This window comes from Mytilus californianus, unplaced genomic scaffold (assembly GCF_021869535.1).
Source record: "Mytilus californianus isolate M0D057914Y unplaced genomic scaffold, xbMytCali1.0.p SCAF_12, whole genome shotgun sequence".
Classification (NCBI taxonomy): Eukaryota; Metazoa; Mollusca; class Bivalvia; order Mytilida; family Mytilidae; genus Mytilus; species Mytilus californianus.
In genome coordinates this window covers 62,614,077-62,686,165 of record NW_026262604.1, presented here as the reverse complement: position 1 = coordinate 62,686,165, position 72,089 = coordinate 62,614,077, and the positions used below count along the sequence as shown (strand labels likewise).

Below are 72,089 nucleotides of genomic sequence, written 5' to 3'. Positions count from 1 at the left end.
TAGATGATTTAAAAATTCCAAATCGTCTCGTATAAAACTAGGAACTTCACGACATAAAGGTTTAATCACAATGTCTATAAAATGGCTTAAATTCTGTGTGACGCTGTTGGGTCCGCCCACAATGGGTCGAAATTTAAAATCATTTGGTCCTAAATATATATATATATATTTATATATAGAGAGAGAGAGAGACGAAGGCAAGTAACTAAGTGAACAAGTTCAAAAGCCTTTATGAAAAACTGAACTTATTTTACCTGTGTCGCTGATGACGAAAGGAAGTCTAGTAACCGCTCCGTTTGTCCGAAAGACCTTGGGTAAAAAAAACTTGCATCAAAGTTTACTTGGCTTCTTTGAAAGGGAATGATTTAATATTTAGTCTGCGGCTTGATAATATTGAGTTGTAGCAAGGAAGCAATGTTTATATCCGACGTGCATCCACTTCCTGTTTGCCGACGGTTTACAACAAACTTGTACAAGAAAAAAAAATCGTCAAACTCAAGGGGAATGAGCAATATCCATTTGACGTGGCTCGGTACTTATACATCCCGTCATTGTGTTGTGCTATTGAAATTTTATTGTATTCTTGTCTTTCGTTTTTGCTAATGTGCTTTGTCAAGAAACCCTTTTGTTTTTCTTTGTTGACATATTTGTTTGTTTTTATAGTGATTAAGATTATAACACAATGTTGATTGCTGTACCCCTTTATTTGAAATTTTAACCTATTATGTCTGGTTTTTTTGGTTCACACATCGTTGTCAATATAATGGAATTTTATGCTGCTGTCATACAAGTGAGAGGTTTAGCTAGCTATAAAACCAGGTTTAATCCACCATTTTCTACATAAGAAAATGTCTGTACCAAGTCAGGAGTATGAAAGTTGTTATCCATTCGTTTGATGTGTTTGAGCTTATGGTTTTGCCATTTGCTTAGGGACTTTTCGTTTTAGAATTTTCCCTGAAGGTCGGGATTTTTGTTATTTTACTTTTTAATATTTAGTCTGCAGCTTGATAATGTTAATGTAGCAAATAAATAAACAATGTTCACATCTACCGTTAAGCCACTTCCTGTTTGTCGATAGTTTTATTGTACAAGTTAAATGCTCGTCAAACTTTTATTGGCTGGTACTGTAAAGAACAATTTTAATTTTGTCTTTATCTTGATTATGTACAGCTGTAATGATTAAATATAAAAAAGAAGATGTGGTATGATTGCCAATGAGACAACTCTCTACAAGAGACCAAATGACATAGAAATTAACAACAAACGACAACCACTGAATTACAGGCTCCTGACTTGGAACAGGCATATACGTACAGAATGTGACGGGGTTAAACATGTTACCGGGATCCCAACCCTTCCCCTAACCTGGGACTGTGGTGTAACAGTACAACATAAGAACGAACTATAAAAATCAGTTGAAAAAGGCTAAACTCATCAGATGGATACAAATAGAAATACACATATAACAAAAATACAAAGTGGACGTGAACGGGTATTTGTACATCCCAACAACAAAAAGACACTAAGTACAAATCTGAGAGTACTCGCAGTTACTGACAGCTAGTTCAAGGCTAATAACAACTAATAAAAAAAAATCATGCATCTAAGACTATATTATCAATTAGTACACATCCAACATCCAATGGATTTAGTGTAAAGACGTCATAAACAGTCAGAGAAAAACATGACCTTGTGCAAGGAAACCATTTGTCACAAGTTGTGTCTCTACGAAAGGGAATGATCAGTAAATATGTTGCCTTATTCAATGGCATACAGCGACGCAGGTCTAGACCTCGAACTGAGAAACGAAATGAATCATAGTCAGTACTCTTGCACAAAGAAAGAAATTCATTAAACCAAAGAAAGTATAGAGGAATTTACATCAGTTTTAATATTAAAATTTAAACTAACTGTTGAACTGTTAATTCAAAATACACTCAGACGCATACATGTATGTCCTGCAAAATAGTAGCGTCAAATTCATATATATATTTACAAATAATATAGAAGCAAAATGAGTAAAATAAATGGTATTAATTAAATATTTTTTACTAAACGAAATGTTTTAAACTACATGTAGTTTCAATTGAAAATCGCCCATATTCACCATAAACCATGAAATTAGCATGACCTTACCATTGCATTGATTTGCAGAATTGTAAATGTATCTTCTCAATATTCATCTTATGTCGGAGGAATAAGTCACACTAGGGACTACCCGAGAACCGAATAGTTTTATCTGTAAATCTGAAGGAATACTAATATTATAAGTTCTCTGGTACAAACTGTATATAGCTTTTTGATCTTGATCCACTAAGTTGTTTTCTGGCTTTACACAAAGTATTGTTATGATTAAACAACAAACCAAGTTATGTTTTTGTATCTTGAATCTCAATTTCATCAGTATATGGTTTAAATTGTTTTAATGCATTTTTTGTCTTTGAGACATTAACCAGAAGTTTCTAAGTACACTTATTACAATATTGCTCAAAAATATTTTAAAAATTTGTAAATCTTAACTGTACCATCTGCGTATAGTAAAATACATATTTTGATAGAAATACCTACATTATGTATAAATTAAAGAACCTTAGTGAGCGCGCTCACATACCCCACGTCCCCACATTGTCACTGGAGAAATAAAATAACTGTAAGAAAAAAAATTGTATAAGAAAAAAAAATTGAATCATAATTTCCTGTCGATATGCACATCTATATAGTATGTCCTTATTATCTACAAAGTTTCATGAAATTCTGTTGTGTGGGTTCAGAGGAGTTGCGATGACAAACTGTTGCAGAGGTATATTGAAGCAAATAAGTTCAAAGGGGCGTAACTCCTAGAAAAAAAATTGAATCGTAATTTCCTGTCGATATGCACATCTACGTAGTATGTCCTTATTATCTGAAAAGGTATCATGAAATTCTATTGTGTGGTTTGAGAGGAGTTGCGATGACAAAAGGTTGCAGTAGTATATTTGGCAAATAAGTTTAAAGGGGCGTAACTCCTTGAAAAAAAATTGAATCGTAATTTCCTGTCGATATGCACATCTACGTAGTATGGCCTTATTATCTACAAACTTTCATGAAATTTTGTTGTGTGGTTTCAGAGGAGTTAAGATGACAAACTGTTGCAGTAGTACATTAAAGTAAATAAGTTCAAAGGGGCGTAACTCCTAGAAAAAAAATTGCATCATAATTTCCTGTCGATATGCACATCTACCTAGTATGTCCTTATTATCTACAAAGTTTCATGAAATTCTGTTGTGTGGTTTCAGAGGAGTTGCGATGACAAACTGTTGCAGAGGTATATTGAAGCAAATAAGTTCAGAGGGGCGTAACTCCTAGAAAAAAAATTGAATCGTAATTTCCTGTCGATATGCACATCTACGTAGTATGTCCTTATTATCTGAAAAGGTTTCATGAAATTCTATTGTGTGGTTTGAGAGGAGTTGCGATGACAAAAGGTTGCAGTAGTATATTAGGCAAATAAGTTCAAAGGGGCGTAACTCCTGGAAAAAAAATTGAATCGTAATTTCCTGTCGATATGCACATCTACGTAGTATGTCCTTATTATCTACAATGTTTTATGAAATTTTGTTGTGTGGTTTCAGAGGAGTTAAGATGACAAACTGTTGCAGTAGTATATTAAAGTAAATAAGTTCAAAGGGGCGTAACTCCTAGAAAAAAAATTGAATCGTAATTTCCTGTCGATATGCACAACTACATAGTATGTCCTTATTATCTAAAAAGGTTTCGTTAAATTCTGATGTGTGGTTTGAGAGGAGTTGCGATGACAAGAAACAGGACTGACGGACGGACAGACAGACGGATGGACAGAAGGACGGACGGACGGGTCAAAAACATTATACCTTCCGCAACTCGTTGCGTGGGGTATAATTATGAATCTAAATATTATAAACCATGGTCTAATAGCTGACCCAAATGGTCATCCTTATCGGTCAAATACAAAGCAAATATAAAAGGAGATAACTTTTCTCCTTGTCCAACATCCGTCTTATGAATTTGCAAGTTTTATTTTTCAAACCTATTTTCTTTTAAGCATATGAAAGTTTAAGGGTGGTACGACCTTTACTTCTTCTCCTTGAAACAATAGGTTTTAAACTCTTAATTAAATTTTGTAGAATACATATGTGTTCCTTGTTCTTAGGAAAGAACAAAAAGCTATATCCTACACTGACAAAACATATCCTATTTGTAGGATTGACATTGAAAACGTATAGTCCTTATTCATGTAGAGAGGGATTATCAATCCCTTACAACAATACTAAATATAAGTCAATTTGATATCTGTAGTTATTCAGAGAATGAATGTTTGTTCCCTTTTTTATGAATAATAAAGCATTTCTTTCAAAATTTGTATGTAAAACCTGCAAAAAGGTCAATTTATGCCTAAATATTATTTAGAAATTTAGAATATGTCAAATTGAGATATTATTTACTTTACATCTTGGGGCCCCTAATGGTGACTTAGGAAAAGAAATATGGTCACTCTTGGCCTTTTCCTGACCTGCAATAAAATATAAGTACGCAGCCACGTTCGGTGAGACTGGGGACGTTACATACGATGCCTCGTGTAGAGAGAGTGCCATGCTTTGGGCACGTTAAGAACCCTTGCAACAACTCTTTGAGGGATCAGTAGATAGCCTGTCGTAAGCAAAATTTCTATTCCGATCCAATATACCCTCATTTTCCAGTGTCAGTTCAAATTTCCCAGTCCTTCATCTAGGACGGCCTCTATTATAGGATATACCTGATGTGTATAACGTTTATTTATTCTCGTCATGAACATGTTTGAAATATTTGCCACTGGACGTTAAACAACCACCAATCAATAATTTTTTACTTCTTGAAAATAACTGGCTATCAGTAGTACCTTCTACCCATTCGTATATTACATTTAAAATTATTTACAATAAATGAATTGTGAACAGGTGTACGTTTTAAAAGCAATAGATTAGTTGATCTATTTTCCCCTCTTCACTGCAATCATGAACAACATTCAGTTTCCTAAAAATAATTTTTGAAACCACTATATCTTTTGGCTGCATAACCATGATTACTTTGACTTTTTGACAATCATATACTTTTTCGTCAATGAAGATTTATAAATCACAACAATTTGATTCTTTTTGCATCTCTTTTTTTATGTGTTTCAATAAGCCCTCTTCCAGGACACTATGCTCTCATGTAAAAATGAAATAAAATAACACAAACGTAAGACTTATAATGCTTTAATTTAAACTAGTGTACATATAAAGTTACAATCTATAAACCATATAAAGAACTTATGTAACTTCAAAATAGCATGCACCTTGACAAAAAGAAAACTTTCAATTGACACAAATGTTTATTACTATATTACGTGAAATCATGGTGGCATCACTTATTTCCTGGTTCTACAGGTATATTGAACATGGACTTGGTCAGAAATTTGAAAGCAAATTACCATTTGGTCGAATGTTTTTCATTTTAAAACAAATGGCTGAAAATAACTAATATATTTTATACTGGTTGGCAAACATGTTAAACCCCGCCACATTCTTTATATGTGTCTGTCCAAAGTCAGGAGCCTTTAGTTCAGTGGTTGTCATTGGTTCATGTCTGTCATATTTGTTCATTTTGTAAATTGTATTGTTCGTTTTCGCGATTGATTTGTTAAATATTTCTCATGTCGGGGCCTTTTAAAGCCGACCATACGGTATAGGTTTTTGTCATTGTTGAAGGCCGTACAGTTGCCTATAATTGCTAACATCCACTTCATTTGAATTTTGCTGGTTAGTTGTCTCATTGGCAATCATACCACTTCTCCTTATTGTTATGCCCCACCTAGGATAGTAGAGGGGCATTATGTTTTTCGGTCTGTGCGTCAGTTCGTTTGTCCATTCGTTCGTCAGTCTGTCCCGCTTCAGGTTAAAGTTTTTGGTCAAGGTAGTTTTTGTTGAAGTTGAAGTCCAATCAACTTGACACTTAGTACACATTTTCCTTATGATATGAACTTTCTTATTTTAATGCCAAATTAGAGTTTTGACCCCCAATTTTACGGTCCACTGAACATAGAAAATGATAGTGCGAGTGGGGCATCCGTGTACTTTGGACACATTCTTGTTTTATATGATTTTTTTAATACTTCTCCACACACTTGAAGTCATATGTACAGAGAAAACTCATTTGCTAATTGGATTTAAATAAGGATGTCGTACATCTGATCCTATGTTTTTAATAAATACTCTTATACAAATAAAAAACATTAGAAATAAATGCCAACCATTATATGCATGTTTTGTAGAATTTAAACGTGCATTTGACTCTGTATGGCACCTCGGATTTTTATATAAGCTTAAACAAACTGGTGTTGGTTCAAAATTTTATAATATAATTAAGTCAATGTATAAAAACACTGAATTATGTGTCAGAATTGATTCATTTAGAACAGAGTTTTCAAGTCCAATATTGATGTTAGTAAAGGCAACAGTAGTATACCGGTGTTCAAAAGTCATAAATCGATTGAGAGATAACAAATCCGGGTTACAAACTTAAACCGAGGGAAACTCGGCAACTATAAGAGGAAAACAACGGAATAACAGAAACACTAAAAAGTGCAACAAAAAACAAACGCCAACATACATAGAAAGTCTGGTGAAAGAGACCATCTATTCAGTTGATGAAAAGGCATGTACGGCAATTGCAACATTTGTAAGGAAATGGAGGTAACATTAAATATAAAGAATCGAAATGAGCAGACAACATGGGCGCAATAAAAAAACCCAATAATTTGTAAAACATTGAAAAACGAAGATAAAAAGGAAATAAATATTGTTGCGAAGGAAGATGAAAATGGTTCAATTGGAAGGTAAGTTGAAATTTTCACGACACGCTTCGTTCTACATACAGGCGACATCTATTAAATTAATAGAACCACTAAACACGCTACAACAGTGAGAGAAACCATAAAAGATACAGAAGGTTTTATACATGTTGACTTTTCGGAGAATTACAACGCAAAAATTCCGAAAGTGATTCAGTCAATGCACTTTGATGCGTCCATACCGCAAATTTCACTGCACACTGGATATTATACAACTGGACATATGAACAACATTCAGTCGTTTTGTGGTGTTTCTGATTCTCTTAGGCATGACCCACAAGCTGTCTGGGGTTATCTCATACCTGTTTTAAGAGATATGAAAAGGAAGTACCCGGGTATTGATTTCCTTCATTTCTATAGTGATGTTCCAACAGCCCAATATCGTCAGAAATTGAACTTCTGTCTGCTCTCAACATTGATACTTGACTTATGATTTTCAGATGGATGTTGGAATTTTCACGAGGCAGGTCATGGGAAAGGAATTCCCGATGGAATTGGTTGATCAATAAGGTGATCAGCTGATGCAAAAGTTGGTTACGCTGTTAAAATCATGGATGCAGCATCGTTTGCCAGAGAATTGAAAAATGCAACGATACAATTGTACGAGATCAGATATTCAATGATCAAAACTGTAGACGAAGGCATTCCTATATTCAAAACAATTCCAAGAACTATGAAACTGCATCAGATTGTTACATTATCTAGATTAGAGCTCAAATATAGAGACATTAGTTGTCTCGATATAGATTGCAAAGATCATGTTTGTATTATTTTCCTTGTCGAGAGTTAAAAAAACAGTTTCCACGAGTAAAGAGAACAATGCTGATCCCAATGATACAGTTGAAGATTTTTTAGAGACACTGACCAACATGACCCAAAAAGGAGCGATCAAGGTGATCAGATACTTCAGGAACTGCAAAACATTTGGAGATGTACAATTGTTATTTTTAAGATCTACTACAGAGGCATTGGTAATAAATGATCAATCAATAGATCTTTTTCATGACGATTTGTCAAAAACTAACAGTTATTTAGCTGGAATACGACTTTCTTCAGACGCAAACAAAAAACAGGATGGTAAGTGCGGAAATGAAAGAATTGAATTGTAACCGACGATGATGATCTAACGGAGAAACACAAACAGTTTAGAAATGACAATGACACAGCTAACCAGATGCAACTATTAGGAAACTGCGGTACATTTGCAGAAGTACTAACAGGATGTTTTGAATTATTACCAGTATCATCGTTGGATGGAAAAGACAGATATGATCTGATTGCTTGTTGATGAGCCCTCAATTGACTTGTATCCTGATGATGTACCAAATGACACAAACTACTTCCCTGTCAGTGTAAGAGCAAACGGGGAATGCCTATCAGCATGCGGGAGTGTCTTTCTTTATGGCATGTGCATCCAGAAGAAGTTAAATTGAGCATCATTAAGTAGCTCGTTCTGCATAACGATTTATTTGTCGATGCGGAATTTTATCAAGAGGTGTTGAAAATCCCTGCCGAAATATTCTAAATAGATATGCAATGTATTCCGACGAACATGAACATGGAACCATTCTCACAGACAGAGTTTTTGAAGGCATTTATGAACAGGAAATCATGAAAGTAAAGAAATCAAAATGGTTCATGGGCATCTGTCAGATGTGTGCATTGTCAAGTGTGCTAAAAAGACCTATCTTTCTGTGTATCCGAAAAGAGGAAGCCATGTTGTTCGCAAGGACCTTCACAGGAGAATTGAATCAAGAAATGAAGTAGCAAGCATTCCATTTTATATCATGTGGACAACCTCTAGAAAAGATATGCTCTATGCACATTAGGTCCAAAACCACTGTGTATCTGTTCTCCAAATTCAACACAACTTTACTATACAAAAAGTGAACATAATGAAAGATACAACAGAAATTACAAACAACACGAATAAAGAGAAACAAGAGGATGAAGAGCATGTAGAACATTTACACGAGAAACGTGTGTGATACAGAGAAATATGATCGGATTGAGAACACTCTAAACGATCAGAATGATATCTCCAATAGCCCATATCAGCAAGAACACTGAAAAATGAAAAAGATTCGTTGATGGAGATCACAGTAAATAAAAAAAACTGAGACTAAAAGAGAAAATTTATCGATTGATCGTTCAGATAACTGTGCATTGGAAATACTCGAGGCATCAGAATGCATCAACAAATACGTGATATAATACGCCTTACCCAGGCTAGTTGAAGATGGTGATTCGTCGGATATCTTTGTTGTTTACTTGAACAGAGATGGCAGAAAGTTAAAAAAAAAGTGTATTTTCTGGCACAAAGCGATAAAAGATAAATGCTGGTACCAACACGACAAGATTTTAGCTATTATTCAAGAACAAAAGAGAATAAAAGGTTCAAGCGATAGCTTTGAAGTTGACCCTATGACTTGGTCGAAATTTTTGAACATGTTGAACAAACTTTTAACTTTTCATTGATTGACTTAGAGCGTTTTGTGTACCGATTTTGTTTTAAGCATTCCTTAACATATGCTGATACATATATTTTGATATATCTATGTACAGGTGATGTTTTTCGTCATTTTGCTTCGGTCGTCCTTTAGTTGGTTTTTTCCTGACTAAGTTTTCTGCTTTTCTGTAATTTTTCAGCGTGTTGCTGCAATTCAAGGTAATTAAAGTTATTGTTAAGTAGTTATTACACTAATAAGTGTTCTTTTTAAACCTAGGGGCATTATGTTTTTCGGTCTGTGCGTCCGTTCGTCCGTCTGTCCCGTTTCAGGTTACAGTTGGTCAGGTTAGTTTTTGATGAAGTTGGAAGTCCAATCAACTTGAAACTTAGTACACATATTCCCCATGACATGACCCCAATACCATGGTCCACTGAACACGGAAAATGATAGTGCGAGTGTAGCATCCGTGTACTATGGACACATTCTGGTTAATTATAATAAAGTTAGATGTCGTTATTTTCTTTCCGTAGCCAAAATCTGAAGCATAAATCTTATCTTTAACAACGTAGTTCACCGGACAACAACCTAGTTTCCAATCTCATACATCATCCCATCATTGTGTTATTGTGATATGGTAATTTTAATTCTTGTCTTTCATTTTTGCTAATGTGCTTTGTCTTTATGCCATTTTTGTGCTTCTTTGTTGACATATTTGTTTGTTTATATTGTGTTGAGATTATAACACAATGTTGACTGCTCTACCCTTATTTTTGACATTTATACCTATTATCTCTGTTTGTTTAGTTCACACATCGTTGTCAATAATATGGAATTTTATGCGCTGCCATACAAATGAGAGGTTTAGCTAGCTATAAATCCAGGTTTAATCCACCATTTTCTACATAAGAAAATGCCTGTACCAAGTCAAGAATATGACAGTTGTCCATTCGTTTGGTGTGTTTTAGCTATTGATTTTGCCTTTTGATGAGGGAATTTCTGCTTTGAATTTTTCTCGGAGTTCAGTATTTTTGTGATTTTACTTTATACATGTTAATCATGTTAATTGTACATTGGTTTCCAAGTAATCCGACATTAACAGTATTAGGTTAAATTTATCAAACGGTATTATCTGAGTGCCTTCTTAAACATTTAAAATATAAAAATATACTCCCTCGTGTAAAAACATCATTCTTTGAGGAGGAGTTGCTGTATCTCTGGTCCTTTTCGGTTTATTCTGCTCTTCGACGCTTGTTTACGGTTTTGAACTTTTTTTTTAATTTTTCACCGTCAGCACCACTGAAAAGTGCCTATTTGTTGAAATGCGAATTAATTCCGTGCATTAATATAGTATAGGTTTATTTTATGAAAAATTTTAATTGATAAAAGCATTGATATTGTCTTTCCTGTTACCATATTGTATCTCCTGTTACCGTTCATGTACGTTCATGTTACAATTAACATGAATTCCATTGCTAGGGGTCTTTTTTACATTATTTCAAAAACATTAAATTAAAGATTATTTTCAGTTCCAAATGAAACATTAACAAATTTTTTAATTTTTTTTTTTTTATTTTATGTACAGAAATAGATTATATAGAATTTAATGGATAGTTCTGCTGTATACTTGTTTTATTTGCACTAATACCACATCTCCATATTTTATATTTAAAAAGCACTATCTACGAGATATGAAAAATAATAGAATATGATTTCATTTGGTTCAATGATAAGTAAAAGTGAAATAATGAAATAATAATTCTTTTTTAACAGCCAATTTGGTAAAATTTTGTCAAAATAAGCAAATAAATATCGCTGATGAATTATTCACTTGCACGTGAATAATTCGACCTCATTAAATCCGTATTCATGTTACCTTCAATTTAACCCATTGGCTAGAGATTGGTCGTGTTCAGCCATTTTAAAAAAGGAATAGAGTGTCAACATTGAAAGCGAAACAAAGGGGTGAACCATTTCGTTGACTGAGTCGATCCACAAAAAATCAGTTTTATACATGTAAAAACGTTAAATAACTTATATTTTTAACCTGTAACATGAAATCAAACAGACTTGTAAAAATCAAATTGCACGAGGTCGCAATCAATTTATATTTATGTTGATATCGGGTTGTGTGACCGTCGGAAGTATTCGGAGGACATCTCGATAGTTAATTAGATGGCGTCTGGACTAAAATACACACGGAATGCTGATGTATATTATCGAGTGCAAGCTGTCTTAACTGAATATTTCAGACTATTTGTAATTTGGATATACGTTTTAGTATGTTATAAATGAAATATGAGAATTTGAGTCAAATCGGTGAACATGAATTTGACAGCTAGTGCCCCTTTAACCATTTCAATAACTGTTAGAGGACGCTGTTTACGAAAAGCTACGAAATTGCTACAATGTTTATATAAGCAGCATATAATAGGAACAATAAAACGCTTTAAACCTGATAACTTTTTACCCGCAATTAATAATTTTAGAAGTTAAAAAGTTTAAGTTATGAAGAAGAAAGACACTACACGAAAGAAAAGAGAAAACTTCAATTTGATTAGAATAATGCGACAGGTCCTTACAAAGAAATTAACACTCAAATTCTTCATCATCCTCCCGGGCGTACTTCTTTACATACAACTCCCAATGTTAAATCTCATCCTCTGAATTCTTCTTTTTTTCTACCTAAAGAACATAATCTTTACACACCACGTCTTGTCCTTTTTAAAACAAAAGATACAAAGACCTTGTTGATAAATATTCCGTATCAATCTCACAAATAAATCACGATTGTCTTGAAGTATAGATTCTAGGTACTGACGTTGTTTATCATCTTAATTACGTGTTATATTGTTTTTTATTTGTCTTTGTAAATGATTAATTTTACTGTTTAGTCTATTTTTGGTAATATCCATTTGACGTGGCTAGGTACTTATACATCCCGTTAATGTGGTATTGTGCTATGGCAACTTTTTGTATACTTGTCTCTCTGATTGCTTATATACTTTGTCTTTATGTCTTTTAGTTTGCTTTGTTGACATGTTTGTTTGTTTTTATAGTGATCAAGATTATAACACAATGTTGATTGATGTACCCCTGTTTTTGACATGTTTACTTATTATGTCTGTTTGTTTTGTTCTCACATTGTTGTCAATATAATGGAACTGTATTTTACTGTTATACAAGTGAGAGGTTTAGCTAGCTTTAAACCCAGGTTTAATCCACCATTTTCTACATCAAGAAATGCCTGTACTAAGTCAGAAATATGACAGTTGTTATCCATTCGTTTGATGTGGTCGAGCGTTTTCCTTGGAGATCGGTTTCTTTGTTATTTCATTTTTTTCTCATTATTTACCTGTACACTCTAAATTCCTAGTTTTCCCTCAGTAAACCCCAAGGGTGAATGGAATACAAATGTGTTCACTCTTGGTCTTGTTCCGACCGACAGTAAAACTCTTGCTAATGATGGGCGTTCGTTTGGCTACGCAGGATGTACAAGTACGCAGTCAAGTCCGGTCATAATTAGGGCGTGAAATCCGATGCATTGCGTAGTAAGAATGCTACGCTCTCTACATGTTAAGAAGCCTTGCAACAACTCTTTGAGGGGTCCGTAGGTAACCTGTTGTAAGGCAAAATAAATGTACCTATCATGAATATGCATGAAATATTCAGTAATCCAACAACCAGTAAATCTCTCTCCCTCTATTCTTTCTCATACACCAATCTTAGCCAGCTTAATCGGCCTGTTCAATGTTAGTTACCCCTAATCCTGAAGTACCAGGCATGGAAGGAAAAAAGTCTACATTGAAAAAAAAGATAAAGACTTTTTGACACGAAAAAATTATCACATTGCGCCAACTTTGGAGTAGTAATTTTTAGTTTTAATATTAGATAGTTTTATTCCGTGAAAACTACCGTAACAGCCAAAGTTACAATAATGGTTAATGTATAAACAATGATAAAGTTAAAAAGATAAACATGTTAAACTTGTTGCAATTTTTAAAATGCCACAAAAGTACATGTCTTCATGTACTTGCCAGTCGACCTGTTGGTGACTTCAAATTACTTATGGTAGTGACAAAAGCCAACAGCTAGACACCTTTCTCTTCCTTTTGGAGTACCGCGGTTTTTTCAAGTCTGATTTGATTTTGAGACGACTTAGGATTCCACAAGAAACAGACAAAGGAGTTTAATTTTGATAAAAACAACAAAGTAAAGTTTAAAAATTGTTCCATTTGAAATTTTTAAGAAAAAAAACCCAATAAAAATATCCAAATAAGGTTTTGTTAAAATCAGTTAATATCTTAAAATTTGGATAAAAGAATAACCCATTTTAAATTCGGATAAAAATAGTTAAAGTCACCAACTAAATTTTGATAAAACACTTAGGGTAGAATCATTTGATTCTGATTGAGGGGGGCTGGCAGATTTTGGAAATAAATATTCTGGTTCCTGTTTCCTTATTTTTACGGTGATGTTGTTAACCGTGCCCGGAAATTTAGATGGGATTCGGGTAAACTCATCAATCCTTTAAATAAGGGTATTCTAAAAGGTAACCAACTCAAGACTGTAATTATATGTTTAATTGGTATAAATATTGATCTGTTATCAGTAAATTAAAACCAAATGAATAAATATCATTATAATATACCAATGAACATTTTTAATTCTACAATTCCTGGTACCTGTAATTTGGCATTGCACAAGGTCGTGTTTTCTACGACTGTCAATGAAGTCTTTTAACTAAATCCATTAGATGTGTACTGATTGATATTTTAGTCTTAGATGCATGATATGTTTATAAGTTGTTTTATTTTACTTTGAACTAGCTGTCAGTACATGCGAGTAATCTCAGATATGAACTTAGTGTTTTGTTGTTGTTGTGGGGATGCATAAATAACCTGTCACGTACGGTATGTGTGTTTTGTTACTTGTTTTTCTGCTTTGTATGAGTCTAATGAGTCAAGTCCTTTTCAACTGATTTTTATAGTTTGTTCATATGTTGTGCTGTTACGCCACTGTTCCGGGTCAGGGTACGGTTGTTCCCGCCTGCATGTTTAACCCTGCCACATTCTATATATGTCTGTCCGAGGTCAGGTGTCTGTATTTCATTGCTTGCCGTTGGTTATGTCTGTCATATTTTTTCTTAAATTGTTTTCTAATGAATTAGCCTGTTAGTTTTCTAAATTGAATTGTTTCATATTTTTCATGTCTAGGCCTATAATTGCCTACCTTTGACTGCATTTGAACTTGGGTGGATGGTTGTCTTATAGGCAATCATACCACATTTCTTTATTTTTATTTTTCATATTGTCAGACGCATTACATTTTTTAAAATTATTCTTTTTACTGGAGTATTGTCAGTGGTTATTTTGGGAGCATTATGTACGTCCATTCTCCTTGTGAAATCACAATAAAATTGTGTATGAAACCTTCCCAATTTTTTGTGTACCAATTTGTACAATAAAACCCCTCTTTCGTTGGACCCTGGATTCACCCTTGATGTTAAGGCTTTTTTATTTTCCTATTGATAGAATATATATTCTATAATATATTACTCAGTTTTGACTGCTCTGTGTGTTTGAAGTAGTATGTGTATCCTACAAAATAGGTGATCTATTTCACAAAAGTTAAATTTACTTATGGTGATGTTGAGGGGATAGATTTCGATAAAAGTAGTACAATATGTCACCAATTCAAATTTCAATAAAAACAGTACAGTTTACCCAATAAAATGTTTATAAAAACAGTAGAAGATCCCAAATTAATACGTTAACGAAAAAAACATAAAACAGTCAATTTAAAATATATATAAAACAACAAAATGTCCAATGAAAATTCTGATAAAAGAGTAAACCCTTCCCAAATTAAATTTGTATAAATACAGTAGAACATCCCAATTGAATTCTTGATATAAACAGTAAAAAAATGATAATTACAGTAAAACATCCCCAATTTTATTTTTGATAAAACAGTAAAACATCCCCGATTTAATTTTTGATAAAACAGTAAAACATCCCCGATTTAATTTATGAAAAAAATAAGTAAAACATACCTAATTAAAAGAGATTAAACAATAAAATATCCTACTTAAAATTTAAAATTAAAATTTAAAAAAAAAACAGTAAATCATTCCAATTACTTGATGAAATAGTAGAATATCCCTCAATTAAAATTTTGATAAAAAAACCAGATATAATAGCCTATTAAAAATATTTTAAAAAAACATCAAAATGTCCCGTTTAAAATTCGGACAAAACAGTAAAGCATCCCAAATTTGAATTTTGATAAAAACAATAAAATATCATCATTTAAAGTTTTGATAAAAACAGAAAATAAACTCATCATGGATACCAGGATTGAAAAATGGGTACATCCGGCACGTTTTTCGTCTTCAAAAGACTCATCAGTGACGCTCGATTAAAAAAAAAGGCTAAATAAAGTACGAAGTTGAAGAGCATTGAGGACAATGTACAATGTCGGGATTTTTTTAATTGTTTATATATATACTTCGTTTAATGTTTTATATTCTCGAGTGTAACCATATACTAAAGGATACATTTTAGCATTACAGATTTCCAACCATCAACATGACTGCCGGTCACACTTCTATCGTGTCTTCTTACTATGCGCTGACTGCATAAACAAGTAATTCAGTTTTTATTTTTCCTTATGTAGTTAAACCCAGAATTGGTTTAAGCCCTTTAAAACTTTCCTTTCTCCGTTTATTCTTCGACGCACGATCTCTGTTGTATCAACACATATGAATACTCTTAATTCTCTTGTGACAATTTCCATACGCGTTGCCCTTTGGTAAATGCGAACTGACAACATCAAACAAAAATGCAATTATCTTGCATTTATGATTTTTGCCTCGCCATTTTTTACCAGTTGAGTGGCCTTTGATTAGACATCTCCCTCATCGATTCTTGCCATGCCGAGAACCATATTTATTTCCTATTATGCTAGACCATAATCTTTCACAAAGCAACTCACATCCATTAATAGAACCTTGAGTTTATATTGTACAGCACAATCATCACTGATGATAACAGCTGTTCTATATCTAATTTTCTCTCCTCCTGTAAATGATGCATTACTTTTGATGTGAAAGTGTGAACTACATGGTTGTCATACATTAGCTCATTATTTATTGTGTCTACTATTTCTTCTACTTTTACTTTTTCATGCTGTGGACGATTATACATGTATGTTCAAACACATTGGTATATTATAATTACTAAATCTGTAGCCCAGTGTGCACCTGGTATTTCATTTTCTATTGAATTAAGTTTTGTGTGCCGCTAATGACAGATATAAAATACCACCTAGTATGTGATTGTAAGATTTTTTTATGATTTCAAGATTTTATTTCAAAAATCCAGGCAAACAAGTGTGCAACATAAGCAAACACAAAACATAATATTATATAATATACAAAAAGCAATATAATCTATAATGAACAGTGTAAATACAAAAACATTAGGGATAGAGTGGATACAGGAGTCCAGATTTAAAACAGTGGACTGATTTTTTTTAATTAACAGAGACAAGGTTGTAAGTAACTATGTATGACATAGTATAAGCATATCACACATTTTAGCTTCACATGGATTATTCAAATAATATTGTGGAATACATCTTTTTTGGAGATCCATTTTCGTGTCATTTTGACAAATAAAAAGATAGTGGAACTCGTCTCCAACTAAACCATCTGCGCATTTTTCACATATACGATTATTTTTGAGAATATTTCTCCAACGACCAGTTTCAATAGGAAATTTGAGATTTGATCATCTCAATTTAGTTATATGTGTTCTTTGATGCGAATTAAGTCGTAATAAATGTGTTTCTATAATAAAATATGTTTTGAATGACATATAGAAACGACCCCTAGAAGTGTTTGCCAAATCTGCATTCCACTTCTGAATAAACTGATCATGTAATATCTGTTTTACATATACCTTTAACCAATCAGTACTTGCATGTAACTGGTCTGAGAAAATAAAACTGCATGAGCCCAATTTCGTCAAAAGTAGACTTGATAAAATATATCCACTTATTTCCATGCGTATCGTCCGAGAACAATCTGAATAGTAAAGTGGCAAATTTTGACGATAGTTTGTTGGAGGGTAAAAGACTATTCTAGTATGTTAATATTCTACATTTTATATTAATTGGTTCGTACTTTAAGTATTCTTTTTAAAAATTGTAAGTGCACCTTTTCAATATTATCATTTTTCTCAAAACCAATAACTTCACAAGAATAAAGCAATTTGTACGCTACATCTGCATCTCCGGGACATAAGGATTCTCGGACAGCAGCATATTCATCTCGAACCTGAAGTTCTTGATGCAAATGAACTACATCTATAACAGATGATCTGTTATTTTATTCAAGACCCAGTGTTCAATTTTATACTCTGACAATATTCACCGACGACAAAAAAGCTTTCTATGTTTAGAGATGTTTTCAGAAATATATCCAAGATATTCCTTCTTGCGTTTTTTTGTTGGTTTTTTTTTTTTTTGTATATATTATGTTGACGACCTCGCAAAATTAGCCTTTTCCACTTTCCCAGTACTTTCATTGTGCTATTAAAATGAGTGTTAGCAATATGAGGACCAATGCCTTCTTTATTCAGTGCGACTTTTTTCTTGATGTGACTTTAGTCATTAGTCCTTATACTATTTTAGAATACATTTCAGGTGGCTTAAAATTAGTGTCCTGTCAACAGCTTTAGTGTTGTATGTTTCTTTATTTATGTAATGTGAACTTGTATTTGCAATTCTTGTGCTAGTACTCAGAAACAAAACAAAACTAACTCAGTTTTACTGTGCGTATTGCTGTGTTTGTTTATTCTACATTGGCTAGAGGTATCGGGGAGGGTTGAAATCTCCTAAAACATGTTTAACCCCGCCGCATTTTTGCGCATGTCCCAATAGTTATCAAATGTACCAGGCTTATAATTTGATACGCCAGACGCACGTTTCGTCTACATAAGACTCATCAGTGACGCTCAGATCAAAATAGTTAGAAAGCCGAACAAATATAAAGTTGAAGAGTATTGAGGACCCAAAATTCCAAAAAGTTGTGCCAAACACGGCTATGGTAATCTATGCCTGGGATAAGAAAATCCTTAATATTTCGAATAATTCATACTTTTGCAAACAGTTAATTTATAAAAATGACCATGTAATTGATATTCATGTCAACACCGAAGTGCTGACTACTGGGCTTGTGATACCCTCGGGGACGAAACGTCCACCAGCAGTGGCATCGAGTCAGGTACCTCGGGCTTTTGTTAGTCTTGTATGTTTTTTAATTTTAGTTCATTTTTATTTGTTGGAGTTTGGTGTGACGTCCATTTTCGTTGAACTAGTACACTTTTTGATTAATGGCCAGCTGAAGCTCGCCTCCGGTTGCGGGATTTTCTCGCTATGTTAAAAGTCCTGTAAATGGAAAAGGGGGGTTCAATTTTTTTTTTATTAATTCAAAGTGAGGGAATCAATTTTATCTCTAATGAAACATTTGGGAACTTTTCAATCTTCAAGTATATCCTACATATGGGTCATTTTCAGAGTCCGTCAATATTCTTGTACGACTGACCTGTGATGAAAATACGGCTTAATTTATTAGTATTTGAACGTTGGTGTCCTGCATAGTGCAACTGAGAGACTAGACTATAACACATGTTATAGTAGTCTCAGTGCAACGTAAGTTCTACTACTTGCAACAGAAAAATAATGAATAGTACATGGATTTTCTTGGAAATCGTGCTCAACCTTGTAAATTAACCCCAAACTAGATGTCCCCACTAAAAAATACCAAATTATACAAAAATCTTACAACTTTCTATTTAAAGATAGACAATACGATGAAGATTAATATTATAGAGGCTTTAAATTGTAGCTAGCTATAGTTTTAGATTTATTAAAAAAAAATTATAGTGTCCTTCATATCTTGTCAACTATACATAACGAAAACGTTTTTGTCTCCTATACTATAACTTCTGACACTCCTTTTTAACTTGAAAGTGCCTCAGCACTAACTCTACGTACCATTATAATAATGGAAGCATAAAAAGATAATTTTAATAAACTCTGTAAATGGTATCAGCAATTACTGGCATTTAAGTAGGTAGAGGTAGCCCTGTATTTTTTAACTTGTCCACTTGGTAACAGGAATTTTTTATCAAGATAACAATGGAATATCACGTCCACATCTATATCATTACAATCAATGTTCTGTGCTTTATAGAAAAACATAGTGTATGTGATGTCGAAGTATATCAGTGGTATTAAAAAAACGCCCCAAAAAGTGAATATGTCCACTACATAACGTCAACGGGCAGCTGAAGCCCGCCCCCGGGTGCTTGGTTTTCTCGCTGTGTTGAAGACCCATTGGTGGCCTATAGCCTTCGGCTGTTTTCTGCTCTTTGGTCGGGTTGTTGTCTCTTTGACACATTCCCCATTTCCGTTCTCAATTTTACAAAGCAATTGACTTAATTCTGTTATGTCGTGGACATTAATGTTGTGTAGTTGACAATATTGTTATGCAAGTGACAAAAATCAAAAGTCAAAATCGGTCGTTGACACTGTAATAACAGAAGCAATTAGAAATTTTTTTTATCTTATAATATTTAAGCAAAAGGTCATCATTCATTAGTACCAAACATTAAGATATAAACATAATTGCTATCGGTATGTAGTTGACAAATTCCGTAATTTCTGTAATCTCATTTTGCATTCAAAATGATCTTCCCAGTTTCATTAAGACTGCACATTTCGGATTTTGTTCATATAAATATTTCAGTATTCATTAGCTATAGATTAATCAAAATTAAAGAAAAAAAAAAGATTTCTCAACCCATATCATCATGTGTGTCAAAGGAAAGTGTTTTGCATGTTTAAATGTTGGCATATTATAACCCTGATAAATTGACACATCTTTTTAATTTTTTTTTTAATTCTAATTAACAAATGTTTTCCAAAATAATAATAATTATTTATAGTCATATTTATTATGAAAATTAACAAATAATAGTCATATTTGTATTTGTATATTATTTTTATTTATATTAACATTATTTTTACCTGAGTTTACCTGTAAAATAAATGCGCGCAAATGTAATTTTAATCCCCAAATTCTCGCAAACGTAACGGTACATTACCATTACATTTGCGCGCAAAATTCATTATGTTTGCGCGCAGCTTTTGATTACGTTTGCGCGTATTTATTTGACAGATAAACTCGGGTAAACACAGCTCAATAATAATACTTATTTATTTATTTATTTATTTATATCAATTATTTAGAAGTACAAGTACCCCTTCCGTTAGTCTAAGTCCCCTGTTCACGGGATTTATTACGAGCACTTTATATTTTGTTTTAGAATTCAATATGAACAATATGCAATTTGAAGATTCAGATTTTCAGATTCTTTATTTCACAAATACCATATATATACATAGATTCTACCACTGCATCGAGTGTGATACGATATTTATCCACTCGAGAAAGTTAAATTTTCAATTTTAAAACGCGAGGCTTGCCGAGCGTTTTAAATATTTAAAATTTAACTGTCGAGAGTGGATAAATATCGTATTACACGAGATTTGGTGGTTGAATCTGTTTCTCTAATGATTTTCAAACAATACGCAGGCAAATTTATTCCTTCTTTTCGAATGATCTGCAAAAAGATGTGTTCTTTCTATGTGACGTCATCAGGCATGGTCGCCTTTTTTCATGCCGTCACAAAAAAAAATTTACATGGTTGTTTTCAAAATGACCACCCCTCCCCCCCCCCCCCCCTTTCCACCCTAGGTAGAAAACGAAAAGTCCCTTATTTAGTTCGAGATACCTTGTTATATATATACATAATGAACCACGGTCAAACTTGACTTTGCCGGGTCGAATTAAGGGCAGGCTTATTTGTCCCTTGTTTGTCATCAAGATTAGTGAAGTACACCAATAGCAATGCTTAAATAGGTTTGGGGTGGTCTTTTTAATAGACAATACGGATTTCCTCTGTCTTTTATAATTCTGTTTATTTTTTTTTTTATATTTTTGGTTTCTTTTTGGATTTTTGTTCGTTCACATTTTTTGTAGATGGTCCAACTTTCCTTGGGGCGAGCTGTCCTGATGAAGAAGCATCAATATGGCGTCGTTGAATTCGAAAGTAGACTTGGCAAAACAATGTATTCCTGATTCATCACATGGTGTGAAAAGGAGCCTTTCTGATTTTGAAACACAACTATTATCCGATGATAGCGATGAAATCTTGGAAAGACATAGATCGAAAAAGAAGGGTAGTGATTCTGAATATAGGGAAAATGTCTCTCGTCCTGAAGAAAACAGTGGTTCTTACTTTTTGGAAAACATTAAGAAAAACACGTCGGAATGGACAGCAATGATATTACCGAATTTCCAAATCAAGTTTGACAGTGACACTTATGCTTCAGAAGATTATGACGTATTTACGAAGGGTATTTTGCATTTTATTGAAAAAGCAACATGTTCTGAAATATTCAATCTTTTTTTGAAAGGTCGAAAAGAAGATAAAGAAAAATATGAGTGTTTTCAGTACGCACTTCTTGAAGTTTTTGACATTGACTGTTGCCATATTGATGATATTGATAATGAGGACATACAGATATTAAACCAGAAGATTGAAGACTGTCATTGGATTGACACCTATATAGCCAAGACTGATTGTAATCAACGACTTGTCAGAAGGTAGTTACAGACCATTGGCATTGATCAGGCCAAGATACACTGTATTCTAAGAATCCCAGCTGACCAACCCCTAAAAACTTGAAGCCATTGACAATACATATTAATGAAACTAATCATTACTTTTTCCAAATAACCTATATACACTGATATATGTATATAAAAAGCAAAATTACTTGAGGTTTGTTCTGATTGCCAATGAATGAGGGTTGTAATGGGGGAACCTTTATGACGAATACTGGTAAAATTCTTGCCAAACGACGTTTATGGTAAAATTTGCTGTATGACAATAAACAATGATAAATGTACACTTCCTCATGTTCCTTTTAGACGATAAAAAATTGACTGATTTTGACGAATCAAGTTATTTTTTTTTCAAAAATAATGGTAACGATAAGTATTTGAGAACTCTGATGAATCACTATAAGGATATTATGAAAATGGTAAACTTTAAAGCTGAAAATTACTGTTTGACGCCTGACCATACTGACGGTAAAGCATTCCTACCATGCCTACCCTCATGACTCGAATGAGTCAATACAACGATTTCGGGAGAAGTCAGATGAACAGGAGAGCTGATATATATTACCCTAATTCTCTTTTTATATGGAGTAATACTGCTTTTATCGATAACAAAGTCTTATAATTTTCAGATATATGTCATTTTATTTACAGTTCTACATTGTAGGTGTCAATTCATACCAATTTTGCTCTTATTTATAACATTTTTTAGACATCTGGATTTTTTTCTTAATTGATATATATCATGTATACATGGTATATGCTCTTGAACATGCTGAAAGAAACGCTAGACTCGCTTTATAACTATTGTCATGATTGTCATCCTTAATTATACACTAATTTAGTAATAACAGTTATTTCATATTGGTTAAGAAGTAGCTTTTCTTGTTGGATAACAAGGATCCACATGACATTATTTATTCTTCAGTCACGTCAAATTCCATCGGTCTTTAACAGAAAAAAACGGACATGAAAACCGGTTGTTATAAACAGATGTTTACATGTTAGTGACCTGTGGAGGGTGGTTTCGCTATGGAGATAAATTTTATACATGTATAACTACGTGGATTTTTTCCAGTTTAAATGTCGGTTAAACATTTTCCTGTTTTAAATTATATATAGAAATTGTTGAATTGTTTACCATGTTTACCATATGTTTTGTTAAATTATAAAATTATAGAAAACTTTATTTTTTTATTTAATATACTGATAAATTGCATTTAAACATGTTAAATGAATGGCAGTGACTTATAGGTATCACTATGACTGGTCTTCATACTCTTACCTATAGAAATCGTACATTAAATCAACATGCTCAAGTTTGCTTTGAACAATTTGAATTAATCATGTTAATGGGGGAATTTTAAGAAAAATAGTTCTTCAATGAAATAAACATAATATCTATTTAAGAACTGGTCATTATCATGATACATGGACTGCCCATGTGGCTTGGTCATTATCGCTGTCCAAGTCAATACCACTGTTCTGTGGGCAGTCCATATATCATGATATTGACCAGTTTTTCGATAACTATGATATGAGGGTGGTAAAGGGTTATTTTAGTGCAACGTTTTCTGCCTTTTTATTAAACATGTTTTTTCGTGTTTTGCCGTTTTATTTCTCGTTTTCTCGTGTTTGGTTCGAAGTGCATGCTTCGTGTTTCCCTTTATTTACTTTCCAAGTTTCGTGTCGGTACTCTATATTTCTCGTGCTTGGCCATGCATTTCATTAAATAGTAAACCGGGTCTAAATTCAAAGTCAGTCTGGAGATTGTTTTAAATTATGTGTTCCCAGGATATTAATTGCTATCAAATGACTATGAATAATATTTTATTTTAATCAGATGCAACTTGCGAACGCTTAAAGGTGACTGCGGGGTCGTCATGTCCATTAATAACTACTGCCAGATCTCCAAGAATGGCTGAGTAATAACTTCTAGTACTTTTTCCTTAATACATTGTTTGTACTTGCAATTTTATTTCTCGTGCTTTCTTTTGTCACGATTTTTATTTTCTGTACAACGTTTTTGGGGATTTTTATTTCATGTGTTTCCGTGTTTAGGACCCCCCATTACCACCCTCTTATATAATTAATACCAAAAGATCTTATGGGACTATTAACATGATTAATAAAAAAAAATGTGTTAAAAATCTTGAACATGTTGAAGGTCCAACTTAAAAAAAAAATGTTCATGTAGACAGATATAAATGAATGTAAACAATTGTATTTAATCGAGACTTAATTTATTTATAATTTGTAGAATTATTAGAATGAGAAAAACAACTTTTATGTACATGTACAAAACAGTAATATAAAAACAGCTGGAAAAAAGACTAAATTTGGAATTACTTGTAATATATGTTTCATTGCTAAACTAAAACTTCTATAGCTATATATTTCATTTTTGCTACATGTAAATTTATTGTAGAATCTGTGATAGAGAATTGTGTACAACTTTGAATATGTTTATGTGGCAGCTACTACACATGCATAGAAAACAAAAAGAAAATAGACTAAAGAAACTTTCAAAAGGAATGTATCAAGAACTTTTTGTCTCTTTTGCAAGAATATTTGGCTTAAATATTGTGTAAGTATAACCATATTAGAAAACATATTGAGAGTATTCTATCTTGCTATATTTATTCAAATTGCATGGTTATAAATAGATATTAGAATTGGCAAAGTATTTGATAACATAAATTAGAAACCTAAAATCTTCTCAGCATTTTAAAATTCTGTCTCATCAAGATCAAAATAAAACTAATGATAGTAATGCTGTTCCATACCATGGAAGTATTCAAATGAATGAAAACTATGAATATCTTGCACCTGAACTCTACATACATGCATTTATCTACTTCAAAAAAGAATGAAGACTTTAATCTCTTTAACAGGTTTTAGGAACTTTGTCCAGTTTGAATGCCAATTCACACTTCAAGAGTCTGATAAATAAAAGAAGATGTGATATGTCAATGAGACAGCAACCCAATGATACAAATAGCCAATGAAACATTCTTTTATTCATAACTTTCCTTGCATATTGCTTCTGTGTTAAACATGTTTAATTGTGACTTGGATGGAGAGTTGTCTCATAGGCACTCATACCACATCTTCTTATATCTAATTAAGAATGATTTTCTATTTTATCCTGAACTTTTTAATGTTGATTTGTACCTTGTATGAGAATATGTTAGATCTGATGGGCAGTCACTCAAGCTGTTTACCTGCACTTTGAATTTATATTATACATGTATAATTCCTGTTATTTTTCAACTAGCAGAAGTTGTTAAAATAAAGTGCAAGGGAAACTTAGTGGATTTTTGCTGTGCTTTGAAATTTTATTATACCCATTGATTAATTTATTTCATTGCTGGTACATTGAAAGGGACATAATTCTCAGAATCTTTTTCTTTTCAGGAGCGGTTCCAATGTTGAAGAGTACTCCATAACAATTAAAGAAAATGACTTTGTTGCAACACCAGATGCAATTATATGCCATCCATCTGCCTTTGATAGTGACAAAATTTTTGCTGTTATAACGGTATGGTAAAAAAAAATATAGTTGGGTGTCCTGTCTGGTAGGAAAATAAATAAATAGGGAAGGTACAGTGTGTGTGTGTAGAATTTGTTGTTCTTTAGCTCACAAATGTTGATGAAAAGTCAGAAAAGTCTTTGAGGCCTATTGTCAGCACGTCATTTTCAACTTTTGTCATTGTAAATTTTCTAGTTTACATTGATGAAAGGTCCATGTTAGCTATAAGAATTAAGAGTTCTGTGGTATGATCATGATGATTACAATTTGACAACTTTCCACCAAATAATGTAGAAGTTAACAACTATAGGTCACCCTACATCTTTGCTAGCCATTGGTTATGATACGGCCCACTCATCAGTCAGGGGACTTATTGAAATAAGTGATTTTTAAATCACTTATTTAAGTAGCAAATTCGAAGTTTTGTCACAAATTGTGATTTTGTAGTTTTACCAAAATTTTAAACACATAGGTTTAGATAATATCTTTTCATTAGTAAAATTGAAAAAAATGAACTCTTTGCTTCTTTTAAGCAGCAAGGTTTATGCCTATGATGCAATCATTTAGCTGCAAATTCTATTTTAGTTGAAAAAATGCTATAAAAATGACTTTACATGATGAACTGATATTTTCTTAACAGATTTTTCCCAGCAGTGGGAGTATTTTTCCTGTAAAATTCAAGGTTTCATCTTATAGATTATGTAATAAAATTCTACTGTTCGCGATCAAAATTTCACTGTTCGGGGGTGTTGAAATTAGTGGGGTTATTAAAATCATGATACTTAAAGAAGTGATTTTTTGGAAGGAAATTGAGGTATGATACTTAAACAAGTGATTTTTATGTCATTATCCTAGATTTAGTACAAGGTCATCACCTGACATGACCCGGTCATCCTATCAACACAGATGTTGGTTCTGATAATTTAAGCAACATAATAAGTCCCTGGATCATTAGTATTCTATATTTAAAGCTACAATAAAGTTAAATCACTTAGTCTAGTGGTTAATTTGTACTACTTAAATAGGTGATTATTAAAGAAAGACAACTCTCACTTCCAACCTTTATGGACATAATGTTACTTGAATTAGTGATTTAGAAAATCACTCATTTAAGTAAGTCCCCTGACTGCTCATCTTCACCCTTCGCAGATTAAGACAAAATTTGTGTATACAACAATGTGCCATCTAAGGACATATAGAAGTTACGCCCACTTTGATAACATCACTCTTGACCAATGACAGCACTTTTCTGTCTTAAGTTCGGAGGTGTAAACATAGATGTGTCCAGTGTTTATAAATTTTGTGAAGCAGATATCACCTGTATACGTTGACATTCACACATTTGTATGAGAAATATACTCAAGAACTTCAATTATTTGATTTAGAACATGAAAAATGTCTTTAAACATGGTTATATGTTTAAGGGGTAAAGACTTGTTGCATAATCTGCACGTTGGCAACTGTTTATCAACATTTTTTACATTTACACGTGATCATCGTAAAGGCACTTTTTGATTGGATGCAGCTAGTCACAAACCTGATCAATGAAAATGGTTACCTTGTGGATCCGAAATTCTGACTTAATCTGCCAAGGGACGGATCATAACATTTGGCTAGCAAAAAAGGATACCCTACAGCCTTCAACAATAAGCAAAACCCATACAGCATATAGCAAGCTATAAAAGACCCTGACATGAGAAATCTAATTCTCCACCAGAGACCAAAAGACGTAGAAGTTAGCAACTATAGGTCACTATACATGCTATAAGGCATTTAGCAATGAGAAAAACCTAAACCGCACATAAAGCTATATAAGACCATGAAATGAGAAGACCCATTGGTGGCCTTCAGCTGTTGTCTGCTCTATGGTCGGGTTGTTGTCTTTTTAACACATTCCCCATTTCCATTCTCAATTTTAAATGCAAAACAATTCAAACAAGACAACTAACGGCCCGACTTATGACATTATGTACAAAACAATAAGCAAAAACAAATATGATGTACAGCAACAAATGACAACCACTGAATTGCAGGCTCCCGACTTGGGACAGACTCATACAGAATGTGGCGGGGTTAAACATGATTGTGGGCGTCCAACTGGCCCCCTAACCATGCTAACCTGGGACATAGTGTAACAGCACAACATGAGAAAAAACTATAAAAATCAGTAAGAAAGGCCTTAACTCATCTGAACGATGCAAAGCACAAAAACAAAAGGTTTAGTAATAATATAACATTTGTGGCAAGGTGGTCTGTAATGATTAGAATTGTAAGTTATCGTGCCATAGATTGGTGGTTCTCTCGGTGTACTCTGGTTTCCTCCAACTAGTCACCATGATATACCCAAGTGTGCAAAAAGTTAAACACCAATAATAAGTCAATCATTCTTATGTACGAATATGTTCATCCCTAGACCTCCTGTCTAGCATTAAAATAGAGAGATAAGTTATCAAGTTGGCAATAAAAATCAAAAGTCCAATTAAAACAGACAAGACCATGACCATATTATTTGTATACATGTATATACAGGAAAAGTGATATTATGATAGCAATACATTTTTTATTCATTGTTTCAAAAAGAATTATGTATTCTGACCCTTGATATGCTACCTGGACATTTATCAATATAGGTTTCAATGGTTCTGTATTTATTTTTATTCTCAGGTAAAACAAGATCAAGATGAAGACAATGATCAAGTCGAAAATTTAAGCAAAAAACAGAAAAAGTCTCATGAAGACCATATTTGTTCCTCCCTAAAAGGTCAACATTGTGGACAGTTCCTGTGTACCTTACCATTCTCAGTTTTCGGAAATCGTGGAATGTATGGATTTGTTGTACAAGAAACAAATGTAAATACTCGTTGGCAATTTTTAAGTGTTTAGTAAAAAGTGTGCTTAAAGTGTGATGCATCAACTGATTTTGTGAACATAATTTCATTTATCGATAATTTTATTAGCTGAACTAGCTATGGTAGTGATAAACCTTGGAAGATATAGATATCAAGTTAGTACCATAAGGGTTATGATTGTAAAAATTGCTCAAATTAAGTCAATAGAAAAGTTTCTATAGTAGGTTAATAAATACAAGTGAGCAGTTCAGGATCCTGGGAGCTTCAAACTTATCTTTTTAGATCTCTCAATTACCCATGTAGGAAATGTTTCAGCTTTTTGTCTTCATTATTCATTGTAAATATTTTTACACTACTGGACCACATTCAGTCAAATTTGGTCTGAATGGTCCTTAGGATCAGCAGTTAAAAAAATGATATATCTGAAGTTTTAATCTATCAATTACATTAGACATTGTCACAATTACTGAAAACTTTGAAAAAGCAATATAAAAATTGTTACAGCACATGGACATATGATCTGTTGATTACCATTATGGATATCAAATCCAAATAAAGGGGAGGTAACTCATGTTTACAATACAATATAAACAATGCCAAACTATAAATAAATATACTCTTACCACTTATGGAGTGAGTTGAACTAGTAAGGTTAACGGCACATCAAATAAACATCACACAATCATGTGTCCTATATAATTACACATTACATGGAGTCCTAAAACCAAAATACGAACATAAATACTCGGACTCTAATTATAGAAATATACAATGTGACAAATATTCTTTACTCATTCATATTTGTACTTTATAAAAACTATTTGATACAAAACTATTACTTTATATAAATGGAAACACTTTTCAGTCTTTTGTTTAACAAGCAGCCATTTATAAAATATAGACTATTCGTGACAATAATCAAATAGTAATGTACGCAAATTAACAATACAATAGTCTACCGTGGCAAATAAACCGTAGATTATAAAATCATATACTTATAGCTTAATAAAATAGTCTCATGTACATCTTGTGTACTTATGTTACATGCATGCGATATGAGGAGAACGTTACAAGACAAATAGAAACTTTGCTATAATATCATTTACGTGAAAAATATAAATAATGTTAATAAAGAAGTAAACTTACAGTATTCAATAATATGTTGTGTCCAAAATAATTAGGTATACAGGTAACTATGTGGTCAATATAATCAGACATAAATACAATCGACTGTCATGGGTATCGTCCGTGGAAATATACAGGTACAAAACAAAGGAAATTAAACTTGACCGCGAAATATTAACAACCAATCAGATACAATGATTCAAGTAAATCCCTAATGAATATTCATTGAAAATAACGTGAATATTACTATACATATAAGTAAGGTTTTCAAGTAATAATTTAAACTAAAAATTCAATATTCAAAATATGTAATTAAGCTTTTATCATAAATATAGTAATTTAATAAATAGATGATTTTTACAATATATAAAATGATCATAAAAATCACTCTGCTACATTTGGCCGACTCAATGACTAAAAGTAGGAATGTTTAAAAATGGTTTCTTTTAATATTTCAGGTGACATTAACATGTTTTAAACCAGATGATGGATATTATGAAGATTCATGTAATGGATGTTTACGAGAGAAAGAAGCAGTTGTGACATTCAGTAAACAATATAATATTCTAAGGAAAAAAGACAGAAGACAGTTAGTGGATATGTTTTTGGATTTTGAAAAGTTACTGAAATTTCTTTCTGTGAAATGATAGTCATCAGGTTTCATTGTTATTAAATTCATTTTGTATAAAAATCATTTTAACTTTCTGAACTGCTATTTTTGAGCCTCTTCCAAAGTATCAAGAACTCTAAGGGCTATTCCATTAAAAAGAATGTACCAGGGTCGGACGGCAATTATAAAAAATCCCGTTGGTTGTTGATGTGTTGAAGCGTTTATGGCCAGTGGCCCTTGGTGTTTAGAGAAACTAAGTATTGATGGTTGTTGGTCTTCTTTGACAGTCAGTTTTCGTGACTGTCGGTTTCATTGTTTTATTTTTCGGTATTTATTATTATTTGTTTTTGCAAGGACTTAAATAACCTATTGTTTTTGTCTCCTGCTCATATCGTGATATTTTAGAAAATATAACTGTTCCCACGACCGACGCAGCGGCAATCGCAACGTTGTATTCTACCTATGGTACCAGTTCCGGAAGTGCAAGAGTTACTTCCCTTTCCTTGAAATTTAAATGTTGTATTTCGATTTTGTACAGCAAAAATTGCTTGTTGCTCTTTAATATATACATATAAAACAGAAAAGACTTGTTGCATAATCTGCACGTTGGCAACTGTTTATCAACATTTTTTACATTTACACGTGATCATCGTAAAGGCACTTTTTGATTGGATGCAGCTAGTCACAAACCTGATCAATGAAAATGGTTACCTTGTGGATCCGAAATTCTGACTTAATCTGCCAAGGGACGGATCATAACATTTGGCTAGCAAAAAAGGATACCCTACAGCCTTCAACAATAAGCAAAACCCATACAGCATATAGCAAGCTATAAAAGACCCTGACATGAGAAATCTAATTCTCCACCAGAGACCAAAAGACGTAGAAGTTAGCAACTATAGGTCACTATACATGCTATAAGGCATTTAGCAATGAGAAAAACCCAGGGGCGGATCCAGAACCTCGAAGTCTGGGGGGGCACCATGAAACCAAAATTAAAGATTTGTTTAGATATGTATATATGCGAGTGTGGGTGGTGGTGGTGTCATGTATTGGGGATGATGGTGGTCGTGGAAGGGGGGGTCAGGTCTTCATTTCTATATCTTTTCATTATTTTTGGATCCATTTCTTTCTACTCTTTTATTTGCTGCCAATTGTCCTCTATTCTTTATAGTTCATCACACCTTTAATCTGTTTTCTATATTTTTGGGGCACATTTTTTTCTAGTCTTTACTTTTTGACCATTATTCTCTAATCTGTAAACCCCATTCATACCCTCATTCACGGTAAACCATTCATACCCTCATTCATGGTAACCTATTCATACCCTCATACATGGTAATTAAACAAGAAAAAAATGTGTATACACATATTACTGTACTATAATAGAAAAAGAATGGATATTGGGTATCCATCCACGACACAAAATCAGTACATGCACAGCAGAAAAACACACAATAAGCAAAGGAACAGCGCTTTTGTTGCTGTTCTTTATCTCAAATATGAGTATAGGTTTTCTAAAAGTACAATATCATTTTATTAATGATATATATATAAGGCACAGACCATTCATGTTTTGTGGAGGGGGACTTAAGGTTTTTTTTAAAGACAAATCATTGGTTTCTATAAAAAAAATAAAGGGAAAAAACACGACATTCAGTTTAAAAAAATGCTGTATGCATTGAAAAAAAATCGTTTGTTGTTTAATAAAGTCCGAAAAAGACTTCTGAGAAAGACACATTCCCCAGAAACCGTATACAATGTGAGTGTTTGGTAATAAAGACGTATCTCATATCGATGCTAACATTCCTGACACTAAACATCTATTTTTACATATTCTTTTCAGACCGATTTTAGTTGGTAATGTCTTTCCTGATCAGAAGATTTCTCTTGTTAATCGATCTTGATCATGTAATATTGTATTAGAAATCAATAAATATATTCGTATTAATTCCAATCAGCATGTAGATGTACATGTAGTTTACATAAATGCTTTTGGATATAGACATTACACAAAGGTGTCAATATTTACACAACCATCGATAAGTTGTCATAAATCACGCATGTTGAAGCTGGGGTTAATTAACGACCAGTTTAGGAAGTCAGATCAAGCTGTGTCTTGATTTTAGATCTAGATATCTAGCTATATCGATAGATAAACAGATACAGTAGCAATAAAACTATGTTAGAAAAATTTTTGGTGACCCCGACTGGGGGGGCACGTGCCCCCTGTGCCCCCCCGGTAAATCCGCCACTGAAACCTAAACCGCACATAAAGCTATATAAGACCATGAAATGAGAAGACCCATTGGTGGCCTTCAGCTGTTGTCTGCTCTATGGTCGGGTTGTTGTCTTTTTAACACATTCCCCATTTCCATTCTCAATTTTAAATGCAAAACAATTCAAACAAGACAACTAACGGCCCGACTTATGACATTATGTACAAAACAATAAGCAAAAACAAATATGATGTACAGCAACAAATGACAACCACTGAATTGCAGGCTCCCGACTTGGGACAGACTCATACAGAATGTGGCGGGGTTAAACATGATTGTGGGCGTCCAACTGGCCCCCTAACCATGCTAACCTGGGACATAGTGTAACAGCACAACATGAGAAAAAACTATAAAAATCAGTAAGAAAGGCCTTAACTCATCTGAACGATGCAAAGCACAAAAACAAAAGGTTTAGTAATAATATAACATTTGTGGCAAGGTGGTCTGTAATGATTAGAATTGTAAGTTATCGTGCCATAGATTGGTGGTTCTCTCGGTGTACTCTGGTTTCCTCCAACTAGTCACCATGATATACCCAAGTGTGCAAAAAGTTAAACACCAATAATAAGTCAATCATTCTTATGTACGAATATGTTCATCCCTAGACCTCCTGTCTAGCATTAAAATAGAGAGATAAGTTATCAAGTTGGCAATAAAAATCAAAAGTCCAATTAAAACAGACAAGACCATGACCATATTATTTGTATACATGTATATACAGGAAAAGTGATATTATGATAGCAATACATTTTTTATTCATTGTTTCAAAAAGAATTATGTATTCTGACCCTTGATATGCTGTTTTTGTCTCCTGCTCATATCGTGATATTTTAGAAAACATAACTGTTCCCACGACCGACGCAGCGGCAATCGCAACGTTGTATTCTACCTATGGTACCAGTTCCGGAAGTGCAAGAGTTACTTCCCTTTCCTTGAAATTTAAATGTTGTATTTCGATTTTGTACAGCAAAAATTGCTTGTTGCTCTTTAATATATACATATAAAACAGAAAAATTACTCGGAGAGTTTCTACAATAATATTGTGGTTTAATAGAATAAATAGTTCAAGAAACTGAAATGGTCAAAATGGCGTATCGGTATCATTGTTATAACTTGAATATAGTACTAATGAATAGAATTTGACGGGTTATGGATAACATTTGATTAAGGCTTGTGTTAAATATTGGGCGGGGTTTTTATTCAATTTTCAACAGAAACGCGTAACATAACCGAATTTATTCACTGTTGTTATATGTCCAGTGGCAAATATAACATTTATATCGGCAGTGCAAATGACGGCGTTAATCTTGAAATGATAAAATGAAATTAAAAAGAAGTTTTGCACTTAAGTTAAAGAAATACAATACGGAATCCAGAAATGATTTTAATCATGCCGGTTTATTTTTCTAAAACTTGTTTGCTTCCTTTCTGATAATAGGGAAGAATGAAAAATACTTTCAGTTTGCTTGTATTGCTATTTGAGCATGTTAAGACTCATCCATTATTTCCCAGGAATGGACAGTTACTTGGACTTTCTCTATAACTTAATGTTGTCATCAGTTAATCAGTTAACCGGACATTTTTTTCAATTTCAATAGTAAAGTTATGTAAAAAACCTACATTGAACAGTTGTAAGCCGATCAAATTATATGATTTAGTTATTCATTTCACTTAAAGGGGCATTAGCTGTCAAATTCATCTTCACCGATTTGACTCAAATTCTTATATTTGATTTATAACATACTAAAACGTATATCCAAATTACAAAATGTCTAAAATAAACAATTAACAATGCATGGACTCGATAATATGTATCAACATTTTGTGTGTATTTTTGTCTAAACATCATCTAATTAACCATCGAGATGACATCCGAAGACTGCCGACGGTCATATAACCAGATATAAGCATAAATTAGATATAAAAAGATAGCGTCCACGTGCAATTGGATTTTTCTAGGTCTGTTTGATTTCATATTGTAGGGTAAAAGGTATGTTTATCGTCGTTTAAACCTGTGTAAGAAATAGTTTTTTTGTGGATCGAATCAGTCAACCAAATTATTCATCCTTGTTTCACTTTCAATGTTGACATCCTTTTCCTTTTAATAGCTGAATACATGCGTAACCCATCTCCAGCTAAGGAGTTAAATTAAAGGTCACATGAATACGGATTCAATGAGGTCGAATTATTCACTTGCAAGTGAATAATTCATCACTGATATTTATTTATTTTGACAAAATTGAACCAAATTGGCTGCTAAAGCGAATTAGTATTTCACTATATCACTTTCATTAAGCATATATGTAGCAAATATCAGTGCCTGCAACTGGTCTGTCATACAAACTGTTTCTGAAATAGCAGCAAGAAACAATTAATCAATCAATAAACTGATTGAACTAAATCAAATAACATTCCAGTGTTGATGGAGATGACAGTAAAACTAATTCCCAGGAGCCTGTTATTCAGTGGTTGTGTTGGTTCATTTTCGTTTTTCATTAATTGTTGTTATAAATCAGACTGTTAGTTTACTCTTTTGAATTGTTTCACATTTTGTCATGTCTGGGCTTTTAAAGCTGACTATACATTATGGATATTGCTTATTGTTGAAAGCCCTACAGTACCTATATTTTGAACTCTGGTTGATAATTGTCTCATATCTGCTTCATTCTGATTAAAATATAGATCCTGTATCCAATCTTCACTTACATGGATCTGAAAACGCTCTGTCCTACTTTCTGTTCTAGTAATTATTACATCATCCAATGAAATTTCTGCCTACATAGTTTTGAAGGTGTTTATTATTATGACAAAACCAGAGGATCCCAAAAGGTTTTTAAAACAGAAAGTAGAAACAGATGATCATTTTCAGATCCTTGTAAACAAAGGGTGGACACAGGATCAGTACTTTAATCAGATTGTGTCTCCTTATTTTTATATTTTTCAATATGAGGCTTCAGCTGTATTATCAACAAATATTACAGGAAATCTTGTTTTGTTGTTTGCTTTTTTGTAACCAGAGTATAGGTTATCCATTAGGTGTAATACCACCAAATCATAGTACGTCACAAACGGTTGCATACGAAAAAGGGTCTAAAAAAAGAATTCCCTTGAATTTGACAGTTGTAGAAAACTAATCCTACATTTCATTGCAGTAAAAATTTTCTGAGTCATAAACTTATATCTTGGGTGTTTCAAAGCACCATTCTTTTCTATTTGGTGTTTTTAAAATATTTTGGAAACTTGTGGTTACATGGTTACTAAAGCTTGTAAACAGGAAAGAAAGGGGTGGAAATTTGATTGGTTAACTTCCAGTGATTGTTATTATCTTATGGACAGGATAAAACTTTACTCTTGCCAAGTATTTCTTTATTTGAAACAAAGATAAATCCTGCACAATTTTTTGAAAAGTGCAAATTTAACAAAGACTAATAGGGGAAAAACAATGGTGGTATTACACCATTAGTTTATCCATATCTCAAATTCCTCTTTTGAATAAATAATGTGAAAAATATCAAAATCTAATGAAATGTGACAGTAATTTTCTTTATCATTAATAAATGTTGATATTTCATGTAGATGTTTTTATAGAGTATACATATATCTACAATTCCAAGAGGTAATTTCTTTTCAATTTTGAAGGGCCAGTAAAAATAAGTTAGATATATTCCAGTTGGTTCTTGTATTATCATGAAACGACTTCCTGTTGGTTGGTGTTAAGATACATGGTACATTCCTCTTTGTCATGGGGGTACTTAAAAATTGCCTTCCGACCCTAGTACCTCCTTTTTAATGGAATAGCCCTAAGGATCACTATCAATCGTTTTGCACTGGTATCACAAGTTTCTTCTATTCAAAGCTTCTCAAACACCCTCAGGAAGCACTAGCTGTAGTGCAAAAATCTAACTTTTTATGGAAATACACATGTTTTTATAATAAATTTCATGAGGAAATCTGTGAATAAGGCCAAAATTAGAAAACACCATATATAACAGAACAGACAACATTTCTTAAGTCTGTTTCTCAGATATTATAAGTATTAGGTGAATTATATTTGATTTGTGGAATGATTGTAAGATGTACATGTCTGACTGGCAGGTTTCATCTGACCTGGACCTCATTTTCATGGTTCATTTGATTGGTCAATGTAAAATTTTGTGGTTTGGTCTGTTTCTTTGATACTTTTCTATTATAGCAACCAAAAAAAAAAAAAAAAGGGGTAAACATATTTTCTTGAACAAATGAAGATAAGTGTCTGAACTATATTTTAAGCACTGGTTGGTCTTAAGTAGTCCGTCCATCTACTGTATCACTAGCCTGTCAACACTGAGGTTGCGAGTTTGAACCCCAAACATGTCAGGCGAGTTTGACTCCAATCTTAATTGACTAGGAGTGTCAAGTTTCCCTGCTTGAGGTCGTTGGCTCTCTCCAAGCATTCCAGCTTCCTCCACCAATAAAAACTGACCACCATGATATACATGTATCTAATAGTGCTGAGTGTGATGTAAAACACCAACGGCAGTCAATGAATCAATCTGGTTGGTTGCCTTTATGCTTCTAACTCTAGGTACAAATGTACCATTTTTTAATAAAATTATATTAGGTAATTTTAAAAGTATCCTATATTGCCCCAATAGTACTTGTTCAGGTACAAAAGGCAAGAAACCTATTACTACTGAAATACAGAAAACCTATTTGCTTTTTCTAAAGAAATCTTCCTGAACCATGTGTGCAACCTTTCACGAAACTCAGGTTGTTGTGTTGGTTAACTCACTTGAATTTTTAATTTCAAAGCTTATAAAATGAAATTGTAAATTTGGTGTGTCAGAACCTTTTCTGGATTTACCTTCATCAGAATTGTTCAAATTTGAAAGTCAAGGATCTATCATTACTTTAATATATAGTTAGCTATATATGACTAAAAGGAACCTAAAACTAGCAAAATCCAACAGAGACTTTAAGATAGGTATGTTATCAATGATGTCAGTAACTAAGCACGGACTACTTAGCTAATGAATACCTCTAGGACTAGAAGCCCAGCTGCATTATCAGCCCAATGCTAAAAAAATTAACAGTTACTAAATTGTTGTGTCTGAAGTATTTTTTTTGAATTAATCTCATCAGGAAAGCTCCAACCCAAAAATTTGAAAGCCAAGGATGTAGATCTATTTGAAAAGTTTATGAGCTATTTTACCAAATGGGACCTAAAAAGAAGAGCCAAATCTACCTTAGATCACCTTTTCCTGTCAGACGAAGTTGGAACAATACAATAATGAGTGTGCTTATTGTTAAAGGTCATATGGTAACCTGTAGGTGTTCACATCATTGTCCTGTGGTCTCTAATGGAAAGTTACATGCATCTCATTCAAAGTCACACAACATCTCTTTATTTTTATATTACCCTTGAAAGTGCTTTAAATTCTGTTGGAAAGAACAAGATCCCTATTTATTTGGGGGTCAGTAGGTCAAGGTCACACCTATAAATAAATTAAAACCTTAAAAAAACTTTTGTGTTCTACAAAACATATAGTTAGGAAAAGTTTGGTCAATAAAGCAGCCTTGTGTGAAAAAGAGCCATATTAATGATACTGAAGTCACACAGTTAAAAGTCACAGCAGAGAATTGATAAGCTAAAAATAAGGGCAATTGTTTTTTTTTTTAGATAAAATATTTTGACCAATTAGTACCATATTACATGGATAAATGCTTCTAAAAGAGAGGAAGGGCCATTTACAAATGCTTCCATTAGATGATGGCTGTTAAGGTAAACAACCACGAGTATGAAATGGCATCATAAATGTTTCAATTACCCCTTGTTTGGTGGCAATAGGTCTTTGAAAAATTTACATGAGTATATCTGTGTCTAAGAGAGTTAAAATATATATCCTTACTCCATAGGTGTTAGTGGTCATACATAACAAAATCAATAATCCTTTTTATGATATGTTTATTTATATTAAATATCCCAAAGAGGAAACATAAATCTAGAAATGTTACTTGTAAATAAATAAACTTTGTAAAATCAAATTTCACAATTTTCATTTTTGTATAAACTTAACTACAATGTAATATTATTTTTCGTTTTAAATTCAAAACAATAAATATCCTGAGTTTCAAAATATTTAAATTTGCCAAAGACTTTTTACCCAAAAGGATAAATTTCTTCACAAGCTAATTTCTAGTCATTTGATTATCATATCCTTTTTTATTGAAATTTTACACATTCAGTATACTTTGGCAGCTTTTGATCTCAGAATAAAATATAACACTCTTTTTTTAGGTGCCACTTTTAATATTTCTTTTGAATTCTTTTTAGTCACAATTGTGATATTTGCAATGTAAAAATTCTGTCAAGAAATCTTATTCACAATAAAAATAGCCTATAGCACTAGTATGTTGCCTTATGTCAGGCAAGACCATTTTCCAACTAATTACATGGAGCACCAATAAGACAGAATCAAAGGTTTTATGCATATTTTCAGGAGAGACCATTCAGCAACCAAATGAAACCTATTCAGAAAAAAAAAGTTGTCTTACTTTCATTGAGAAATATCTGGAAAATAAATTTCTTTGACAATTGAAATAAACCTTTTTTTTAACTTAAATTAAAACTTCAGTATGGTTTGTTATCTATAACTCTTAGAGTACATTACAAAAGTGTGATATGTTTTAATCATGCTAAAACTGGTAATACAATTTTTTTTTGTTAAGAAGTTTTGATGGTCATGTAACACAGGAGTTGCAAGTAATGTATATGTCATGTACTTATCACAAAGTTTTCAATATTCAATATAAAATATCTTAATATATTTTACTGATATACAATAAATTGATACATGTATAAATAAAATGCTAATATGAGACATTGATAATCACAGACTTTCAACCAATAGTAACAATCTGTTTATGTGACAAATTAACTAATGCTCTACGAAATTATGTACAAAATTGCATATTCAATATCATCTTATTTTTAAATGCAAAGACAATCACTGCACCATCATATTAGAATTTTCAAACCACAATAACAAACATATTTCATTGACATTGAAAATAAATAGATGATATGAGAGAATATTTTCAGATAATAAATACTTTTAATTCATGACTCATGATTCAGTCTTCAAAATTAAATACTTTGGAATCATTTCTTTCTGTAGATAGAGGAAAACGGTTATTTCGAGATATTAGAGGTTTTGACAAAGTCTGCATACAAGCCTATAGTAAATGTGAATTTTGTTGAACATTTAAATTATTAGTTTACCTATAACTGCAAAATATACAAAAAACTGCTTCGCCCAGCGCAGCTGGATACGACCACAGAGGTCCAACCCTGAACACTTTGGGCAAAAATGGACACAATATTCAAGCTTAATACACGTCTGAATTTGGATTGTAATTAAATATTTGACACATTATAGGTTTCTGACACAGAATTAATGTAGTCAAAGAACTTAAAATTGGTTATATCATTTGAATCTATATTCAATTGAAGATTTCTTGCTTTTGTGCAATACACTGCACTGTGATGTTGACCATTACTTAGTAAATCTTGTGGATAAAATTTTTTTTTACCCCCCCCCCCCCCCCCCCCCCCAATTTTGTTTTAACCTCCCCCCCCCTTTTCCAACAAAAAATAACATTTGAAGTAAACTTTTCTTTTTGTGAAATGTGCAGTTTAAGAGACGTCAATACACTTAAACACGAGTTATTGTCTGAAAACTAGAAAAATGCTTGTTTTAGACCCTTTTTGGTCCCTAATTCCTGAACGGTTCGGGCAATTACCCCCGATTACCTTCGATTGTGATATTGAACCTTGTGGTACAATTTCAGAGCAATCAAAATACTTATACACAAGTTATTGTCCTGAAACTAGAAAAATGCTTGTTTTGGGCCCCTTTTTGGCCCTTAATTCATAAACGGTCGGAACCATCACCCCCAAAAACTATCATAACCTTCCTTTTGTGGTATTGAACCTTTTGCTTATATTTCAAAGAGATCCATACACTGAAACTTAAGTGATTGTCCTGAAACCAAATGTCTTCGGACGACAATGACGACGACATGATAGCATTATACGATCCCCAAAATATTTTTGCAGTCGTATAAAAATCAATTCATTTTGAATTTATGTTAATATCATGATTGAAAGATTTTATTCTTAATATTTAAATTTGTTTCTTTTCAAAAGGGGAAGCAAAATAATATCCTTATTACATGTCCTCATCAGCACAATATTAAACACTGAAATAAGTTGAATATATTAGCCCTTTTTAAAAGTGTGTTTACAAAAGCCATTGAAAATTAATTATTTCTATGATACTAATTCCTATAATATTTGTTAAAGTTTCAAATTAAATATGTAACAATAAGAATGAGGCCAGGATAACAATTTTGACATTTGTTCACCTACAGTGGATTCATTATTATTCGTTGTATACCAGTTTTCATTGTATTCATGGGTACAGGTGAACCACGAATTTAAATGTTCAACAAATTACAAATTTTCTATCAGGTTATATGCAAACTTTGGCAAAACCACAAAATCATATATACGAAAATAAATGAATCCTGAGTATCAGGAAATAAAAATTCAATAACATATTTAACCACAGTATAAGTAATTTATAGTATAACAAATCTTCAACAAAGTTGGTATCTAAATTAAGCTGATGAAACAGCTCTTGATTTTTCCTGAGATTTCATTTCATCCAATAGCTCCTGTTGACTTGCAAAGAAAGCTTTTGTCTTTCCACATGTCCCGTTAACACACAATGGACATCGTAGCAATAACTGTTTAGAACAAGCGATATTTGATGCCAAATGATCTTTCACTAAATTAGCTTGGGCCTGAAATGGAATAAAAAAAATAACACATCGGCAAAATGTAAATGCCAATCCACTATCTCAATTTTTCTTCATCAAATTCATTTAATAATACAGAAATCTAATGATCCAACTCTTAGTTACAAACTCCCTCATGGTCAGTTTTTACTTTATTTATTTGAAAGAATCAAATTAGGAAATCATAAAAATTACAGATCTTTACACAAAATAGTTTTTAGTGTGTTTCCAGGGTTTGTGCATTATCTGTTAATAACAGTTTGTAAATTGTATACATATAAAATGTGTGATAGTTTTGATTGCTTGATTAATGCCTCTTTCAGCAGTATTGGTTATTTTGTGGCAGTCATGTTTCTATGTTGGAGGAAGCCGAAGGCAGAAAAAGTGACAATCCTAGTCAATTAAGATGGGAGTAAAACACACCTACCATGTGCGGGATACAAACTCAAAAAAAAAAACCAGTGTTGACAGGCTAGTGTTACAATAGTTGAACTACTTAGACGACTTGGCCACCAAGGCCCAAGTGATAACTTTGACAAATAAAATAAGACACATGGATTGATTGTTTACTGTCTACTGCATTAATATGCATGCATATTCTAGTCAATACCATGTGAACATAACTCTGTACTTGTTCTGAGTCTGATTTATAACATTCAAGTTAACCAAGTAGTTATCTAAAATAGAAATGTCAACCCAGAATCATTATGCTGGTGCTTATAATAGAAGCAGTGAATACTAATTTTAGAGTCTTTGGTTTGATTGAACTGCTTCAAATAAGTGCAAGTTACTTAACCAATCCTAAATATTAGTGTATATCGAATCTTACCTCTATAAATATAGGATTATCATTCATAGCTGAAGCTCTTCTTATATTCATTTTATGCTGAAATAAAAAAAAAATCATGTCTATATAGGGTGCATTTTACAGAGCATCTGACCGAGTGCGTTCTTTTCACATTAACAGTATAACATTTATTTCTACTTTTCATGTATGAATAAACTCGCTTGCAATTTAAGGTCAAGTTACAGTAAACGGGCTATGTCAAAGATATTGCTAAACTTTTGCATACAACCTTGGCTCCTTGAACTATAACTGAAAATCAAAAAAATAATGCACTTATCTCTTATATCATTTGAAATATTACTGATTGAATTCCTTCAAAATAGGTAAACATTTGTATAGAAAGCACAAAATATCAGCCAAAAAAAATGCGTACATTTGTCTTAAAATCATAAAATCTTTAAATCTACTCCATAGATTTTTCTTGAAAAACTATATGTTGTTGATGTAGAAATTTCCTTTATAATGATGTAAAATAATGATAGGGTCACCGACTTCGTTTTTATAGTATACATCATTCAAAGTGGTGTTGTATGTGGAAAAACACCACAAAACGTCGAAAATATCGTAACGTCATCGTGTTGCAGGCCATAAAATGTTAATTTTTGAGGTTTTTCACTACCAACTAGGTAACAGATTGATTATTTGAAAAAAAAACGAAGTCAGTGACCATATGGTTATTGTATATCATTAAAACGGAAATTTATGTATCAACAACATATAGTTTTTAAAGAAAATTCTATGGAGTAGAAATTAGAGATTAGATGATTTTAAGACAAATTTAAGAAGGTTTTTTCACCGATTTTATGTGCTTACTATACAAATGTTCATCTATTTTGAAGGAATTCAATCAGTAAAATTTCAGACAATAAAAGAGATAAATGCATTATTTTTTAGATTTTCTATTATAGTTCAACGAGGAAAGGTTGTATCCAAAATTTTATGGATCAGAAAAAAATGTCACATAGCTCATTTACTGTTCCTTGACCTCAAGACTCAACAGTAGCCTAATCAAATACAAACTTGAAGAGCATTAAAAACTGATAATTCAGAAAATGCATGCAGTAAACTGTGAGCATATGCTAACCAAAACTAGAGGCTCTCAAGAGCCTGTGTCGCTCACCTGATTCTACTTTGGTTTTGGAAATCATGTAAAAATAGATTAAAATCATAACAGATACCCTAATAATGAGTGAGGCCAAATTTGGTTTAATATTGGTCCTGTAATTTAATAAAAAATCCTGGTGGCCATCTTGAACAGTAAATCGGCAACAAAGTAGCAACACTTAATCAGCACCTCATAAGAAACATTTATGCCATGTTTTGGTTTCATTCCATTCAGTGCACCTCTAGAAGAAGCATTTGTATGTATTTCCCATAGGGTCTTATGTTCAAGGAAGTCCCCCCATTGGCGGCCATCATGGATGAAGGATCAATTTCAAAGTAACAAAACTTAGTCAGCACCTCATAAGGAACATTCATGCCATGTTTGGTTTCAATCCATTCAGTATGTGGTTCTCTAAAAAAAGACATTTGTATGTATTGTCCATAGGGTCCTTTGTTAAACATTGTCCCCATCTGGTAGCCATCATGGATGAAGGATCAGCTTTAAAGTAACAACACTTGGTCAGCACCTCAAAAGGAACATGCATGCCATGTTTGGTTTCATTCCATTCAATGGTTCTCTAAAAGAAAACATTTGTACGTATTTCTCATAGGGTCCTATGTTAAACTAAGTCCTCCACTGGCAGCCATCTTAGATTATGGATCGGCTTCATAGTAACAACATTTAGTCAGCACCTCATAAGGAACATTCATGCCATGTTTGGTTTCATTGCATTCAGTGGTTCTCTAAAAGAAGACATTTGTATGTATTTCCCATAGGCTCCTATGTTAAACTAAGTCCCCCGCTGGCGGCCATCTTGGATGATGGATCAGCTTCAAAGTAACAACACTTGGTCAGCACCTCATAAGGAACATTCTTGCCATGTTTGGTTTCATTCCATTCAGTGGTTCTCTAAAAGAAGACGTTTGTATGTATTTCCCATAGGGTCCCATGTTAAACTAAGTCCCCCGCTGGAGGCCATCTTGGATTATGGATCAGCTTCAAAGTAACAACACTCAGTCAGCACCTCATAAGAAACATTCATGCCATGTTTGGTTTCGTTCCATTCAGTGGTTCTCTAAAAAAAGACATTTGTTTGTATTTCCAATAGGGTCCAATGTTAAACTAAGTCCCCTGCTGGCGGCCATCTTGGATTATGGATCGGCTTCATAGTAACAACACTTGGTCAGCACCTCATAAGGAACATTTATGCCATGTTTTGTTTCATTCCATTCAGTGGTTCTCTAAAAGAAGACATTTGTATGTATTTCCCATAGGGTCCCATGTTAAACTAAGTCCCCTGCTGGCGGCTATCTTGGATTATGGATCGGCTTCAAAGTAACAACACTCGGTCAGCACCTCATAAGGAACATTCATACCATGTTTGGTTTCATTCCATTCAGTGGTTCTCTAAAAGAAGACATTTGTATGTAGTTCATATAGGGTCCTATGTTAAACTAAGTCCCCCGCTGGCGGCCATCTTGGATGATGGATCCGCTACAAAGTAACAACACTTGGTCAGCACCTCAAAAAGAACATTCATGCCATGTTTGGTTTCATTCCATTCAGTGGTTCTCTAGAAGAAGTTCAAAATGTAAAAAGTTAACGCCGACGACGCCGGACGACGGACGCCAGGTGAGCTAAAAAGAAAACATGTGCATAAAATTAATTCATAGCATATTTTTGCATGACAAGTATTAGGCTGGTCATATATTTCTTTTTGCTTGCATTAGTGATATTGATTGTTGAACAAGGGACAAAAATGTAAGGTTAATCATAGGGTTTTCAAGAAATAAAGCATACAAATAATGCTCTCAAAATTTAAATTTTATCTTAATTTTTGAGAAACTGATCCTGTCAATTTTTATAATAAATAGAAAAACTGCAAGAAATTCTGAATTACCCATTAATAGTATAAGAAAAATTATGTGATGTTTTAAATTTCTTTTTTTTTCAAGTTTTATGAATTTACATTTAAGTGTAATGTTGGCCCATCATTTAAAAAATCATAAATAATCAGAAGTGTATTATAGATTTGTAACAAACTTACTTTAGCACCAAGTTCCTCTGCATATTCCAGATCTAACTCATGTAATGTTTCTATATGATCGCTAGTAAAAGCAATAGGCACCAACAAGACGTTCTTTCTCTTATTTTTAGCTAGACCTTCTATAGCTGCGTCTGTTTGTGGCCCAAGCCATGGCATTGGTCCAACCTACAAATTACCAGAAATTAGAGCAAATTTGTATATATAAGTCCTCTGGTTGACAAAGACAAGTTAGGACATAACTTGGCCTGTTTGTTTAAATTAATGCAAATTGAACGTACATTTTGTGTTATTGTTAGATGTATTTCTATTTTTATCCATCTGATGAGTTCAGCCTTTTTCAACTGATTTTTATAGTTTGTTCTTATATGTTGCACAGTTACACCACTGTCCGAGGTTAGGGGGTGGGTTGGCACCTTCAAACATGTTTAAACCTGCCACATTCTGTATGTGCCTGTCCAAAATCAGGATCAGTTTACTGTGTATCATATTATTTTTCATTCATTATTTTGTGCATAAATTTAGACATTATTTGTCTCGTTTGAATTTTTTTTACATTTGTCATTTTAGGGGCCTTTTATAGCTGACTATGTGGTATGACTTTTGCTCAATGTTGGAGGCGGTATGGTGACATATTGTTGTTAATTTCTGTGTAATTTGGTAATACCACATCTTCTTATTTTCATAATTATTGAGATTGCCTCCTGTTTGGTAACTGGCTCATGGTAACTAGCTCAGATGAGTATACCCAACAGTGTTTTAAATTTCTTTTGCATAAATGTCTCATACCTTAGACTGCCAGACAAGCCTATATTGGTTACAGTGACCTAGTTTTTCCATAACACGGTTAACAGTAGAACCAACTTCTGCTGGGTAGGGATCACCTCTGTTCACAACCTACAAATTCAAAACACAGTGCATAAATTCTTGTAATTCCCTTTTCTGTATAACTTTTGCAAGATTTATTTCTTTTTTACATGTGATGGTATTTTTGTATAGGTTCTGTTTCAATTTTTTTTTACATTTCATGCTATATATTTTTTAGTTTATAATTTACCACTAAAAAGGCCTCTTCTTGACTTTAAAATTATTTTATGGACTAAAACCTACAAATAAATGTAATATTTGGCCCTGCTTTCCAAATTTTATGCCATCTTAAATATTCTTGTTCAAGTTACTTTTTTATTCTTCTGGTAGCTCAGTGTGTTTTACTTTAAAAATTTTGTAGGTTTAACTTTTAAGTCATATTGCCTATAAAGGGAAAAGAGGAGGTTTATGCACACATAAAGCTGGTTTAACATCATCACATTTTGTTTATGTCAGGCTATCTGGATCATGTTTTGTTCATGTTAAGCTATCTGGATCATGTTTTGTTCATGTCAGGTTATCTGGATCATGTTTTGTTCATGTTAAGCTATCTGGATCATGTTTTGTTCATGTCAGGCTATCTGGATCATGTTTTGTTCATGTTAAGCTATCTGGATCATGTTTTGTTCATGTCAGGCTATCTGGATCATGTTTTGTTCATGTTAAGCTATCTGGATCATGTTTTGTTCGTGTCAGGCTATCTGGATCATGTTTTGTTCATGTCAGGCTATCTGGATCATGTTTTGTTTATGTCAGGCTATCTGGATCATGTTTTGTTCATGTCAGGCTATCTGGATCATGTTTTGTTCATGTCAGGCTATCTGGATCATGTTTTGTTTGCTGTTGGTGGTTACCGTTGTCTATTGTATGGTCCAATATTTTTGGTAATTGCTATTCTTGGTGGCTTATTTATCAGTTACATTTGCCATTATTAGTTATTGCAATGCCTTTAAAAAAACATGGATGAAAACGAAAGCAATCTATAAACTCTTATTGGATAGTTTAATATACGACAACTTAACCAAAATTGTATAATCTAAGTCTCAATTAATTCAAATTTTATGCTATACCATGGGCAAAAAAGAATATCTCTCAATTATTGCAAAAGGCAATGATTTGGTTCAAGAAATAGGCAATGAATAGGCAGGAAATAGTAGCTATGACACAGGCAAAGCATGAACATAATTTAATAGTAAATATACTATAATTACTGAAATAGTTTTGGCAGAAGATAGTATTTACTTTGTCACCAGTGTGAGAAAGGATTGGCAAAAAAATAAATATGCAAATTATTACCGACATAGGCAAGGAATGAGCAGAGAACAATATGACAACATCATCTCTTTGTTCTGGTGTAAATCTGTCTAATTCTTTCTGTATAACATCTGCAAACGCCTAAAAAGATAGATGTTTTATTTCAGTCAATCATAACTTAAATGTGAATTAAATTAAAGGTATTTCACTATTGATCATGTGGTACATGAGGATAAACACGTAAACACCAAGCCTTACAAAAAAACTTTTAGAATTCAGACACAACCGGTCTCTGCACTTATTCCTAAATAACAGCAAAGAAGAACAAACACAAATTTCAAAGTCTTTTGCTTGATCAAGTCAGAAATTTGACCATTGATAACCTCCAGCACAAGGCATGCTACCACAAAGCCAATGAGGTGGTCGAAATTATATGGCTTATGTGATAATAAAAGTGCCTCCTGACACACCATATGTTATCTTTCTGGAATATTACCCAGCCTCATTGTGACTGTCCATAGTCAGGAGCCTGTAATTCAGAGGTTGTTGTTATTGGTTGCTGTCTGTCATATTGTTTTTACAAAAAAATAAGGCCCTTGGTTTTCTCTTTTGAATTATATTTTGTCATGTTATGTCCAGGTCTTTTATAGAGTACTATACAATATAGGTTTTTCTCATTGTTGAATGCCCTGCATCCACCTTTAGTTGATTACATCCGCATCATTTGGTAGATGGTGGATAGTTGTCTCATTGACAATCATACCACATCTCCTTATTTTAATACTCATGAGAACTGTTAGTATAAAATCACTTTTGAAAAGTAAACATACATCAACTAGTCCTGAATGCGTTGGCCATCTGTCTATCACACTCCAAACCATTGTACTAGGTAGACCCTTCTTTGTTGTAGTATAACGATATAAGGCATTCAAACTACTTCCTGTTGTTGAACAGCTGTATTGTGGGTACTGGGTAAAAGCAACAGCTCTTTCTATCCCATCACTGATAATAAAGAAAAAAAACATGGCATGATGCTGATCAAAGATTAGATTGGTTGATTGACTGTTGGTGTTTAATGGCATTTCAGCACTTTTGGCTAACATAGCTTGAACAAAATTAAAATAAGAAACATTGTCTAAGGATTGCCTTTAGTTATCATGGTATATTTATATCTAAATGGTTATGTCATTGAGGTAATTTGATATTGATTGAACATTTTATATAATATCAATTAAATTAAGTCTTAAGAGCTGAACAAACTACATATCTAGGAACTTTCTTAATGTTGATCTCTAGATGTTTCATGCTTTTGTGCTGTTGGTTATTGTCTCACTGGCATATACCACAACCTCCTTTATTCATACTTAGGGAAGTGCAGATATTTGGTATAACAGATACTGTACATTAATTTTTTTGTTTGTGCGTAACAATTTTCATGGATTGATAAAAATTGTGTGTTCATGGAAATTTGATTTCGTGGTATTGCCAAAGTCCTCATACAAGCATATATAAAATGTATACTTCATTGAATATTTAAATGTGTTGCTCATCCGAACCCACAAAATCCACTAATATTGGATTCCTATGAATAATAATAAATCCACAGCTATCATAAATATGACACACAAGATAAAACATTGTATTGTCATTTCCTTTCCTTCTGTTTTCTCTTATGAAGTAAGTCTTTTTCTGGAGAGATTTTTAAGTGAATACTTTATTTGCTCTCCAACTAATTGATATCCATGATATCATAGGATCAGGTCTAACAAAACTAGCTTCAACACTGTGCTATAATGTATCATATTCAGTAATATTTGTCTGATTTAAAAAAAATTGTTGTTTTTTATGGCCTTCAAAATCAACAATAAAAATAACAATTTTTTTTTTAAATAAATGGAAAAATTTTCAATCAGTTGTTCAATGTAATGTTTAATAAAATGCTTCGCTGATTGCAGCCTGATACGACCGCAGAGGTCGAACCCTGAACAGTTGAGGAAAATTTGGACACAATATTCAAGCTTGATACTATCTGAACTTGATTGTCATCAAATTTTTGACATAATATAGGTTTCTGACATAAAATAAATGTGGTCAAAGATCTTACAAATCTATTGCAAAATACTGTGCAATTGAAGATTTCCTTGAAACTTTTCAAAAATTCAAAATTTGAAAAATTTTGAAAAAAAAATATGAATCCCCTAAAAAAATTGGAAAAAAAAATCCCCCCCCTCCCAACTTTTTGAAACCCCCCTTGGAGCAATAACCCCAAAACTCAATCCCAGCCTTTCCATTGTAGTATGGAACCTTGTAGTACAATTTCAGAGAGATCCATACACTTAAACACAAGTTATTGTCTGGAAACTAGAAAAATGCTTGTTTTTGGTCCTTTTTTGGCCCCTAATTCCTACATGTTTTGGGCAATTAACCCCAAACTCAATCCCAGCCTTCCCTTTGTGATATGGAACCTTGTGGTACAATGTCAGAAAGATCCATACACCTACACACAAGTTATTGTCTGGAAACTAGAAAAAATGCTTGTTTTTGGCCCCTAATTCCTAAACTGTTGGCCCCATAACCCCTAAATTTTTTGTGGTATTAAACATTGTGGTACAATTTCAGAGCAATAGAAATACTTTTACACAAGTTATTATCCTGAAACTAGAAAAATGCTTGTTTTGGGCCCCTTTTGGGCCCCTTATTCCTAAACGGTTGGGACCATCATCCCCAAAATCAATCCCAACCTTCCTTTTGTGGTATTGAACCTTCCTGAAAAATTTCATAGAGATCCATTCACTTACACTAAAGTTCTTGTCCGGAAACCAATGTGTCTTCAGACGACGACGGCATCATACCATTATACGATCCCAAAAAAATTTTATCGTATAAAAATGATAAATTCATGAACCTGAGATAATATGGGTTTTTAGTATGTAATGCAAGATTACAAACATGATATAAAGTCCTCCAGTAAAAGTACTTCCTGTCATTTCTAGTCACATGATAATTTAGATCAGAAAGAAGATCTTTCTGTTGAAATGTAATCTCTTTCACAATTTTCATACTTACGCATCCATGGCATCAATTGCATCCTCTGTTAATGGTCGTACATAGCGAAATCCTACATAAAATTTGTGTGGTGCTGAAAAATAACAATCTAATTTCTGATATTTGGAATAAAATAACTGCTATACAGTACATGAGATGAGTTGGTTAAAAATTCGCCTAATTTTGAGTGAATCACAGTGAACTTTGGTGATTACCAGTTATTTTGAGTAAAAACAGTATAATGTAAGGTCCTGTCTATTGTATATAAAAACTGAGGGACATTGCGGACTGAATCATCTCCTGATTACATGACCAAAAGTGACTGAATCATCTCCACTTTACATTTTTGAAATACTAAGGCTTTTCTACCTCAGGAATTTTTGGTCCTCAGTGCTCTTCAACTTCATACTTTATTTGGCCTTTTTAACTTTTTTTAATTCGAGCATCTCTGATGAGTCTTTTGCAGACGAAATGTGCATCTGGCGCAAATACAGAGTTTCAATACTGGTATCTATGATGAGTTTATTTATCTCCAATCACCAGCATTACATGACCACAAGTGACTGAATCATCTCCAGCCACCAGCATTACATGACCACAAGTGACTGAATCATCTCCAATCACCAGCATTACGTGACCACAAGTGACTGAATCATCTCCAGTCACCAGCATTACATGACCACAAGTGACTGAATCATCTCCAGTCATCAGCATTACGTGACCACAAGTGACTGAATCATCTCCATTCACCAGCATTATGTGACCACAAGTGACTGAATCATCTCCAATCACCAGCATTACATGACCACAAGTGACTGAATCATCTCCAGTCACCAGCATTACATGACCACAAGTGACTGAATCATCTCCAGTCACCAGCATTACGTGACCACAGGTGACTGAATCAAACTTAGTATACTGTATAATATGATAGATTACCTTTCCATGAAGCAGAGATAGTTGTTAAAGTAAATTCCATGAAACAGCAAAAAATTTACAGATATCATATTTTATCTATAAAACAAAAGTACCATATTTTGTCAAAACATGAATTCACCATATATTGTCATATCAAGGAAATTAAACCTAAATTGTGTATATGTTTATTTTCCACACCTGTTTCGGGACTAATCCTATCCAGAATTTCCACCATGCCTTTTCCCTGGGTTTCTGTCCATTGCCTGATTGGTGAACCACCTCCAATCTTTCTGTACTGCTCCTGTATTTTTGGTGTCCGTCTTTTTGCTATCAAAGGAGCCAGTCGACTAAATAAACAGATATATCAAAGTATAAAGTTCTGATATATTCCAAGCTTCATTTACATCAAAGCATACAGAACATTGTTGAAGGGCGTACGGTTACCTTTAATTGCTTACACCCGCTGCATTTGAACTTTGGAGGATAGTTTCATTGGCAATCATACCATATCTCCTTTTTTTTTATATTGAATCGGATTTTACCATTCAAATCATATGGTAACTTATAACTATGTTAAAAGATAAAACCACTGTTTTAGGTAAATCTTTAATAATGTATGAAAGCTCACAATAAAAGAATTGTTATAAAACCAAAGAAACGTAAAATTGTTGCGAGTTGAAATATCATATACATTTTGTAAAATGTATGATGATGATGATGATGAGAAGAAGCAGCCATCTCTGCTGTATTGCAAACAAATTACATCTTTTTTACAATTATTTAAATTATAGACAGTACATTTTAAATGTCTGATTTTTTTTAATCACGAAAGAACCTTAGTGAGCGCGCTCACATACCCCACATCCCCACATTGTCATTGGAGAAATAAAATAAGTGTAAGAAAAAAAAATTGAATCATAATTTCCTGTCAATATGCACATCTACATAGTATGTCCTTATTATCTACACAATTTCATGAAATTCTGTTGTGTGGTTTGAGAGGAGTTGGGATGACAAAAGGTTGCAGTAGTATATAGGGCAAATAAGTTCAAAGGGGCGTAACTCCTGGAAAAAAAAAGAATCGTAATTTCCTGTCGATATGCACATCTACGTAGTATGTCCTTATTATCTGAAAAGGTTTCATGAAATTCTGTTGTGAGGTTTGAGAGGAGTTGCGATGACAAAAGGTTGCAGTTGTATATTGGGCAAATAAGTTCAAAGGGGCATAACTCCAGGAAAAAAAATTGAATCGTAATTTCCTGTCGATATGCACATATACGTAGTATGTCCTTATTATCTGAAAAGGTTTCATGAAATTCTGTTGTGTGGTTTGAGAGGAGTTGCGATGACAAACTGTTGCAGTAGTACATTAAAGTAAATAAGTTCAAAGGAGTATAACTCCTAGAAAAAGCATTGAATCGTAATTTCCTGTCGATATGCACAACTACATAGTATGTCCTTATTATCTAAAAAGGTTTTGTGAAATTCTGTTGTGTGGTTTGAGAGGAGTTGCGATGACAAGAAACAGGACTGACGGACAGACGGACGGAGGGGTCAAAAACATTATACCCTCCGCAACTCGTTGCGTGGGGTATAATAACACAAACAGAAATTCCACTGGAAACAGACATTCCATGTCTGACAAGATTATAAATACCTGTACCAACATGTACCTGTACAGTCATTAAACTGTATACAGATTACTAGTTAACAGCTACATTATGTGTACATTTTAAACAATGTAAGAATGTTGAATAAACCACTTATTTAAACTAAAATCATGAAAATAGACTAACTCAAATTCTGAAATTCTTGATTTTTATTTATTTGAATATTAGTACATGAAGATAATTGAAACTGTCAATAACATAATATCCTAATGCAGCCTTTCCTGAAATGGCATTTATTTATTAGATAGTTTTATTCAGTAATTAACAATTGCATTAATCAGGTTAATAAATGCTAGCAATAACTGAAACTTATTGTTGGTTTTGAAATGCAAATATGTGTGTTCCTGTGTTAAATTGCCTTCCTGTGTTAAAAATAATGATATTGTTAGAATAAGAGAAAAATTCACAAATCAGATGTAAATTGATGAGTAATTGCCCTCTTTTTCATTTTAGTTTTCATAAGTACACTTGTCCTTAGACCTATATTGTCTATTGTACATTTTCCTTGGTATATTGTTTGTTTCTTTGTTGTTTGGTTACTGTCATCTTGACATTTACCTGATATTTTATTAATGCTTACCTTTGAGCAGGTAAGACCATTAGATCTTTATCCATGAAGAGATTTCTGTAAATTCAGAAATTATTGCAAGGTTTTTATTAATGTGAATAATGCGACTGGTTGAGTATCACAATAATAAGAACTCGCATTCTGATATCTGATACATATATCTGTATGAAGATTTTCCTGAAACTCAAATAATAACTGCACGCAATAATTACTGAATTTACAGTATTGAGGAATAACCCAACATCTCCTTTAATTCTTACCTTTGACATGTTTGAGCAAGTAGGGGTATCAGATCTTTATCCTTGAACAGATTATTGAGGGAGAATCCATCATCTCATTTAATTCTTACCTTTGAGCAGGTAGGGGTATCAGACCGTTATCCATGAATAGATTTCTGAGAGAGAATCCATCATCTCCTTTAATTCTTACCTCTGAGCAGGTAGGGGTATCAGATCTTTATCTATGAATAGATTTTTGAGGGAGAATCCATCATCTCCTTTAATTCTTACCTTTGAGCAGGTAGGGGTATCAGATCTTTATCCATGAACAGATTATTGAGGGAGAATCCATCATCTCCTTGAATTCTTACCTTTGAGCAGGTAGGGGTATCAGATCTTTATCCATGTATAGATTATTGAGGGAGAATCCATCATCTCCTTTAATTCTTACCTTTGAGCAGGTAGGGGTATCAGATCTTTATCCATGAACAGATTATTGAGGGAGAATCCATCATCTCTTTTAATTCTTACCTTTGAGCAGGTAGGGGTATCAGATCTTTATCCATGAACATATTATTGAGGGAGAATCCATCATCTCCTTTAATTCTTACCTTTGAGCAGGTAGGGGTATCAGATCTTTATCCATGAATATTTATTTAGGGAGAATCCATCATCTCCTTTAATTCATACCTTTGAGCAGGTAGGGGTATCAGATCTTTATCCATGAACAGATTATTGAGGGAGAATCCATCATCTCCTTTAATTCGTACCTTTGAGCAGGTAGGGGTATCAGATCTTCATCCATGTATAGATTATTGAGGGAGAATCCATCATCTCCTTTAATTCGTACCTTTGAGCAGGTAGGGGTATCAGATCTTTATCCATGTATAGATTATTGAGGGAGAATCCATCATCTCCTTTAATTCTTACCTTTGAGCAGGTAGGGGTATCAGATATTTATCCATGAACAGATTATTGAGGGAGAATCCATCATCTCCTTTAATTCTTACCTTTGAGCAGGTAGGGGTATCAGATCTTTATCCATGTATAGATTATTGAGGGAGAATCCATCATCTCCTTTAATTCTTACCTTTGAGCAGGTAGGGGTATCAGATCTTTATCCATGAACAGATTATTGAGGGAGAATCCATCATCTCCTTTAATTCTTACCTTTGAGCAGGTAGGGGTATCAGATCTTTATCCATGAACAGATTGTTGAGGGAGAATCCATCATCTCCTTTCTTACCTTTGAGCAGGTAGGGGTATCAGATCTTTATCCATGAACAGATTGTTGAGGGAGAATCCATCATCTCCTTTAATTCTTACCTTTGAGCAGGTAGGGGTATCAGATCTTTATCCATGAACAGATTATTGAGGGAGAATCCATCATCTCCTTTAATTCTTACCTTTGAGCAGGTAGGGGTATCAGATCTTTATCCATGAACAGATTGTTGAGGGAGAATCCATCATCTCCTTTCTTACCTTTGAGCAGGTAGGGGAATCAGATCTTTATCCATGAACAGATTGTTGAGGGAGAATCCATCATCTCCTTTAATTCTTACCTCTGAGCAGGTAGGGGTATCAGATCTTTATCCATGTATAGATTATTGAGGGAGAATCCATCATCTCCTTTAATTCTTACCTTTGAGCAGGTAGGGGTATCAGATCTTTATCCATGAACAGATTGTTGAGGGAGAATCCATCATCTCCTTTAATTCTTACCTCTGAGCAGGTAGGGGTATCAGATCTTTATCCATGAACAGATTATTGAGGGAGAATCCATCATCTCCTTTAATTCTTACCTTTGAGCAGGTAGGGGTATCAGATCTTTATCCATGTATAGATGATTGAGGGAGAATCCATCATCTCCTTTAATTCTTACCTTTGAGCAGGTAGGGGTATCAGATCTTTATCCATGAACAGATTATTGAGGGAGAATCCATCATCTCCTTTAATTCTTACCTTTGAGCAGGTAGGGGTATCAGATCTTTATCCATGAACAGATTATTGAGGAAGAATCCAACATCATCAGTGTTCTCTGGTCCTCCCATGTTTAACATCAAAATACCTGTCTTTGGCTTCCTGTAAAATAATAGTGCAATTCATTTGGCATTAATTAAAAGAAAACAGATTCCACTATAGCCATGCAGCTACCAAGATGCACCCGCCTACCCAAATAATCAAATGTTGTGTTGGCTACCCATGTTAAAATGAGCATAGAGCATGACATGAAAGAAATGTTTCTTAGTTTTGTCATCCATTGGCTGTTACAGGTCAGTATAATGTTTTGGTTTTGCTCATTGTTGAAGGCCGTACATTGACCTGTAGTTGTTCACATCCTTGTCCCCCTTTCTTTTAGTGGAAAGTTGGTTCTTATGCAATCATACCACATATCCTTATTTTTTATTATTTATTGTTCTTCATGTTCTTAAGCATAAAGTTACAGGGTATGAGGAAAATCTAATTAATTGATTTTGTAGTAAAACTTTTGAAAAATCATATCAATATGTCATGTATGTGATATACAGTGATATAGTGAAACAATTATTTGCCCAAGAAGTGCATTTCTGTTACTTTCACAAGTTTATCAAAACAAAATGTGTAAATGTTCAGTTTATCAACTTATTGTTTTTATTTAACAGATGTTTTTTTTCTGATCAAAAATATTGCTAATCACACTAATTTACTTCTCAATTATTTCAACATTCATTACTACATGTACTAATCTAAGTGATTTTTAAATCACTTAATTCAGTACGTCTCCTGTCAGATAGCTATTATAAGTAGCAGCCTTTTTTTTTCATCTTATACCTACCTTTCTGCATAATTTCTACATAGCAATGATGTGGTTGGTAATATTTTCTTGAGAAGTGTATGGCCATGTTTCTGAAGAGCTGTAAACAGAAAGAAAAATAGGTACAAACCAATGTAACCTACAAATGTTCTTTTAGATGACCCTTTAGAAATCTTATTGAATTGATTGATTGATTGGTGTTTAACCCCACTTATAGCACTATTGGCTTTTTCCTGGAGGTCAGTTTTTATTGGCGGAGGAGTACAAATGGAGTAAGTCAGTCCCCAGATAAAACCACTGACCTTCAGCAGGAAAATTGACAATCCTAGTCCAATTAAGATTGGAGTTGAATCCAACTGCCTCACCGGGTTGGAACTCACAACCTCAATCATGTCAGTGTTGACAAGCTATAGATACAGAAGTCATGGTAGTTGAACAATACTTATACCACTCAGTCACCAACACCCCTAAATCTTATTACAAAGAGTAAGTTAGTAATTAGATTCTATCTAAAATCGGCACATATACAAAACAAAATGAAACATGAGCTCTAAAGAGCTCTTATACAACCGACTATATAAAATATCTGCATATATATACATGATATACACGTACAAGCAGTATACAAACAAAAAACATAAAGGCATGCAGCATCATAAAAGCAACGATTAAAGTGATACAAGAGCACAAATAATATCAAACATGTCAAAAAGGGTATAAATATTACATTTTATATGAAAATAAAATACGACATTTTCAGCCAATCAAAATTCAGTCAGGGGTACTACTTGTACAAGTAATCTTTATTTACTTGAAGAAGTAAATAAAATATACTTATATAAGTTAATTATAATGTTTGAATAATCTCCCCTTAATTTTCTCGAAAATTTACTTGTTTAAGTAATTTTTTTTTACAATCCCACAAATATTCTCAAGTTTTTAGATGTAAAAACATGCCTTTAACAATTTTTCTCAGGTTAGCTCATAATTTTTTATTAGAGTTCAATGTTTCATCTCATTAATTCAACAAAGAAACTGATTGCGCAAAGATCTTAAGTATTTGCGCAAGGCCTTCAAAAATTGCCCCTTGGGGGCTTGTAAATGAGCAGTGTTCTGAAGATAACAGACAAATGGGATTTTTATTGTCCATGAAATTACACTTAAATGATTAGTAAAGACATCTGCAAAGGACAGACAACTAAAAATTCTATTAGAGCAAAGAAGTCCTAAGAATTCAAGAAAAGAAGATAGGATGACTTTTTTACTTGTATAAGTAAAAAAATCTGAATGTCTAAGGGACATAACTAAGCCAAAAAATTATTTACCTATACAAGTAAATAAAATACACTTGTATAAGTATCCTACAAATTTACTTATAGAAGTATATTAATATTTACTTCTTCAAGTAAATAAAAATTACTTGTACAAGTAGTACCACTGACTGAAATTAGGGAATGTGTAATGTTATGTGTTTATTATGTAGTTATAAGTAAATGTTTTCAGTAGGGCCTCTAACTGACAAACAAAATGAATGTAAGTATCAAAGAAGACAATATTTTAAGATCTTACTACAATGCTAAATTATTGAAAAGTGGAAAGACCTATTGTTTTATTTCTGATTATTATTATTATTATTTTTTTTCCCCCAAACTTTTATCTTGCGATAAATATTTGTTTCGCAGTATGTCCCTTAGATATTTCTTATATTGTATCATACAATGTATGCGCTTTTAAATTTCACCCTGCTAATCCGAATAATTTTCTTTGTAAGAGTTATCTCCTTATTCACTGTTTATCAAGTTGTGTGCATCTGATGCTCACATTTGTTTTTCATAGCAATATATTTGTCAGTTGCATAAACATATTTCATCAAACTCAGTAAAAGAGAACATGAAATATGTTTATGCAACTGACAAATATATTGCTATGAAAAACAAATGTGAGCATCAGTTTCTCAGAGAATGGAATATTTTTGATAGATTACTTAGTTAAGTACAAAAATGTATATACTTTACATTTAATATTATACATGTTATAAATGAAAATGCTGTATTTACCATTCTAAAATATAATTCAATGTCTAGATGAATTGTATTGAAAACTCACCACACTATTCTCTCTCACTCGCTTTCTCTCTCTATTTCTCTCTCTCTCTGTCCGGTGTTCAGACTGCTTTACTCTTTATCTTATATTTGTATATTTGAAAAAAAAAATTGCTTCCTAATAAAAAGATGTATTTGATTAAATAATATCAATAGATTTATATATTATATATTGTTATTATTTGTGTATATTATGTTGTAAATTGGAAGTTATAAATAATAAAAATTAATAAAAAAAAGTTGTGTGCATCTTCTTTGTAACAAAAAAAGATATCGACAAAATTCTTTTTCTAAATTGTTCGTTACATCCTCAGGAATTTTTGACTAATTTGGATCGAAGCGATTCGATGAAATCTTATAGGAGTTATCTACCTTTACCAAATAAATTTGTTGGTATGTTTTTTAACTCATAAACCGTTAACCGTATAACCCTGGAATCTTTTTATTTCAGGCCCCTAGGTCCCAACTTAGAAAATGGAGTCAAGGTCAAGTTCTCAATTGTGACTTTTGCTTGTTTTTGCATTTTCTCTGACACTTTGAAAGATACATATAAAAGAACAAGTGCAAAATGTTTGCTTTATTGAAACATGTGAAATGAAGATACATGTATGTTACATTTAGTCTGATACAATTAAATGGCATCTTATAGGAGTTAGTGCCCCTGAAATGTCTTAGTATAAGGGTTATTTGAATATAACTTCAACTTGGTTCATTATAAAGCCATATGACCTTTTCCAAAAGGTTGGGTGACATATGACCTTGAAAAATGGCAACCCGAAGTGACCTTAAGAAAACCGGAAGTAGCTATTTTTGCACTTTTTTCATATAAACGTACTCAGAATCAATATATTTTGTAATATAGATACCAGACTTCATGCTGAACCACAGGCCCAGCAGCCCAGGCTTGTAAAATTGCTCTCGGGCCTGTAAAAATCATATTTACAGGCCAACAGAATCTAACTAAAATTTTCCAAAAATTGAGCCCCGGGCCTGTAGATCTTAAAGTTAATCGTGAAGACTGAGATACATAGACTTATCACTCAAGACTAAAATTACTTTCGCTAAACCGGAAGTGGCCAATTATCTCCTGTTCTACATGCAAAAATATATAGAAACTATATATTTATGGAATCAGTGTGAAAGAAGCTATCATATGAGACCGGAAGTGACATTTACTTCACCAGAAGTAGCACATTATCTCCCTTATTTCTCTCAAAAGTATATAGAAACCATTTATTCATCCTATCAGTATAAAGAAACTTATGATTGGATGCCAATTTTAACATTGAGTAAACCGGAACTAGATTCTTTTCAATAACTTTGAAAATTGATGTGGAAAGACCTTCAATTGAGAGAACAATTGGTTTTTAATTTTATTTTTTCTTCTTCCGCCCAAACACTTTTCTTGCGGTATAAAGTTGTTTTGCAAGATGTCGCTTAGATACTTTGAATATTATATCGAACAGTTATTGCGCTTTTAAAACTTATCTTGTTAAGGCGAAGACTTGTTATTGTAAGAGTTATCTCCCCAAACACTGATTTTCTTGTTAGTGTACCTCCTCCATAACCAAAAAAGATAACAACAACATTTTTTTCATATTTGTTCGTTACATCCTTAGGAATTTTTGGCTGATTTGGATCGAAGCGATCTGGTGAAATTTTATAGGAGTTATCTACCTTTATCAAATAAGTTTGTCGTAAAGTTTTTGTAACTCATAAACCGTAAGCCGTATAAACCTATAGTCTTTTTATTTGAGGTCCTTGGATCCTAACTCAGAAAATTAGGTCAAGGTCAAAGGTCAAGGTCATGTTCTGAATTTTGTCTTTTTTTTGCATTTTCTCTGACATTTTTAACGTTATATATAAAAGAACTAGTGCAAAATGTTTGTTATATTGTGATGAAGATATGACATTGATACATTTGGTCTGAGACAATCCAGTGACATCTTATTGGAGTTACATTGTATTGCCCCTGAAATGTTTTATTTTAAGGTGAATTGATTATTTCCTCAGATTGGTACAATTCAGTGTTCCAGCTTGAATCTCAGGGCAGAAGGGTGCTAGTTGTCTGAAAGGGCACTTTAGCGTTATAACCCAGATTTTAAGGGCACTGTTGGACAGTGTATAAATTACCTTGAATATTGCTAGGCTCAGCTGGAGAACATTAGTTGTATTTAAACCATATTCAGAAATTAGTGTGTTCTTGATGTTGGTTCCAGTAAGAATTGTTTTTTTTTATCAAATTATCATACCATGAAGCAAAGCATATCATTTTGATGTTAATCTTAACTAACTTGTACATTTGGTAAGGAAAATAATCATCAGAAATTTGAATGTTTTATAACTTATACCAGTCTATAAAAATAAACAAGTAGTTTTGAAAGATGGAGTTATACATGCAAAATTGAATGTTTAATGTAATTAAATTATCTATATTTAAATTACTTGTTCAAACATATAGTAAATATGTTATTGAGAGATATTTATTATCATTTGAATTGTTACAAAAAAGTATTTTTAAGTGCACACCAAAGTGCTCCTCAGTAAGGAGTTTTATATAAATATAACAGGTGAGACACGAGATGATCATATTATATTGATGCAATAATATATTGCAGAAGGGAAAAAAAAACAGTTACTTTTTTCTCCATCATTGTTAAAAATCAATTTGTTGAGTGTTCCTATGTCAGGAGGATTATAAAATACAAGAAGTAAAACAGGAAGTGAATCTTGTTATGTTCAAAGTACAAATTAATTTCTTTGATTCTTCTTTAAATTTCATATTCATTGTTATGAAACAAAACATTTTTTACCAATTAAGTCAAAACTATGTATGCCTTTAAAATTGTTTAAGATTTTATTTTTTATGTTATGCCTACTGAAATAAATTTTTTCTGGTGTACATGCTGTACATCAACATTACAAACAGATAACATGTGGACATTTCATTCTGTATTAAATATCTAGTATTTGTTCAATTATCTTAAATCCACTAATTAGCAGTAAACAATCATTAACAAAGGTGATAAAACTGCCAAAGCATGAGGCATTTAACTTAATCCCATTGTCAGTAAATTAGTGTTACACAATATCAGGTAACAATTTTACCGAAAACGCCGGTAGGCATGAAAATATGAAAATTGGAAATTTTATTTTTTTGATTAGGCAGAGGGGTGCATTCTTTCACTTTGGAGGGCAGAAGGGCGTGGGTAAGGGCACCAAGGGCGGGCCACCCTTCTATTTAGGGCAGGCGGGAACACTGGTACATGATAAAGCCAAAAGATCTTTTGCAAAATGTTGGGTGACATATGACCTTGAAAAATGTCAACCAGAATTGACCTTGAGTGAACCGGAAGTAGTCATTTTTGCACTTATTTCATGTAAAAGTACAGAGAAACCATATATATTTTGAATGGTCATACATTAACCTATCATTTGAGACAGGAAGTGACATTTTATAAACCGGAAGTAGCATATTATCTTCCTTATTACAGGCATAAGTATATACAAACTATATATTTTTGGAATCAGTGTGAATAAAGCTATCTTATGAGACCGGAAGTGACATTTTCTAAACCGGAAGTAGCTAATTATCTCCCTTTTTACAGTCAAAAGTATATATAAACCATATATTTTTGGAATCAGTGTAAATAAAGCTATCAGATGAGACTGGAAGTCACATTTTCTAAACCGGAAGTTGGCAATTATCTCCCTTATTTCAGGCAAAATGCTATAGAAACCATATATGTATTGAATCAGTATGAAGAAACCTATGATTGGACACCAATAGTAGTTTTAATAAACCAGATGTAGCTTCTTATCAATTATTTAGAACATTGATGTGGAAAGACCTTCAATTGTTCTTTGAATAATTGGTTTTTAATTAATATTTAGATTTTTTGTCACTAAATTATTTTTCTTGTTGCTATACTTGTTGTTAATTAGTGAGACCCAAAAATTCTACAATTTTACTTATATATGATACGAAATAGTAAACATGTGTTTAATCATATTAATCTATAAGGTATGAAATGGATTACACAGTTTGCCAGAAGGGTAAGAAATGGTTTTGATCATGGGTACACAATGGAAAATGTTGGGTACCAAATGGTATAGAAAACAAATGAAGCATCACAAGAAATCTTTATATTAATTATTTCAAATAAATAAATATAGAAACATGCATTAAAGTGTGTTTTTTAATATACCTGTATTTTAATTATCTTATTATACTGTTAGAGGAAAATGAACATTTGTTCAAGAAAAGATTTTTTTTTTAATATCTAGAATATGTTTAAGATAATATATTTACAGTTTAAAGCATACATATAGTGTATAAGTCTATGAATGAACATGATGAATGAATGAAAAGGAGGAAGTTTGATAATTTCTTTGTTCTTTAATTTTTAAGCCATTCTTCATGGTCACTTAGTATAATCATGATAATCAGATGATGGGAGGATTAGCTCATCCTGTATGCTCTAATATTTAGAGAAATTGCTATGTGCTTTTATTTACACAATTTATTTATCAAGATTACTTTACTGTTGTAACACAATTATGATTCTGGGATTGTGACAAAATGTTCAGATTCATAAATACTTTTAAACAATGTTAAACAAATTTTTTTTACAAAAATGTTGGAAGTAAGAGTTGTCTTTCTTTAACAGTCAGGGGACTTACTTCAATGAGTGATTTTCTAAATCACTGATTCAAGTAACATTATGTCCACAAAGGTTGGAAGTAAGAGTTGTTTTTCTTTAATAATCACCTATTTAAGTAGTACAAATAAATCAATAGACTAAGTGATTTAATTTTATTGTAGCTTTAAATATACAATACTAATGATCGAGGGACTAATTATGTTGCTAAAATGATCAGAACCAACATCTTGGATTCTGTGTTAATCATGTTGATAGGATGACCGTTCATGTCAGTTGATGACCTTGTACTAAATCTGGGATAATGACATGAAAATCACTTGTTTAAGTATCATACCTCATTTTTCTTCCAAAAAATCATTTCTTTAAGTATTATTATTTTGGTTTATACAATATTTTATTCGATAAGTCAAAACATGCTATATAATATAATACAGTATAAACAATGGGATTCAGAAACAAGCAACATTGTTTTATTATTTTAATTACCCCCACTAATTTCAACACCCCTGAACAGTGAAATTTAGATCGCGAACAGTAAAATTTTATTACATAATCTTACATAATCTGTAAGATGAAACCTTCAATTTTACACATGTTACAGGAAAAATACTCCCACTGCTGGGAAAAATCTGTTAAGAAAGTATCAATTCATTATGTAAAGCCTTCATTATAGCATTTTTTCAACAAATATAGAATTTACAGCTAATTGATTGCATCAAAGGCATAAACCTTGCTACTTAAAAGAAGAAAAAGGTTTGTTTTTTTCAATCTTACTAATAATAAGATACAATCTGAACCTATATGTTTAAAATTTTGGTAAAACTACAAAATCACAATTTGTGACAAAATTTCGAATTAGCTACTCAAATAAGTAGTTTTATAAATCACTTATTTCAGTAATTCCCCTGACTGCTAATATGGTGTTGATTAAAAATTACATCATTCCAGGCCCTTTTGTGTTCCACATAATATAACCAATAATTAACAAGTTCTAGGTCGAATTCGATACCGATACCAATAGTATATGTCACATGTAGTTTCTGGTTGTAGTTAGAGAACCAGGACAGGTTAAAACAGAAAGAATTTGAAAGCAGAGAAAACTGTGCCCCTTATAATCAGCATGACTTTTATCAGATGACAATACAAATACTAAAAATCCAGGCTACAATAAGGCATAGACCTGTACTTTAATTAAGTAACAGACCCGTGTCTAGGGTGTGTTCTAGTGTTTAAGGGCATACGATACAGTAGCAGGGGCAGATAATAAAGTTTTCAAAACTTTTCGTGTTGTTTTCGCGACGTTGTTAATCAGAACGTTGTAATTTCGCGATGTTTCTAATAAGAAAGATTACATTTCGCGACGTCGTTTTAGATGTAGTCACATTTGCGGAAATCCACTGACATCATACTCCCGATTGCTCCAATTTGAAAAAAGTACCTGCAATGAAAATCGGCCAAATCACGAGAATTGTCATATTTATTCATTAATAAGGAAGTCAACAATATTAACTTCGAATGGGAAAAAAATCAAATCCACATTCTTAATTTTGTATGTCTGTTATTTCATATAGGAAATGAATAAGAGATATGAAAAACATAAGACTCTATGAGAGAGAAACCCAACTACACACAAAAAAAAACATAAGTAATTTATATAGTAACTTCACCATTTGGCTATCTCTAAATCGTAATGAGAATTGTACGGATAATTTTAACAGAGACTATCAACAAAATGACAAAAAACGTAATAAATAATGACAGCGCATCTAACTGTTCCTGACTTTGAAAAGGTACATTAAAGAGTTTAACGGCATTTTTAGAATTTAACCCGTGGAATATATAAGTGTATGAAGAAGAATTGTCAGTTAAAATGACTCAGTTATAAGCCCTGTATTATAGACCAAAAACAAAAACGCACCCGTTGATGTGCTAAGCATATCCTCTATGTACATATTGAGAAAGAAAAATCGGCACACAGGAATTAGGTATTTGACAGACCAGAGTTGCAACTCATTGATGTTAAGTAACTGACCAAATACGAAGTCTTTTTGTAAAGTAGTTTCTCAGATAAGAAACAAAATATTTGTTGGACCGGACAAACAATGTGGTTGCACTCACTCCTAGATTAAAGGTATAATACAGACAAGTAATTCAATGATTATATGTACCGTAATAAAAAAAAAATATCCCGAAGACAAGCTTAGGTAACTTATCTATTGATACAGAATCATTAAATTTCATGCTCTTATATCGACTGCTGTATGAAATGTTATACTACACTGTAATTGACTGAGCTGACCTGATTTAATGTTGGTATGATTTTGTGTTCATGTAATGCCTATAGAGTAGGTAGTTAGTTTTCTTGTTGGAATTATTTCACATTTTCATGTCGGGGCTTTTAAAGCTGACTATACGGTGTGGATTTTTCTTTTTCTTTTTTTTTTTGTGTTGAAGGCCGTAGGGTGACCTTTAATAGCGTTTGTCTTCTTCTTTCGAACTATGGTTGATATTTGTCTCTTTTGAAATCATACCAAATGTCCTTATTTTTATATCATTCCCCTTACTTTATAATTGTTGCACATTTTGTCATGTCGGGGTCTTTTGAATAATTAAAACTATATATCTGTTTTGTTTTCGAACATTTCTTTTCTAAAAGTAATTTACTAGAATACTTTTTCTATCCAAGTTTTGTAACAATTCATAAAGGTTTGGCAAATATGATGCTATCATGTTTACGAGGAGCCAGCTTTATTAATTTTCATGATTAATATCATTGGTTTAAAAAAAAAACACCTTGGCTCTACCACTGAAATTGACAACGTAGTATAGTGAACGGCGGGAACGATCTACGGATCTTGCGAATAAAACTTATTCCAACGTAGTTTGGCGCCTTATTGGCAAATGCCCCGTTTGCCAATAAAAAATTAAGTTTTATTGCTTTTATTGAAAAAACAAGCACATGGACCCCCAGTTTTTTCTTTTGCAATCGATCGAGTTCTGTTTCAAGAATGCTCCGCCAAAATTTTAAGAAAAAATCAACGATAGAATTTTTTTCTGCACTTCTGTGTAGACGCAAAAATATTTTCAACTTCTTTATTTCACTTATATTAAAAGAATTTAGGATATAATTATTTATTTCAACCGTTAACTTGTTACAACATGCTGATGCCATGGATCAAGGGAACATTTTACAAAAAACACGGTTAAATTATGACTGTTCGTTCAAAAGTATTGGTACTTTCCTTAAAAGTCCTTATTTATGAAATTTCAGGGTTTTTCCTTCAAATATGCAAATTTCGAACCAAATTATCTCAAAAAGTAAGTCATGAAGGTATATTTTTCTTTGCATATTTCAAAAGTACACATCGAAATTGACCTTCTACCCAAATTTCAAGAAAAAATCAACGAGGGATCTCTACTGTATCGTATGCCCTTAATAATAATAATATTATTCTTTATTTCAAGAGGGTAACCTAATTAGCTTTCACTAATCTGTTCTTGGGGCCCTCATAAAGTAAGTACAAAAATGATATAGTACACAAAAATAAACAATAAAAACAAACAAGTAGTATATATAGTTTAGCTATGGTATAATTTACAGCAGTCCAACACTTTTCAAACTCTGTGGTTTGCTATTCCCTATCTTTAATTTTAAAGAAAGTTTTATTTGGGTTACACTTGTTTAAATCAGAATTAAATCTCTGAAGAGTAAACAAGCATGCCATGCATGAAGCAGCAAGCGATATAAGTCGACGTGTTAAAGGGTTACACAAGCAGTGAACCTGCAAGTGACTTTACACGTTGACAAACAAAATTGGCGAATGACATTTCTTTTGTTGACTATAAAATAATTGTTTAAACATATCATTTCATAATGCATATATTTTCTCTCCTTAAATTCACCTATTTAAACTTATTTCGCTGTAGTATTTCCTTACCGTATGTAACAGAACTTGACATTTTGAAGAAATTCGTAATGGAAGAAGCCAGAGAAATACGGACATTTCCGGTTACAAAACTAGTGACATCTGGTGGAAATTTTCTTTTTGTAAACAAAAACTTCTGTTTCATTGTTTCAATATTGTTTCCTGTTTTAACACATTTTGGTTTACCGTGTTTAAAACATAACAAGACATTTCACTGAGATGTTGCATGTGCAAATATTCATATTTTTCATGGTTGTAAGTACAGGTAAGGCTTGTTGCAATGTGAAAAAAATATAGCGTCTGCTAATCTCGGACTTTTACCTATGGTTTGTTTACGACGACGCTTTTTCTACACATCGTTGAAAAATACCATTTAAGAATTAGAAATCCACGGGTTTTTATATAACTATGTTCAGAGACATGTCTATTTGTTTTTGACCAAACTTATATTTTATTACCCACTTATTTTCAATTCCTTATTTTGTTTGCCTAGTATTTTTCTCTGACTCTATTCTTTATTTGTTTTGCTCTTTATTTTACCTTGTCACTATAAATGTCTGAGGGTGTGGATGTGGTTTACAAAATAGAGATAATGAGCCAAAAATTAAAGAATAGAGAAAAATGGACAAAAGAATAAACAATAGAGAATAAAGGGGTGCTAAAATATAGAATAACTGCAAAATTAAAGAATTGGGTAAACACATACAGAAAAGAACAATGTCCAGAATACTACTGTACAGTTATCAAGTAATTAAAGAATAGCATTTATTTTTAAAGATAAAGAGTAATGAGCGAACAAAATTATAGAATACAGAAATGAAGGACCCCATCCATACCCTCATGTGTTTTCCTGATCTCAGTCAAGATTAAACTGATCTAACTAATCTGTAGCGGCTGTACGATTGTTGCTGTATTGTAATTTGTCTTTCCACGTTGTGGGAGTAGGAAATTCACTGTTTTTTCAGTCATGGTTCTTAAACTGAACGGAGCATAGTGTGTGTTCTCAATTTTACTAATTAAAAGTTTTGTTCTCTACCAAAATGTCAAGGCGTAGGACAATTAATGAAAATGATAAAATAAATGAAAAATATAGTAATGTTCGAATGTTTGCCTTATTTCAGTAGACTAGACCTCTAGTAAGTAAGTAAGTAAATCTTATTTAGAGTCGGACATGATATGTACAAATTAACATATATATATAGTTAACATGAGCTCTACCGAGCTCTTAACCGACTTTCAATCTGATGCTGCTTATGTAGGAAGAATGACACTGTTTCTTCGCCCGAAAGAACCCTTACAAACACTTTCTGAGAGGTCATTAGGTAGCCTGTTACAAGGCAAAATTTCTGTCCCTATCCAGTGAACCCTCATTTCCAGAGGCAGTTAAAAATTCCTCGCCCTTTATTCCCTCCGGCCAGAACTGTAATACATGTCATTGTTAACTTGTTCTCGTCCTGAATATGCATGAAATAGTTGCAACTCGAAATTACACAAGTATCAATCAATCATAAAGTTGCCATACTGCATAGGCTGTTGGTAGAAGAAGGGGGTGGTCTATCTAATGATCATCATGTGTCAATTTAGCATTGAAGTTTCCCTTGGTTAACAGCCAAGTCAGATCTTCTTCGAATATCATTTAAACTTCAGTCAGTAGTGACGGTACTTCTATAGTTAACAGTCGACTATGGAATTTAACAGATCGGTAAAGTACAACCGTTAATCAACATGACAGGAGAGAGGATTGTGTGTCTTATAAATGGAACTCGAGTCTACCCGGACATTAACTGAATGTTCACCATGACGACTAGCATCTGTGGCATTTTTGTAGGAATGGGGAAATTCAAATTAGACCAGAAATTTAAGTTACTATCTAATTCTATACCGTAGATTTCTGGTTTAGTTAATCGTCTGCTGTGTGGCACGCATATCCAACTAAGTCAGACATCACGTGACTTTTGTGACGTATACTAGCCGCCATTTTGTATTATATTGCCCCATATAAAATGCATAGGTGCTTCAATAAAGTTGAGTTTTCTCATGAACCTGACCCGTTTTCTAACTTTTGCAAATTAATCCTTGATATTCAAACATATTTCTATCAAACAATGTTGGTCCTAACAGTTTAATTTTTGATTAAATTCTGTCACTGGAGAATCGTAAAAACATGTACTTTTTCTCGTTATTTCTCCGTTGACTCAATGCTAAATTACCGATACCCATGTCTACTTGTATAACAAATAAAGAAATTCCGTTAATAAAAATAAAACTTTGCAACTCGATTAAGTATATTCAAACATATATCTGGCGAAAAATACTATTTAAAACAGTTTAATTTCTGGGCAATTTCGGTCAAAAATCGATTTAAAAAAGTGAATATTTCGGGATTTTTCAAAATGGCGGATGATGTATATGGAAATGTTGCATCAAATCGAGGATTTGTATAGTAAGACTTGCCTTGATTTAATTTAATTTTCATGTAGAATCTCTGATGTTTCTGTTATTTTCTTTGGTGATATTTCGAAATGATTGATTTCAAATCATTATTGATTAAAAAAATATTATTTTAAGTTTGACACGGGAAAATTTTATTTTGACAGATATCCAGGATATACTGTTACCAGAAAATAGTTAACAATAAAATTTATAATAAAATTTTTTCTCTTCTTTTTTTAAAAGATTTTTTTCCTGTTTTCTGTATAATTTATATATATACATATCTTTCTTTAGAAATATATTTATACATTCCTTTTAGAACAAAAAAATATTTACGTCCCAAGAGAGAAAAAAATCCCAACAATTATTATAGATAAATATTCCATACCTTCAAAATCCCATCACTTGACGAACAGGTGAACTCTGACTTTGGATGTAATGTTACATAACAATATATTGTCAGGTAGACGTGCAAACCAAAAGCAACCAGGTGACATTAAACATCCTGTGTATACATGTATTACCAGAGTTTAAATTTTGTGATATACAAAAGTTTTCATAACTGTACAAATAAATATCTTCTCTTCCCCGTGTCAAACCAGAAGAAGTATGTATCATAATAAACTTAAAGAAAATATGAATATTATTAAAAAAAATCTTTAAAAAAATAATTTTTGCTTTAAAAGATAATCAAACTAATATTTATGTTTCTATAATTATTTTAAAGAAATATTTTGATTCAAATTTTAATTTAAATGGATTTTGTATTATTTCGTAAAAAATTAAACGAGATTTCATTGAATATTATTTTATTATTTATTTTTTTAATTCAATATTTTAAGCAAAATCCAGGCTTTCAATAAATCGATATAAAGTTAAACTTGTGTAAAAAAATTTGTTATTGTATACATTTCAACAGAGACATATAATACAATTGCTCTGATTTCAACAACATTGTATACCCGACAATATTTATCGACAGAGTTATCGGTCCTGAATAGGACTGATATAGTTGGGTATGATGTCAAATGCCTTTGAGAAGTCTTTTATAGTCATAAAAATAAGAGAATTTGGTATGATTGCCAATGAGACAACTTTCCACAAATGACCAAAGGAATTTTGGACGAGGATGTAAAGAATTAAAGGTCACTGTATGAATAACTATCCCAAGATAAATGCTATTTAACTGCAAAGTCATAATTGCTTTTTTGAGATTAAAAGATTAACATTGCGAAAAATCTCGAGATATTTTCTTAGGGAAAGTCAGCCCAAGTTCAAACTGCTCGCTAAATCAGTTTATTTCATTTCTTTGCACTATCTAAAGGTCAGTTTAAAACAGAGCTTGTGCTGTTGGACACGCCATGTATTCGTACCCTTGAAGGCTTCCTTTATCGTGAAATTCTTTGATTAATTATAAAATCGCATAAATGTGAAAATGAAGAACTTTTATGAAGTTACCGCCAATGATATGCAACACGATATAACCATGAAAGCTGAGAAGTTATTGTAAGATTTGACGAATAATTTCAAGAAATATTTTTTAGTCATAGTTTTATGAGTTCAATATTTTTTTCTCTCACAGTTTCAGAAATCAATGGAAAAAAGATATACATGCGTGTTCACCACCGTCAGCATTATGAGATTATGAACGGTAGGTTATGGTAATATAATTATACTCACGTTAATAGAAATAGAGGGTCTGGATGGGGTCCCTCATTTCTTTATTCTTTATTGTTTTGCCATTTATTCTGGACTTTTTTTTGTCAATTCTTCCCTTTTCTGTTAACCCCATCAAAACCCTCATAAAAAGATGCAGTAATGTAAATACCTGTATAATTATTTTGCTTTATAGAAATTCCTTTCGAAAAAATTTGTAATTATAAACAATACTATGATATTTATTCCCGTTGGACCAATCAATAAATCAATCAATCAAACTATCAACCAGTCAATCAATCAATCAATCTATATATCAATCAATCAATCAATCAATATATTGTATTTCTTCCAGTCAGCAGTGAAAATTATATTTTAGAACAGTTCTTCCATTTAGTACTAATGTTATAAAGTAACTTCTATTATATGACATGTAGTAAATCACGCTGCGGACTGCAAAGTGTGGAAAACTTTTTGACATTAATATAAATTCCATCGTGAAAATATTCTGCAATGAACAATGAATAATAGTGGTAAGCAGCTGGGCCATTCAATACCCAATCTTTTTATATTGCCTAACATGTATTTTTGACAACTATACCTATAGATATAGATATATCTATATTACGTTTTTTCATTAAGAGTCAAATTA

General features: G+C 32.6%; 2 protein-coding genes across 16 annotated transcripts; one reads left to right on the top strand and one right to left on the bottom strand.

Annotated features, from left to right (window-relative positions):
- The first annotated feature begins 21,473 nt into the window (after positions 1-21,473).
- Positions 21,474-30,301, top strand: LOC127722157 (uncharacterized). The gene is made up of 5 exons (XM_052229011.1): positions 21,474-22,072; positions 24,519-24,677; positions 25,508-25,631; positions 28,287-28,472; positions 30,055-30,301. Exons 1-5 carry the CDS (start codon positions 21,495-21,497, stop codon positions 30,241-30,243), a joined length of 1,236 nt encoding a protein of 411 aa, XP_052084971.1. The 5' UTR covers positions 21,474-21,494; the 3' UTR covers positions 30,244-30,301.
- Positions 30,302-40,281: 9,980 nt separating this feature from the next.
- LOC127722158 (ferrochelatase, mitochondrial-like) lies at positions 40,282-67,426 on the bottom strand. Of its 15 annotated transcripts, XM_052229012.1 has the most exons (11): positions 67,361-67,426; positions 56,678-56,756; positions 55,825-55,944; positions 51,605-51,753; positions 50,510-50,582; positions 48,274-48,445; positions 47,486-47,584; positions 46,112-46,219; positions 45,326-45,490; positions 42,156-42,212; positions 40,282-41,332 (listed from the first exon to the last, which is right to left on the bottom strand). In XM_052229012.1, the coding sequence occupies exons 1-11, from the start codon at positions 67,380-67,382 to the stop codon at positions 41,147-41,149; spliced, it is 1,230 nt and encodes a 409-aa protein (XP_052084972.1). In that variant the 5' UTR covers positions 67,383-67,426; the 3' UTR covers positions 40,282-41,146. The 15 variants fall into 15 exon arrangements, with proteins under 15 accessions (XP_052084972.1, XP_052084976.1, XP_052084980.1 ...); XM_052229016.1 differs by lacking the exons at positions 55,825-55,944; positions 56,678-56,756; positions 67,361-67,426 and adding an exon at positions 55,745-55,817; XM_052229020.1 differs by lacking the exons at positions 55,825-55,944; positions 56,678-56,756; positions 67,361-67,426 and adding an exon at positions 55,505-55,657.
- Positions 67,427-72,089: the final 4,663 nt, after the last annotated feature.

Coding starts and splice junctions, on each gene's coding strand:
- LOC127722157 (XM_052229011.1), top strand. CDS start 21,495: ATGGCGTCGTTGAATTCGAAAGTAGACTTGGCAAAACAATGTATTCCT. Junction 24,678..25,507: donor ATATTTGGCTTAAATATTGT/GTAAGTATAACC, acceptor TTTTCTTTTCAG/GAGCGGTTCCAATGTTGAAG. Junction 28,473..30,054: donor TTGTTGTACAAGAAACAAAT/GTAAATACTCGT, acceptor TTAATATTTCAG/GTGACATTAACATGTTTTAA.
- LOC127722158 (XM_052229012.1), bottom strand. CDS start 67,382: ATGTCAAGTTCTGTTACATACG. Junction 56,757..67,360: donor GTCAAGTTCTGTTACATACG/GTAAGGAAATAC, acceptor TTCTGTTTACAG/CTCTTCAGAAACATGGCCAT. Junction 42,213..45,325: donor CAGAGGAACTTGGTGCTAAA/GTAAGTTTGTTA, acceptor TTTTTATTTCAG/CATAAAATGAATATAAGAAG.